Source organism: Rattus rattus, chromosome 5 (assembly GCF_011064425.1).
Source record: "Rattus rattus isolate New Zealand chromosome 5, Rrattus_CSIRO_v1, whole genome shotgun sequence".
Taxonomy (NCBI): domain Eukaryota; kingdom Metazoa; phylum Chordata; class Mammalia; order Rodentia; family Muridae; genus Rattus; species Rattus rattus.
In genome coordinates, this window is record NC_046158.1 from 128210529 (window position 1) to 128281856 (window position 71328).

General features: G+C 43.3%; 2 protein-coding genes and 1 pseudogene across 5 annotated transcripts; 1 reads left to right on the plus strand and 2 right to left on the minus strand.

The window, feature by feature from the left end:
- Nucleotides 1-4532: 4532 nt before the first annotated feature.
- On the plus strand, nucleotides 4533-16779 carry Gzf1 (GDNF inducible zinc finger protein 1). Of its 2 annotated transcripts, none has more exons than XM_032904366.1 (6): nucleotides 4533-4634; nucleotides 6974-8351; nucleotides 10770-10864; nucleotides 12255-12422; nucleotides 13876-14033; nucleotides 14541-16779. In XM_032904366.1, exons 2-6 carry the CDS (start codon nucleotides 6991-6993, stop codon nucleotides 14880-14882), a joined length of 2124 nt encoding a protein of 707 aa, XP_032760257.1. In that variant the 5' UTR covers nucleotides 4533-4634; nucleotides 6974-6990; the 3' UTR covers nucleotides 14883-16779. The 2 variants fall into 2 exon arrangements, with proteins under 2 accessions (XP_032760257.1, XP_032760258.1); XM_032904367.1 differs by lacking the exon at nucleotides 4533-4634 and adding an exon at nucleotides 5681-6121.
- Nucleotides 16780-17802: 1023 nt separating this feature from the next.
- On the minus strand, nucleotides 17803-19795 carry LOC116901017 (annotated as a pseudogene). The gene is made up of 2 exons (XR_004387956.1): nucleotides 19790-19795; nucleotides 17803-19720 (listed from the first exon to the last, which is right to left on the minus strand). The product of XR_004387956.1 is annotated as an uncharacterized LOC116901017 (transcript).
- Nucleotides 17803-57024, minus strand: Napb (NSF attachment protein beta). 2 transcript variants are annotated; one of them, XM_032904368.1, is made up of 11 exons: nucleotides 56846-57024; nucleotides 36472-36551; nucleotides 32517-32633; nucleotides 30353-30399; nucleotides 30142-30219; nucleotides 26510-26565; nucleotides 26312-26396; nucleotides 25095-25199; nucleotides 23555-23623; nucleotides 22807-22857; nucleotides 17803-21622 (listed from the first exon to the last, which is right to left on the minus strand). In XM_032904368.1, exons 1-11 carry the CDS (start codon nucleotides 56941-56943, stop codon nucleotides 21512-21514), a joined length of 897 nt encoding a protein of 298 aa, XP_032760259.1. In that variant the 5' UTR covers nucleotides 56944-57024; the 3' UTR covers nucleotides 17803-21511. The 2 variants fall into 2 exon arrangements, with proteins under 2 accessions (XP_032760259.1, XP_032760260.1); XM_032904369.1 differs by lacking the exons at nucleotides 30353-30399; nucleotides 36472-36551; nucleotides 56846-57024 and having other exon boundaries at nucleotides 32517-32576.
- Nucleotides 57025-71328: the final 14304 nt, after the last annotated feature.

Genomic DNA, 71328 nt, shown 5'->3' on the forward strand with positions numbered 1-71328 from the left:
CTAAATGTCCCTGATATATTTTTTTAAATCATGTTGTCATAAGAGGGATTATTGTGCAGTCTTAAGAATAAAGAACAGACCTTTTATGTGAAATGATTTATATAATGTATTTGTGTTTGATAATCAGAAAAGCACAAACTTTGTAGAATGCACAGGCATTCTAAGGGCCACTCAAGGCATGTTGCATCATTTTCGGCCAAGGTAATTGATTTGTGAATGTAAAATGAAATTACAGTAGGTACGAAACTTCTAGAATCATAGATCAAAAATTAAAGACAGATGTTTCTCTCACATTAGCTTCTAGAATTTTAATGTTTCGTTACCAGGGTCAACTTAGTGGAAAGGAGAGAACTGACTCCTACAAGTTGTCCTCTGATCTTGCCAACATATGATCCCCTCCCGACGTAAAGAAAAAAAAAAAAAAAAGAAAAAAGAAACTCCTCTAATGTATTTAAAGAGAGATGAAGCGTTTGGGTTTTGGAATCTACAAGAATATTCCAACGGTGGTTAGGGATTTAGCTCAGCGGTAGAGCGCTTGCCTAGTGAGCGCAAGGCCCCGGGTTCGGTCCCCAGCTCCGGAGGAAAAAAAAAAAAAAGAATATTCCAACGTAGGTATGGAAATAGCTTTACAAAAGCGCATTCACCCCCCCCCCCCGTCATTACTAAATGCACTTGTGAGAAATGGCTAAAGATGGAGTGTATATGGGGGAGGGGAGCAGTTAAGTAACAATGTGCCCAGATTTAAAGCAGGTGAAGACTTTTGTGGTCTGTTAAAATTCAACTTTTGAGCTGACCCATAATTGATGCACTGGAAAGTAATCTCACTGGCTGGATTTTGGCGCCTGGGAACCGTACAAGAAAAGTGGCCCATGACAACACCGCGTGGTTCCTCGGTCCACACCAACGCACGACTTGCTCTCTCTCTGGGCCGCCGGGAGGCTCCAGCGCGGCCGCTTGGTAGAGATGGCTGTCGACTTGGAGGGGATGTCACAGGACCGCAGAGCCTCTCACTTCTGTAAGACTACCATAACGCCACATTTTAGGACATGGGGGGGTGTCAACGTCATCACCTCGCGACCACCAAGAACCAATTGCAAGAGGGTTCCCCGAGAAACTCAACGGCAAGCAGAGTGACCTGGTCCCCAGCTGCTGCCTGAGTCTCCTAGTGTGAGGGACAAAGCGCTGCCTGGCCTGGGAGGCTATACCAATCAACTGGCTGCGCGCAATGGAGGGTGTGGCCCAGTTTGTTGTGTGTTCCAGAATTGGACCCTACTCATATACTAATGAGAATTGTCCTGTAGCATTCTTTATCGGCTGGTGATTTCTTGTTGATTTGAAGAGGTTCTTTGGGGTCTGCCTTGTTATCTTACCAGTCCCTTGGCACAAGGATGTGTATGGGTCAGATCTGTAGTTTTGAAATCCAGGATGATCTGAAGAAAGGTTAAGGCAATGGTTTACTGAGGGGAAATGAAATGAGGTCAGTAGAGTCAAGCAGGAGTCTGAACCAAAGTTCAGGGAACACAAATGAAAGTGGTGATCAGGATTTAATCCAGACTTTAGTTACTTTTGTGTAGAAGAAACTTTGTGATAAAATTGATGTTATAAAAGATTTACTAATAGATTTTCAAAGAAGACATTAAGTCACACAAGTGGAATTTAGTGAAAGGAGCTACCTAGAAACACCACCAAAGATTAGTAGTATACTAACCAGGCCTGTTAGAAGAAACAATTAGGACGCTAGGATGCAAATGTGTATTCACAACAATTGGCTAGCCACTAGCTCCATTGCTGAAGACATTCCTCTAACAGGCAGCACAAGGTGGGGGCAGGGAGCCAGTGTAAGGCTACAACCATCCTTAAGTCCAGGTCTGCCTTTAAGACCCCTGGGTAACAACCATTCAACCCCCTCCCAATGCCCCCAAACAAACAAGCAAACAAACCAAAAAAGCCCTACTATAACAAAACTGGTGTGCTTAGAATACTTCTGACAAAATGTTATATCTTTGCTGTGTAAATCTACTATTTGCCTGAGCAGCCTTTCAGTCTCCTTTGTTTAAATTGTTCAAAATGTAACCTGGAGCCAGGACCCAAAAGGGACTTAAGGATGAAAGCATATGTAAAATGCCTAAGGTAAGCTAAGAAAACCTTCCTTTGCTTTGGGCCTTAGCACCAGTTGGCCAGACACTTTAGTAAAGAGCTTTCCCTTCATTAATCTCTAAGTGTGCAGACTGATTTCTCACAGGGAAGGCATGTTTCTATAACAACTTTGTGGGCCTAAGGACTCTGTTTTCTAGCAAAAGTACATTAAGATACAAATCCACTAAGAGTCTGTGAAGAGTAAAGCTTGTGGGCTGTGAGGTACTCGACAATTAGGATGTCCATACTATAGGGTAATAGCTTCAAATCCTGGAAAACTGAGCTGGGCAATACTGAGTAATAGTCCCTGGCCATAAAACAATTGCTTGATTCCTTGCAGATCTTTCAGCTCTACCTGCAGAAACAATACACCTGGGCACCAAAAGACCCACCCAGATTCAAGTTAAACCACACACACACACACACACACACACACACACACACACACACACACACACACACACACACACACACACACAGGGGGGCTACGTGGGGAAGGAGTGAGGAGGGGGAGCTGGAGCACACACATTTCCTGGTAGCTACCCACTGATGTGTGTAGACTTATATCTAAGTGTTGCAGCTCTGAGGTCAAAGACGTGCCCTACTGAAATGTTACAGCTCTGCTGGGAAAAGTGAAAGTGTAACAGTTCTGTTCTTCTCTGCTTTAGGGGAAAGTGTTACACAGCTCGCTGCACAGCAAACCTCACATAACTAACCTCACAAAGATTTTATTGGGAGGGAAGACTCCAGAAGGCTGCCTCTGCTCCAGGAAGAAGCAACAGCAGTGAGCTGAACCATAGACAGAGCTTAACCAGGATTTCTTAGGGGAGGAGATTCTCAGGGCAGAGATTTCCAGGGTCAGGATTACTGGGTTTCAAGTCCTGAGTTTAGGGGGCTCAACGATTGGTGGGTTTTCCTGCTCAGGGATTTGTGGCTTTTTTATTTTACACCCCTTTTCTGCACTGGGCCCATGGATCAGGATGGGAAGACTATCTAGGCCTCAAGCAGCTTTGGCTGAGGTGACTGGCTATCTTCCAGAAACCAGTAGGGGGAGGCTGAAAAGGAGATGTGGTTGCCACAGCAATTCCTGAGGTGATGCCCCGCTTGGGGACTACAATATATACCTGTCCACCAGCCCCTCTAAATGCACTCAACTTTCATCCCATAGAAATGTTGGGGCCCCTTGCTGGTCCAATAAAGCCGTCTCAGCCTGTTGAGCTGGAATTAAATGCTTCTCTGTCTCATTTTTCTTACACATAGAATTACCTTTTGAATGTTTATTCACACAAACATTTCCCATAATACCGTGCTATTACTTAAAGATTAAGCGGTTCACAGCTCAGGGTGGTTCATCAGTATAACGAAGCTTGCTCCACTCATGGAAGTTGCCTTGTGGTTGGCTCCTTAACACATCTTGTAAGAATTACATTATTCCAAATCACACAAAATGGTTTTACTTATGTTCCAAACTGGGTTGTAAGTCAAGATTTCATTCTTCTGTGTAGCAAAGCAGTTATGGCTTATCACACACACACACACACACACACACACACATTAAAATATATTTCAAGTTATATTCTCAATATATATTGAAGTCATACATAGTTTAAAGTAGCATCACCTTGAAATTGAAGTGAACTTGTATTTCATGTAATTGGCTTAACATCGCCTCTTTGCAGCAGGAGCTAGTTAAAAATAAGAGCAAGGCATTTGCAAAGTTAAAGGAGTTATCAATCTCGTATTTCTAGTTGAAATAGCCGGCTTCCACAGCCTAGAGAAAGACAGGGTCTGTATGCAGACAGAGGCCAGCTTTCTAGAGGATTACGTACATACCAAAGGGAGGAGAAAGCATTATTTCGATAAATGCTCAAGGGAATGACCAGAGACCTATTCTCAGCAAGAAGAGGTCTAGCTGGCTGGTGGCAGTAGGAGGACGACTTGGTAAAGCTTTAGCAGTAGGTAGAAGTATAATCAACATTTACCGGGAACTGGAAGTGTCAGAGCAGGATTTTCAAATGACCAGGCTTTAATTAAGATCAACAGTGGGATTTAGAGCGGAAGGATTCAATGAATACGAAGCAGCGCCAGCCTTCCCGTCCCACCTTGGCCGTGCCCTAAGCCAAGACTTGGCCAAACGCAGCACCCGGGAGTGCTCGAAAATTCAGCTTCCAGCAACCTGAAGACCAAAACTCCGCTAAATAAACCCGTCCCCAATCATTGCTGTCTTCTGCGCAGGCGCGGCCTTGGATAGCCACGGGTGGTAAATCCGGGATCTGCTAGTTCTTCTCCCTGCCCAAACTCACGTAGGATCACGTAACTCAACGGCCGGAACCGCCTTTGCAGCTGGAGGTGCGCGCGCAGCACCTTCCTAGCCTTTTGGAGGCGGGGCCCACTAGGGGGCGGGGCGCGCTCGTGGCGACCAATCCCCGGACTCTGCGGTCCGCTGTTCCTGCGGGCCTGAGCCAGGGTACGGGTCCCGCGGAGGCACTGACTGAGAGGTGAGCGTGCTGCCGACTGGTTCGTCTTCTAGGCTGTCCTCTGGCCTCTGTTCCTTGGAGCGGCGGGCTGTGGGAATATAGGCACAGGGCGGGGGTCGGGGGACGGCGGCTAGACTGGCCGAAAGGGTCCAGGCAGGCTGGACCCTTTGGCTCTGGAGGCCGGAGGAAGGGCTGGACCTTGGCCTCAAGAAGTTCATTCTCCCTGAGGTTTTGGAAGATCATCAGTGGTCCGGAACTCCGGGTGGCCAAGGTGGGAACAGAGGTGGTGCAGTTAGAGAGGCCACAGATACCAGCCTTTATTCCCTGCCTGAGAGCCAGGATCTCTGTAGGGTGGGCAGGCTGCAGAGAGCAGCGTTTCCTGGAGGCCTGGCCTGGGAGTCCCGACCCCGGGACTACTCGGCGACCTTGGTGAAGAGGCTAGGCCCACCCAGAGATGGCCAAATGCCAGTGAGTTATAGTAGAACACAGCTGTCACCAGACCTCAAATAGCCGCTCCCTATGACCGGTGTCTGCCCCCATGGGAGGTAAACGGGGTAATCTGCTCAGGGCCTTCTTGGTTAATGATGAAGTTGCTGCCAGATCTTCTGGAAGGACTTCGAGTTCCCCTGAGGGACCAGGGCGAGGTGTAGGAAATCAGGCTGGTCGTATGAGTATCAGGCTGAAAGGGGTCTGCAGCCTTAGTCCTTAAGCAGGGACCAGGGATTCTGAAGAGTATTGGCTCATGAGTACTGCCTCTTGTTGTTCTCATATCAGTATTTCCTTTATTTAAGCTTCGTTGGTAGGTAGGCAGTGTTTCCTGTTGAGTCCCCTTTAGTTGACATGACATTCCACAGGTGCCGAGTTTACAATCGCACTCCCTAGGAGTCTTTTCTGTGTTTGAGACTGGAGATTGTGGGTATCGGTCTGTTGAATGAAATGGAAGCAATTGCAGGTCCTGGTAGACACATGGAATCCCAGGTGGTGTCTAGGATCTGGTGAAGGAGATCCAGGAGTGCTCTGGAGGGTGGAGACTTGGAAACCCACGTGAACCTGGAAAGGGAAGTTAGATTCAGGGACAGACTCTTCTCAGAGTCCACAGATCAGAAGACAGGAAGTTGGGCTAGCATTTTGGAGTCCAGGACAGGAACCTGGGGGATATGGCAACTGCAGGGAGAGCATCTTTCATTTGGTGAAGCTGGGATTGAGGGGAGTGTTGACAAACTATAGTTGAACCAAGACAGGGCCACGAGGCTCAGGGTCAAGATGTCCATTAGCCAGTTAACCAATTATCTCACTGGCTTGTCAACTGTAAGATGAGATGTCCTTTACAGGTGTGTAGGAAGCCCACCATACACCTGCAAATGTCAGGCAAGTTGGAAGTGTTTGCTATGTTGTTCTCCAAAAAGATGGCTGGGTCTTCCAAGAGGAAGAAGTAAATGTTTAGAGAAGCTTCTAACTTGCTCAAGGTAATACAGTTTGTAAAAGCTCTGGAACTTGAATTATTTCAGGTGAGCGCCTCAATTTACCAGGTGTTTAAGGACATTGCAAATGAGAATGGGTTTTGAGCTATTTTTCTAGGAAGTATTCACTATTTTCGGTGGTAAAAGAAATTATCAAACAACTATTTCTTGCTCAAAACAAAGAGATGCAAATTTTCCTATATTTTTGGAATATGTCTTTGAGTAGATTAGAAAACAACCTTGATAAGCAAATTACTGCCTTAATGAGTTTCATTTGTGCTTATCACTGGAGGAGGCTTGCCAGTATTGTTTTCATGAGAATATTTCTCATGAAAGCCTTTCTGGAACTTTACAAACTGCTAAAAAGTGAAGTGTAATTAGACTCCGTGTTCTACATGTGTGTTTTTAAAGATTCATTTTGTTTTTAATAATACGTATATGTCTTTGGGTATGTGCAAGTGAGTTCAGGTATCTGAAAAGTCAGATCCTCTAGAACTGGAGTTAGAGGCAGTTGCGAGTCATCCAGTGTGGGTGCTGGGAATTAAACTTGGATTTTCTGCAAGAACAGTATGTGCTCTTCTTAATTGCTGAGCCATCTTTCCTACCGTGCCTTTGTGTTTTGGTTGTTGTTTTGAGATAGGGTCTCACATAGTTCAGGCTGGCCTCAAAGTTGCTGAGATTGGTTTTGAACTCCTGTCTTCCTGTCTCTACCTTCTAAATGTTGGGACTGTACCGGCAAGGTTGGTTATAGATGCATACCACCATACCCAGCTGTGACTTGCAATGAGAAAAGTTACTTACTTTTTGTTACTATTTATGTTCTCAAGTACTCTCATAATTGTAAGCCCTTTAGGAATGCTTCATGTGTGAGCTAATTGATTCTTGTTTTTGTTTTTAAAGCTGTCTTTAGAAGGAAAATGGAAAGTGGTACAGTTTTGCTGGAATCTAAGTCTTCACCATTGAACCTTCTGCATGAGATGCATGAGCTCCGCCTTCTGGGCCACCTGTGTGATGTCACTGTTAGCGTAGAGTATCAGGGTGTCCGTGAAGACTTCATGGCCCATAAAGCAGTGCTGGCAGCCACCAGCAAGTTTTTTAAGGAGGTGTTCCTGAACGAGAAGCGTGCAGACGGTACCAGGACTAATGTTTACTTGAGTGAAGTTCAAGTTGTTGACTTTGCTTCATTTTTGGAGTTTGTCTATACTGCCAGAGTGCGGGTGAAAGAAGACCGCGTGCAGCAGATGCTAGAAGTGGCTGAGAAGCTAAAGTGTTTGGACCTGTCTGAAACATGCTTGCAGCTGAAGAAGCAAATGCTGGAGTCTGTCCTTTTGGAATTGCAGAATTTCTCTGAGTCTCAGGAGGTGGAGGCCAGCAGTGGCCCCCAGGTGAGTGTGACTCCCAGCTCCAAAGCAAGTGTACCAGCAGGAGAGGATGCTCACTCCAATGGCCTTGTAGATTCCTCTGACTACCCAATAGAGAGATTGGGCAATGGCCTCTCACCAGAAACGCCATCTAAGAAGTGCAAGGAGAAACTGGACAAGAAGAAAGATGTGGCTAAGCCTCCCTTCCCTAAAATCAGAAGAGCGAGTGGGAGACTGGCTGGGAAAAAGGTGTTTGTGGAAATCCCTAAAAAGAAATATACAAGAAGGCTCCGAGAACAGCAGAAAAGTGCTGAGGAAGCCGCAGAGAATGACAAGTGTCCTCAGGACCAAAGCCCAGACAATGAGAGAGTGGAGGCCGAGCCAGCTTCCAAAAGTGAGGCTTGCCCTGCTAGTGTGGAACGAGAGGAAAGTTTGCAGAAAGTGGAGGGAGAGAAGGAAGAGGAGGAAGGGAAGGATGGGGAGGAGAAGAAGAAAAGTAACTTTCAGTGCACAGTCTGTGACAAGGCCTTCCTGTATGAGAAGAGTTTCCTGAAACATATCAAGTACCACCATGGCGTGGCCACCGAAGTGGTGTACCGATGTGATACCTGTGGCCAGACCTTTGCCAACCGCTGCAACCTGAAGAGCCACCAGCGCCATGTGCACAGCAGCGAGCGCCACTTCCCATGCGAAATGTGTGCAAAGAAGTTCAAACGCAAGAAAGATGTGAAACGGCATGTGCTGCAAGTGCATGAGGGTGGTGGCGAGCGGCACCGCTGTGGCCAGTGTGGCAAAGGCCTGAGCTCCAAGACTGCTCTGCGGCTTCATGAGCGCACACACACGGGCGACAAGCCCTATGGCTGTCCCAAGTGTGATGCCAAGTTCTCACAACCTTCAGCGCTTAAGACCCACCTGAGGTGCGGCTACCTGGGAATGATGCTATGTGGAGCAGGGCTGGCCTGCATGCAGGGATGTGGGTTCCCAAGTGCTAACATGCACTGGGCAGTTGGAGATGGCATTAGGACTTGAACCAACATATCTGTTTCTGTAGAGCTTCATTTCCCCACCGGTGCCATCTAGGACCTGGGAAATAGAAGCAACTCTTAATCTTAATCCTCTTTGGAGGTGGAAGTAAAGGAAATGGCTCTTCAACTTCTGGGAGGACCTTTGGCCCCTCCTCCCATGTATAGAGGCCAGGGCACAGCAGAGGCATCCAGAATTCTGGGTGCTGTGTGCCTGGCCTCATGGTGGTCTGAGGTCTCAAGGCACTCTGTACTTGAGCAAAAGCTGGGCTTTTCTTTACTCAGCTCTGTTGAAGTTTTATGAAATGATATATAGTGCTGTAGGATACTTCTCTAGTAGTCTTTCCGTTTTCAGGGCTTGGAAAGTGCCTTCAGGGTTTGGAAAGTGCCATTCAATGGTTGATCTAAGGATCAGACAACACTTTCTAAAAAAGATATATTTATTTTTAGTTTATGTATATGGTGTTTTGCCTGAATATATGTATATGTACCATGTAAGTGCTTGGTGCCCTAAGATGTTAGAAGACAAATGTCAAATACCCAGGAACTGAAGTAACCAATGGTTGTGAGCCGCATGTGGGTGCTGAGAACCAAAGGCTGCAGAAGCAGCAAGTGCTCTCAACTACTGAGCCATCTCTTTAGCCTCTGAATGATGCTTTGTAATTGTCTGCAGACTGTACGTGGAAAATGAGTTTTGTTTTGTCTTGTTTTTTGAGACAGGGTTTCTCTATAGTTTTGGCTTTCCTGGAACTCACTCTGTAGACCAGAGACTGTCTTTGAACTTATAGATATCTGCCTGCCTCCGCTTGAGTGCGAGGATTAAAGGCATGGCCACTGCTACATGGCTTGAATAGTGAGGTTTTTTTTTTTCCAGAGCTGGGGACCGAACCCAGGGCCTTGCACTTGCTAGGCAAGTGCTCTACCACTGAGCTAAATCCCCAACCCCTTTTTCTTTTTTTTAAGATTTATTTATTATCTATAAGTACACTATAACTGTCTTCAGGCACACCAGAAAAGGACATCAGATCTCATTACCAATGGTTGTGAGCCACCATGTGGTTGCTGGGATTTGAACTCAGGACCTCTGGAAGAGCAATCAGAGTTCTTAACCACTGAGCTATCTCTCCAGCTCTGGATAGTGAGTTCTTACATTTAAATTTCCTCATAGTTTTTTCTTTGTCATTGTTTTAGAGCAGGGGTTCTCAACCTGTGAGTTGTAACTCCTTTGAGGTTGAAGGACCCTTTCATAGGGGTCATATATCAGATATCCTGCTTATCAGATATTTACATTATGATTCAGAACAGTAGTAAAAGTATAATTTTGAAGTGCAACAAAAATAATATTATGGTTGGGGGTCACCACACCATGAGGCGATGTTTTAAAGGGTTGCGGCATTAGGAAGGTTAAGAACCACTGTTTTAGACAGTGTCTCACTTTGTAGTCCTTTGTTGGTCTGGAACTTGGCAGTATAGTTTGTGCTTGCTTTGAATTTTCAGAGATGGGCCTGCCTCTGCCTCCTAAGTGCCACATCAAAGGCATGTACCACATTGTAGTTCTTAGTATGTATATTCTCATTCAAGACAAGCAGTTAAATTTTCTACTCTACCTTTGCCCTCTAAGACTGTGGGGGCGAGAGCCTGGTGGTTGTCATCTTTCAGTTTGCCTGCATTCAAAGTGCTTGTGTAGGAAGCACTCAGTAGATCACAGCTGATTGCTACATCATGCTGGTTGTGAAACTGAAATACTCCTGTATGGTTCTCAGTAATTTAAGAGAGATTTTTCTCTCTAGATTGACTGGTCATGTTAGGAAATGACAGTAAAAATATTTGGTCACATGGTACTTTATCAACAGTAATTCCTAAGGTTATTTCAAATGAGGAAGCTTTTCAAATATTAAGTGATACTCTTTAATATTAAACTATGTGAGGGCACAGTCTCGGCCTTCCAGTGCCTCACAGCATAACTAAGGCCCAGGAGAGATGTAGGAGCTCTCAGTGGGAAGTTCCACTCTGGTATGTGCAACTAAGCGGAGATACCAATCCTCGGGTCTTGCTCAGAAGTTCAGTTCTGGACTTGCTCTGTAGATCAGGCTGGCCTCTATATTAGAGATTTCATGTCTGCCTCTGTCTCCCAAGTGCTGGGATTAAAGGCATGTGCCACCATCTGTGAATTCCCGATCTGTTCCATTAGTCATTTTTCTCAGCACTCTTGGAGAAAATGGTTTTTGCATAATACAGAGGAATTTGGAAATTGTATTGCAAAGTGACCTTTGAAATCCACCCTGAGTTATCATCTGAATGTTGTACTTTCAGAGTTCATACAGGGGAAAGACCTTTTGTCTGTGATGAATGTGGTGCAAGATTCACTCAGAACCACATGCTGATTTATCATAAAAGGTGCCACACAGGTAAATACCCACGCTCTTGTGATTGACTGTCTTTCCTAGCTATAGAAGAAAACTGCAGTTGCTTAATTAGTTGGCATCCACCACAGCTAGGCTTCAGCTTTTCCATCTCGTAAGAGAGGATTACAGATATGGCTGCTGCCTGCAGTGCTGCTGTAGTGGCCATGGTCTGTGCCACTAGGCACTAAAATGGAGGATACTGGTCTTAGATATCTAAGAAGTATTTAACAGTTGTAACCCTAAGTCCATTTCCAGGAGTCTGTGCTAAACGATTATCTGACATCTGAGAAAAGTTGTGTGATGAGCTATCTTCTTGCTATGTTTAATAACAGAATTAGGAGCGACATAATGGGCCAAGCACAAGGAAGTGTGTCCATAGGCTGGAAATCCATGCCCCAGCTCAAGATACGGCTCTTCAGAAGAAGGACTCTGGAATTGCGTGGGCACATCTGTGCTTTTATGAACAATTATGAATGGTCACAGTGCTAACTGTTAAAAACGTGGACAGAAACCAGGAGCAAATACTTACCGGATAATATTTAGATATGACATTATCTTTGTTTCTAAACATCTTTGTGATAGTTTACCATGAGAGGGAAAGTTTAAGTTGTTTTTATTCCGGTTCAGCATTGCACTCCTGTGGTTGAAATTGTGATGTAAACTATGCAGGGCAAAGAGCCTAGTCTATCATCTTGTATTCTATTCCCTCACCCAGCTCTTTCTGTGCTTACACTTTTACCTCTGAGCACTCGACACAGGCCTCAGGTTTAAGCTCAGTCCAGACAAAGGTGGATCATTTGTTACTGGAATGCAGAACTCCACTGGAAGCTGTCGGGGAGGCCGTGTCACACCATAGATTTAGAGTTGGTGTACGATTATTAATGTATTAAAACTTTATGAAAGCCAGTGTTTGTAAAGCCCCCGGCACACCAGTTGATGGTACGAGAACTTAAAAAAACAAAAACTGAGGTGTTGAAATTGCCATGCGGTCTAGTCAGGTTGACTGCTGTCGTTAGCCTAGAAGCTACTGTGAACTCCCTCTCGTTTTAACAGAGGGACTTTTAGTCTCTTAAAGAGCAACAGAAATACTTGTTTGAAAATAATCCAACAGACACCCAAAGTTGTAAAGTTTTCTTATTTGCAATAACTAGATTTCTTAATCTTAGCTGGCTGAACAGTAACCATTGATTCTTGTCCAGTGGAATGCTGTTTGGATTTTTTTATTTCCCAGGGTATTCACACTTTTAGCAAGTAGCAAGAGAAGTATGTTTGATGTTTGATTAGAAAGTGTTAGCTACTGTGTGTCAAAGTATAAACAGAAGACTCGCTTTTCCTCATCTGGTTGTTTTTAATGCTTCTATTGTTGGTATTTTTGTCTCATCCTTCTCTGTAGGTGAAAGGCCTTTTATGTGTGAGACATGTGGTAAGAGTTTTGCTTCTAAGGAGTACTTAAAACATCATAATAGAATCCACACTGGATCTAAACCCTTTAAATGTGAAGTGTGTTTGCGGACCTTTGCCCAGCGGAATTCCCTTTACCAGCATATTAAAGTCCACACAGGTATGGTGGCGTAGTACCAGAGGAGAGTTCAGTCTGGCAAGGAAAAGAGTTCACAAGCGTTAGATTTATTAGAAAGGCACTTGGAGAATGCTGCTTTGGTGTTACTGTGGCCATAATCACGTCATAGGGAGGGCTGATAATGGCTCAGAGTTTTTTAGGGTTCATTTTCTCAGGGTAGAGAAAGCATGGTTGGATTCATGGTAGCAGGAGCTTAGGGAGGGTCCTCATGTTAGCTAAACCAGAGAAGGCTAGCAGGAAGCAGGGCGGTATGATCTTAACCTCCTTCCAGGCCATCAGGAAGTAGCCAGTTCCATAGCGATCCCACAGCCTTCAAAATAGTGAGCAGCTTGAGCATTAAGAATGTGACTCTGTGAGGCACATTTCAAATTCATTTCTTCTTCAGAAGCTTTAGGATAAAAAACTGGCCAATTTACAGTAGTATTTTAAACCTTTTGTGGACCCTATTTTTTATGTTTTCCTTTATGAGATAGATTTTCCTACAGCTTTTGAAGTTGCTATGTCATCCAGTACAACCTTTAATTCCTGATTCTCCTCTTTACCCCTCAAGTGCTACCTGTCTTCCCACATTTGTTTGTTTGTTTATCTGGCTTCCTTCTTGCCTTTCTCTCTTTCTTTTCTTTTTTCTTTTTCTTTCTTTCCTTGATACAGGGTTTGTGTAGTCCTGTCCTCAAACTTATTCTGTAGACCAGGCTGACCTTGAACTCAGAGATCCACCTGCCCCTGCTACCAAGGAACTGGAACTAAAGGCTTATACCACTACTGCCAGGCTAATTACATATATTTTAATTAAATTTATTTTGTGTGTGTATATGTATGGGTGACATAAGTGCCCTGATATGTGTGGAGGTCAGAGGACAAATGATGGGAGTTGGTTCTTTCCTTTTCCCATGTGGGTCCTGGAGATTAAATTCAGATCCGCAGGTTTGCTGGCCGGTGCCTTTACTTACTGGGCTGCCTTGTAGGCCCAGTTTCTGGTTCTGATAAAGTGAAAGTGAGAACACTTTAGTATGTAAATGGGGGGCAGTGTTTGCAGCATGGGGTTTATTGAACGGGCACATAGCTTCCTGTGGCCTGACAGCTGGAGTATGATCCACATCTTTCAGATACTACACAGGGTTAAAGAATGTTAGTGTGCATATGTGCACACGCATGCTCTTTGTTATTGGGGCAGACTACTACATTGGAGATGAAGTTTGTATTTCACCAATACTGTGGCAGCTGCACACACAGAACTGAGACAGTTGGTACAGTTGTAGGCTCTTGCAGTTACAGTGTAGTAACCTGACGCCTCTGCCAGGTAGTGCTTAGTCGTTGTGATGTACCTTTCCCCTATGGGGAGTGCTCAGACTATCCTGGGTGTGCAGATGTGTATCCAGAGTTAAACATGGACTGAAGAGGCCACTGAGTAGTTTGCTTCCCTTTCTTTCTTCAGGAGAGCGGCCTTATTGTTGTGACCAGTGTGGGAAGCAGTTCACCCAGGTAAATGCTCTCCAGCGCCACCATCGCATCCACACTGGAGAGAAGCCGTACATGTGCAATGCGTGTGGACGGACTTTTACTGACAAGTCTACTCTCCGGAGGCACACCTCGGTAAGTGATGGGTGGCCTGTTCGAAAACAAAGCCATTATGGTCTGTAGGTTGCTAACCCCAAATACCTGTCATTATTTCAGCCTACGGGGTCAGCAGTGGTAGCAGGTTTCCTCCTTGGGTGTCCTGCAGTGACATCTAGCCAATAAGGTGAAGGACCCCTATGGCCAAGCCTATGTTAACACCTCCAGGCAGTGGCTGCTGAACAAGGCAGATATTTGGCAATTAGTACACAGATTTAAAAGTCAGAGATCTTTTGTTTCATTTTTTAATGTTTACCTTTTTGATAGATAAACAGTCCAGCTGTTTTTGAGGTTGACCTTGAACTTACGACCTCCCATTTCTGCCTCCCATGTGCTAGTTTAGATTATGTTTTTGGGGTTTTTGTTGTTGTTGTTTTTAATGGTTGTGTGCCACAGTGCCTGGCCCTGTTATTTTAAAAGATGCACCTGTTATTGATAAATATGTGAGTCACACATGCAGTGACTCTTGCTTTGTTTTGTTTTTAGATACATGATAAGAATACGCCGTGGAAGTCTTTCCTTGTCATTGTAGATGGCTCACCCAAGAATGATGAAGGGCAGAAGACAGAACAACCCGATGATGAATATGCATCACCCAAACTTTCAGATAGATTACTATCTTTTGGTGAAAATAGCCATTTTAACAACTTATTGGAAGTCCAAGGCAATGTGCCTGCTGTGCAGGAGAACAGTTCTACAGACACTGCTTGCAAAGCCGTGGTGTCTCAGGAGGCTCTGCTTACCACTTCCATCAGTGCACTTGGTGAGCTGACTCCACAGACAGTCTCCATGCCTGCACACCTTCCCTCATTGACCAATATGGAGTGAGAACTTGAAGTTGTGTGCCAAGCAGTCTGTGTAATTGCTGTATTCCAGGTGATGCCAGGGGCTGAGGAAGAAGTCTGTGCAAAGATGTAGGCAAGACTGGCTTGCAGATTTCCCCAAACTTCCATGACCTTGCACGTCTGTACCACACTTGAAGCTTTCCCGTTAACATTCTGATCTGCATGATCTCGGTTACATTTCATCAGCAAACATGGCAGTTAGCGTAGCTCACTTAACCCTGGTGTAGCTGTACACGTCAATCACACTAATGCTTGATTCTCTTGATGTCTAAACCACTGCTTGTCTTAATCAGAGTACACAGCATTGACCCAACTCGGGAAAGTGCTGTTCGTGGTCTCCTGGTCTCCTGGTCTCGCCCTGCCTTATACGTCCATGTGTGTTTACGTCACTCTGGTCCCTTTAGGGCATTTTTCTACAAAGTTAAAAGTAGAACTGGGGCCACTTATTTTCAGCTGTTTCTTCCTGAGATAAAAGCAAATGAGATTTATTCTGGGGCCCCTAGATGGGATTGAAGAAGTAGATGATTCCATTTGTTTCTCTCCAAACCCCTCTTTGTAGGCACAGAAAGCTGAATGGCAAGTGGAGCATGCTCAGTGTAGTGCCTCAGCATGTGTGCAGTGCAGGTAAGGAGTCTGTCATCACATTCCACCTGGATGAGCTGTGCAGCTCCAGTCCCTAAATCAGATTAGGTCAAAGCTGTCCTACCAAAGAATCTAGCAAACAGTTGTCACTCTTCAGAAGTGTGGGAAATGCAGAGCTAGGCGTCTAGCTAGGCACATTTTCACAAGCAGCAGGAAGAGTGAGCCTGGCAAATCTTGAGTACTTTTGCCTGGCTTTTATTTATAAAGTCCAGAGCCCCCCAAACACCCATCTCTACAGTGGAAGATGACACAGACTAGTAACTGCTACAAATCCACCTCTCTAGGAGCATGCAGGAATCTAGAGCAGTGGTTCTCAATGACCCTTTCACAGAGGTGGCCCTAAACCATCAGACAACCCGAGATACTTAGTTATGATTCATAACAGTAGCAAAACTAGTTATGAAGCAGCAACAGAAATAACTATGGTTGGGAGTCACCACAACATGAACAAAGGGTTGCAGCATTAGGAAAGTTGAGAACCCTTGATCTAGAGGGGACCAGAAGCCTTGGCCTGCTCACTTCTATGCCTTAACCAGTGGATCATAAAAACCAGGAATATTGTTTCAAATGTTCCTTTGGCTTTCTCATGCTGAATTAATAATTGTTCAACAAATTTCATATGAAAAAATGCATTTTATGGCACTTGCTATTCCTGATGTATGGTTGCAGGGCCTTGGGTTTGTGGCCCCTATGTCACCTGTGACCCTTAAACATTAATTTTAAGAGCGCCTTAAAGGGGGAATTCTTAGGCTTTCTGGTTGCTTTTCCTCTGTTTTTAACTTACTAAATTTGCTATGAGAACACTCTGGTTTCTAGGGAAGGACACCTAATGTTCAGGGCGAAGATAGATCGCACTATGATAGAAACTGAGAGTTCTTACCCAGTGCTTACTTTGTGGTAACACCCTAAGTAGTTGGTGAGGCCAGCCAAAGGTGTTCCAGGTGCTGGTAATATTTTCCACTTGCTCTTGAAAGTTCAGGGCTGAATTATTTCACATTCAGTCATGACCTGGCAATCTAGTTGTGTTTACAGACAAAAACAGACAAGATTAGTAACTGGCACATGACCATTTTATCTGGTGAGAGCAAACCTGCCCAGCTGATGTACTGTGTTATGGGATAAAGTCATCTTGATGAGAAGGAATTTAAACAATAGATTATTTTGTTACCTACTGGAAGAACTGTCTTGAATTTGTTTCTTTAGAAATTCTAAATAAAATTGTTTAATGTGTTAACAAATGTCTGCTTTGTAAAAGTCCTAAATTTATTTACACTATAGACAAGAGTAGGATCTATAGAAATAGATTTTTAATCTAATTTGTTTAATAGCATGAACATTAAAACTTCAAGTCAGGGTCTGTAAACTTCTGTTTTATACGGTCACCACAAATGATGGACTTACATCTTGAGATCCACTGGGGCACACAGAGGAGAATGGCCTCTGCTCAGCAGTGGTCAGCGTTGATCTGGGGAGTATATAGCAGGGCTCTCTGCCCTTCTGTAATGCAAGGTCACAGCAGGCATCAGTGAACACTTTGCAGTACAGGAAGGTGATCTTTAAGGACATAAGCCCTGGAGTTAATACCACTTTGTGGTGTCTCCCACATTTCTAATCCAACCACAGTTTTATGCTGTGAGAAAGCAAGACTACCTTTAGTGAGTTTGTCCCAAATGTGCTCTGATAGCATTTTACTCTCAGAGCATCTGTAAGGGTTACTGAAGAGGCAACCTGGTGCCATTCCAACCATTTCATGTCACAACATAATACAAACACTGTAGGGCTCTAGCCTTTGGTTTTATCAAGGTTTTCTGTAGCGGTTTAAAAAGTGGGCCAGGAATTAGAACCTTTAGATTTTTGCTGTTGGCAATTACCTAATCAGAAGTGAAGATTATAATGTAATTTTCTACAGATTTTAATGTGTATGGGAATTTTCAGTGCATGTTTCTATGGCTGTGTATGACATGCATGCTTGGTGCCCAAGGAGACATCAGATCTCCTGGAACTGGAGTTATAGTTGTGGGCCACTATGTGAATGCTAGGAATTCAACCAGGGTCCTCCAGAAGAGGAGCCCGTCCTCTTGATCACCAAGCCTTATCCCCAGTCTTGTTAAATGTTACACCCCTGTAACTTCTAAACCTCAGCCAGCAGCACCGGCAGGTGAGTATGGCACAAAGTCCCTAGCAGTAGTAGTGCTGTAAGCTTCAGGGGAACAACTAGTTCCGACCTGAGTCAGTTTCGCTAGTAAAAACCAGTCAAAATGTTACTGATAACTTCCACTTTATTTACTGTACAAGTTCACATAAAACAAACGTTCTTTTAGCTTAGGTAGATTTATTGTTACACAATTTGTTTTTATAATGTACCCACTCGCCTAAGAGCAACTTAGGACTTTACAGGGCCTGCTTATGGTCACAGCTCACACTGCAGCAGGCAGGTCACGGGCATGCTGTGCTGCCAGATTCTTCACAGTCACAAAGGTTTGTATTTGGACATTTTAAGTGCACAATACCAGAGGGAACAATAAATGCACAAGGGCTGGTGCATGTACTTTGGTTATAGTGACACCATCACACATGGTTACAACTGTGCAAAAATACTGTATTATGTCATTAAAAAAAAGGAATTCACACAACCTATAAAAATGTTGCCACAAAAGGAAAGCTTTTCAGTAAGAAATATTGACTGCCATAACTATGAACTATCTCCAGATGCACTCAAGTATGAGAACAACTGATCATTGTGCTTTGCTCATAATATTCTAGAGACCATGAGAGCCTAAAGTCTAGGCTCTGCCCTGTGTCTGCAGGATGTCTAAAGGCAGTAAGCTTGCATACTACTGTCTGGACTTTTCCCTCATTTTATCTTCTGCCAGGTATATGTGTGTGTATAGACACACATTTTTTTTTTAAAGGTGGTCTTGCTACTATGTGGCTTAGCCTAGTCTGGAAATCATGCTCCTCGTGCCTCAGCCTCCCAAGTTCTGGGACAACATAGATCCAAGCTCAGACTGATCTCAGCCTTTCTTTCCTTTTTTTTTTCTTCTTCTTGTGGTTGGTTGGTTGGTTTTTTGAGATGGAGTCTCACATTGTAACCAAGGGCTGGCCTGGAAAACTAGGTAACCCAGGCTGGCCTCAAACTCAGGAGGATTTAACTTAGTATGGCTTACTAATTAGGATGTTAGTAGTTGGCACCCAGCGATTGAGTTACAGGTTAATTCTAAACTAAGTTTGTGAGGTGTTTTCCTTCATGCGACAACTCAACTGAGTTCAAGAGAAAGGTACGGGGCACTTGGAATTTGGATGTGTGGGGCTGGCATGGTACCAACCTGCCATGGGAACTTAGCTAGTCGGGTGGAAACATTTTGTGAACAAAGGGTTAGAGGTCTACCCAGAGAACACCTTGCTGGTGCCATGTGGCCCACCCGTGTAGGAAGCTAAATCCTTTTTTATTATTCTCTGCTACACTTAATACCTAGATACCACAGGATTACAAGTGTTCATGATGCCTGCCCCAGCATTTAACTTCAGTAAAAGCAAATAAGTGACTTTTAAAGAAACAACAAAGTAATACAAACACTACTTTAACAACCCAACACTTCTTCATGGAGATGTGTTAGGCAACCTTGACGAAAGGTAAAACAGTGTCCTGTAAGATACCACATGGCTCTCACTTTAAATAGTCACATCAGGAAACTGAATAGGGAGGCAGAGCATAGAGGCTCTCAGTGTTCAGATGCTCTTCTGCTGAACTGATTAGAGCCATTTCCACACCTCATTTCCAAGGCTGCCTGTGGCCAGTTGTGAATAAAGCAATAACTCACTTTTCTATACACTATAGTTTTTTTCTTAAGTGTATGCATGTTTTGTCTGCATGTATGCGTGTGTACCACATACATGCCTGGTGCCAGTGGAGGAAAAGAAGATGGTGGATCCCTTAGGACTGGAGTTATAGACAGGTGTGAACCCACACATGAGTGCTGGGACTTTAACCCTGGGTCCTCTGGAAGAGCAAATGAGGCATCTCTCTAGCCCCAATAACTCACCTTTTGTCTTTAGAAGATTCTAAAGGAGCCATGAAGTATCAATTAGGCTCCATTGCAAATTTTACCTTTGGTACAGTCAGCTATCATTCTGAAAACCCCTAAAGACACTGAAGGAGAAAGGAATCCTCATTAGATTCTAGGGCACATTTCCCCCCTTTTCAGACATGCAGAGGCCTCGAAGCTTCTTGCACTTACACCCTGTTACCACCATGACGGCCTGACAGACACCTAACACCTGTCCTCATGGGGCCAGTTTCAGCTTCATCTGCTACTTTTCTTTTTAAAAATAATAAAAAGATTATTTTACACATGAGTGTTTTGCTTGCATATATGTGTAGATTTCATTTACCTGTATGTTTATCTGTATGCACATGCATGTGGAGGGCAAATGCACTGGAACTCCTGGGGGAACTGGAGTGTAGGTTTGAGCCACCCAACATGGGTGCTGGAAATCAAGCGTGGGTTCTCTGGAAGAGTAACCATCTCTCCAGCCTCCTCTTGCTACTTGCTATTACTTCTGACTTTCTCATCAGTCCTCAAACTCCTCACTCAGCCTTGGGCCTGGGCAGAGCTACTACTCTAAGATCCTCCACCTCTAGACTAGGGCCAGCCAAAGATGAAAACACCATTCTGGTGCCATTTTTACCTGCTTATCAGGAGTTTCACTGTCACATGATAGCAGTACATTAGGACACGGATAACAAAACATGTCTAAAACACATGCTCTTCAAGCACAAATCACCCCAGCATAAAAATATCTCAGAACAGGAGACTCAGGAAACAAGACCATGTCTACAGTTATATCAGCATATAAAGTAGCAGGGAGTGTTAAAATCTGAAAAAACACAGCATACATCTTAGGTAAAGCAAGTAGGACATCAGAGCTAATACACACTAATGAAATCCCTCCTTCAGTTAAGAAATAAACCACAGACCCTCAAACATAGGTGAAGTTCTTATCTAACCAGGTATAACATAAACTCTTATGCCACACTGGTAACATTTTACCACCATGTCCAACAAATGGACACTTCACTACACGTATTCAGCTGGAATCTTCTGTCTAGCTCTGCTCAAGCTTGACATGACTGTGGCCCAGAACACAATGTGGAGGAGTATATCAATTGTGAATAAAGGAGATGCCAGCGAAAGATGGTTTAAGGCAAATATGAAGGGATTTCCATTACAAATAAAAGTGGAAACTGTCTAGAGAAGGGGAAAATTCCATCTTGTAGGTTTTGTGTGTGCATGTGCATGTAAGAACAAAAACAATGAAATCTACCTTGACATCCTCCACCACTGCAAACGACCTCAGGACCTGCCAGCAAGTTCCTTCCCCGAATGATGCAAGTGATGTCAACAGATCCCAGATGTTTTCAGTGTTTGCCATGCACATGTGAGCATACGGAGCAAAACAAGAAACAAATTCATCACTAGCACCTTCAAGATAGCTATAAAAGAAAGCCAAACGGTTTCTATTAAATACAAACCTACTCCTAATAACCACCCTAAACTAAGCCACTTGTATAAAGGTTGCATCCAGATACCAGTGCATAGGGTCTTTGCAAAGCATCTATAAAACTGGGTTGAGGACCAGAGTTCAAGAAAAAAGAAAACACAAAACGTGGCAACATTAACCGTGGGCCCTGAAAATATCAAAAGAACAAGAAAAAGATTTGGCAGTACTTCTCAGAAAACTAGGAGGACTCGGATAAGCATGATATACTTTGGTTGTCATAACCACAAACTGAATAGAAGCCTCCAACTCTCACATTACACAGATGTGGTGAGCTAAAACAATACATAAACTGTGTGGCTGGCTTATTTACAACAAAACTAAGTCATTAAATGAGCAGCTCAGAAAGACAGCTCTGCCCAAAGACAAAATAAAAAGGAAGGAGCTGCATGCCACAGAGATGCCAGCACTTCACTTGAGGTCTCCGTCTCCTTCTCCATCCCCTTGGATGGACTTCTTGATACGAAGCAACATGGTAGTCAGCCACTGATCCAAACGTGATATTGAATCAAACTCCTTCACCTGGTTTAAGAAACCAAGAACAGGAATTACACCCGACAAACAATGAAAACACAAGAGCATAGTGGCCTCAGCTGTTTGAAGATGTTACTGTAATAACACACTGACTCTGACTGGAAGTTACTCATTCTAATTTATCAGTTCTGTCACTAAAAACAGTTTTTCTTTTCCTTTATCTCATAAGCCTGTGCTTTTAACTTTTCTGTATATGTGAACATATGTATGGCAGAAATCCCAAAAAGCTATTATGAATGGAAAAGTGAGTTCTATGTGACAGAGGACAAGTGGGTATGGCAAAAGAATCAGGAAGGTATAATCAAACTATTATTTACCACCCATGGGAAAAATACAATCAAATAGTTAGGAAATGGGGAAGAGAAATCCCTTGATGGATTTCAGCACATGCAAAGAAAGACAATGGAATTTGTGGAAGCAGTTTTGAGGATAAAAGAACTGTCACTCCTTTTCACTGTCACTTTAGGACTGTGGTTGAACTCATTCTAGGCTACTCATAAATCTGCTTGATTCTGAACACAAGATTAGCAAAGATAAAAAAAAATTAAAGAAGACATGTATGAAGAAGTAACCTATATCACAAATACACCAATCCCCCAGTTTTGGATACTTTAACTATAACCCATCCTCTACATTTACGGATCAGCCTATTTTCCAAACACTGAAACTGCATATTACAACCCTGTCACACACTTCTGAACAAGCATCACAGCTCAGTTGCTTCTGGGAGGAAATCAAGAACCGGGGCTCAATATAGCTGGAATTTCTGCATGGTAACTGGTTAATAGAACTGAATTAAAAATAATTAGGCTGATTTATTTTATGTGTATGAATGTATATGTAGTCATGAGTGTGCATGTCTGGTGCTCTTGGATGTCAGAAGATGGCACTGATCCTCTGGAATTGGAGCTACAGGGATTGTGAGCTATGGGGGCCTAGGAATCCAATTCTAGTCCTCTACAAGAGAAACAAATGTTCCAAACTACAGTGCCACCATGTCTCCAGTGTTTAACAGAACTAATTTGTGGAACATGCAAGACATCATCTTTGGAAAATATAAGTAAGTTGAACCACATTCAAATAAATGTTCAGAATTTATACAATGCAAAGAAAAAGGAATTTTTATATATAACCTTTGAAAAACTGCAACATATCCTGAAGGTTTAACTTACTGCTTCAGTGTAAGCTTCACTGTTCTGTTCTTCATGAGCTTCTAGAAGTTTCTGATGGCATTAAAAAAAAATCAAGAAAATACTTTAGGCTAGAAAGTACTGTTTCTGAAGGAATACTTAAACAGAAATCACCTTAGAATCTCATGAACTGATTTTCCTAGTATCTCATAAAATGGGATATATCCAATAAGAATTAAGGAGAGGCTCTGGCTTTGTACTGCTAATTCAAGGCTGCATACTTCAGAACAGTGTTAAACTTCCTAACTCTCTTGGTATATGGATATCTACAAAGAAAAAGCAGCCAAGTCCGAGTTACCCAAGTGATGGCTAGACTTCATGTCAACTTGACTAAGTTTAGAAACACAATCGTTCATCTGGGTGTTTCCAGGCAAGTTTAAAAGAAAGAAGAACTAAAGGAGAAGGAGCCACCATTTCTTGGGTTCTGGATTGAATGAAAGGAAAGAGCAGGTGAGGCAGCAGTACTCGTTTCTTTCTGCTTACTCACTATGGACTACGTGTGACCAGATGCCTCTCGCCCCTGGGGCCAGAATGGACTGTCCAGTGAAACGGTGGCCAAAGCAACGTCCTATATTAAGTTGCCTAATGTTGGATTCTTTGTTACAGCAATGAATCCAGTAACCAACACCCCCTCAGAAGACTTACTGACACTCCACCCATCACCAGGACCACTTAGGTGCCATCAACCAGCAGTAAAGGCTTCTGTCTTCAAAGTTGTTTCCATACTTACTTTCAATAATTTACATTCTCTGGAGTCAGTAAATGCTGGAAACATTTCCTCATATTTCTCAAGAGCAAGCTGAAGGGAAGAAAACAACCAGTCACTGAAATTTAGTGAACTAGAGAACTTGTCAATGCTCTATCGGTTCAAAAATTTCATTTCCATCTCATTTAACTATTTAAGAAATATAATGATAAACTCTACATCAGAACATAGGAAACCTATTTATTTTGAATATTCAATATTGATTTGTAATAAAATTTCTAAAATAATTTTTAGATTGTAATTTGGTTGCTAGAGAGAATAAACAAAATAAAATCTAATTTACTGTCAGGATCTATGTATGTGTGCTAAACAGAGACGACTTTCTTTCACACCCTTTAAATGCCAAGTGCCCATGGGGTAGGACAGACTCCAAAGTAGTTTTCTTTGTGGCTCTCTGATGGCCAGTGCTGTCTGTCCAGGACCTGTCTGTCTTTCCAGCTGTCCTCTTGCTTTTTCTCCGACCTTCATCCTCCTCTAACTCCACTTCTGAGGTTTGTTGTTTGTGCTTTTTGAGGTTTTTGTTTGTTTGTTTGTTTTTTTAAATGAGGACTCAGAAGCTGGATGTGGTAGTCTACACCTTTAATCCCTGAATTTAGGGGGCAAAGGCAGGCAGATCTCTGTGAGTTTGAGGTTACCCTGGAACTACATAATGAGTTGCAGGACAACCAGGCCTATATAGTGAGACCCTATCTCAAAAAACAAACATACAAACAAACAAAACCCCCCAAAACATCCATCCATCCATCCATCCATCCATCCATCCATCCATCCATCCATTAGGGCCAATGAGGTTTTTAACAGATAAAGGCATTTGCCACCATGCCTGACTTCACTTTGATCCCCAGATCTGATATGGTGGAAAAGACTTTAACTCCTAAAAGGTGTTTTTCTAACTTCCACATGTGTGCTGTAATATATCCACGTTTACCCACAAAAAATAAGTAAATAAATAGGCCAACATATATAAAAGGAACATCCGAGTTTACGGACTTTACTGTCCTGGTTCCCTAATCTATCTAAATCAACCACTGAAGGAAACCTGAAGAGGACAGCATTGCAGCTGCCGAAAGATCCAAACTCCCATGTCACAGAAGAACTATTACTTCTACTTTGTGTGTATCAGGAGACAGGCAATAAGTATGGTTCATGGGGCATGTATATGTGGCAGCCAGAGGTCAATGCCAAGTGCTTCTCTCAATCATCCTTCGCCTTATTTTTGAGACAGGGCCTTTTCCTGAACCTGAAGCTCATCACTTGGCTAGCCTGGCTAGCCAGCAGGCTTCAGGGATCCGCTCGTCTCTGCTCTGCTTCTCAGTGCGAGAGCCTCAGATGTGAGCCAGGATACCTGGCCTTTACATGGGTGCTGGGCATCTGCACTTGGGTCTGCAGGGTTGTGAGTTAAGTGTTTTATCAACTGAGCCCTTACCACCTGTAGGAAAGGACATCAAGGATGACAAAGTGTCTGCCCCAAGGGTAAAGTCATCAGACAGGAGCACATTCTCACCTTTGCATTCAGCTCATCCACTATGAAGTGACAGAGCGCTGCCTTGAAGAAGTAATCCTTTGCGCTGTACTTCAGCAAGGGGTTATCCATAGTGTTTGCTCCCACCTAGGCAGAAGACACCAAGGCACTATTACAGGCAAAGCAATCCACTGTTTACTCATCTGCTTTCCTTTTAAAAGTGCCCTGCACTACCTTATACGGATATACTCAATATCAAGCAGTACAAAGTTTTACCAGATAAGAAATAATTATGAGGCACATGAACTATTAAAAATGCCTGGAAGATGATGAGGTCTAAGCTTTCTCTGGTTCTTCCTATGAAATACAACTAGAAGTTTGCTGATTTAAAATAAAAATAAAAAGAAACATCTGTGCACATAGGGCACAGGAGAGCCAACCAGCCAGGGACAAGACATCAAGGAAAATCACCTGGGGTGAGGGTGGGGGCCACTGAGCTCTATTCTTCTTTACTATAGTCCCAACGTGAAAATAAAGAACCCAGCACACAGAAGTTTTAGGAGGAGTCAATTAAAAGAAAAGAGGCAAAGGTCGTAGGAGACCTAACAGGTGAGACTTCCAAACAGGAGTCTGAGTTTCTGCCTCCACCAACATACCTACATCTCCAGTTAGTGTTAACGAGGGCCCGTGCAGAGAAGGATGATGTAAATCAGATGCAGCCTCAGAGCACAATGAGAAGGTCACCAGTCACAGCAGAACACAATGAGAAAGTCACCAATCACGGCAGGGCACAATGAGAAGGTCACCAGTCAGAACAGAATACAGGTGAAGGTCACCAGGCATAGCACAGCACAATGAGAAGGTCACCAATCACAACAGAGCACAATGAGAAGGTCACCAATCATAGCAGAGCACAGGTGAAAGTTACCAGTCACAGCAGAGCACAGGTGAAGGTCATAGTCACAGCAGAACACAATGACAAAGTCACTAGTCACAGAGCACAATGAGAAAGTCACCAGTCACAGCAGAGCACAATGAGAAAGTCACCAATCACAGCAGAGCACAGATGAAGGTCACCAGGCACAGCACAGCACAATGAGAAGGTCACCAATCACAGCAAGACCTGAAATGGTCAGAATGGCAAACCAGGGAAATAGAAAGCATGTTGTTTTCCTAGCTTCTTTTGGAAGTGATGGGAAGGCCAGCAGTAGGTAGTATTGATGGTTATAAATTTGTCAAGGTGGCAACAGTGTCCTCACCTGCTCATAGATCTCGATGGCTTTCTGGTACTGCTCCAGCTGTGCAGCATAGGCTGCCACCTTCAGCAGACACTTGTTAGCAGAGCTGAAAGGAGGATAGTGCAGAGTAAGTGACAATACTGGGGAGACTTGGCCGAAGGACAGTTGCTTTAGACGACAGAGATGCTGTGTTCTTCATCACATATGAAAAGCACTTGCCTGTTAGATTCTTCTCCTTTGTAATAATCAGCAGATTGTTCATAATGTGCAATAGCCTGAAAGTACACACAGTTAATTTACATACAATTCATTCAAAAACTGCATTAAAAACTGTATGTGGGGGCTGGTAGGATGGCTCAGTAGGTAAAGGCACTTGCTAGCAAGCCTGACAATCTGGGTTTTGTTGTTCGTTTGTTTTGCTTTGTTTTGTTGACAGTGTCATTGGAACTAGCCTGAAACTTGCTATGTAGACTGTGTTGGGCTTGAACTCACAAATATCCAACTGCCTCTGCCTCCTGAATGCTGGGACTAAAGCCACACCTGGATGTAAAGTTTTATTTTAATTACTTATTTTTTGAGATTATAATTACATCATTTTCCCCCCATCCCTTTTCTCTCTCCAGAACCTCCTACTTGCTCTTTCAAACTCATGGTCTACTTTTTCCATTGTTGTTAATCTTCAAAAGAGGAGGTGAAATCTACCTCCTCTTCTGAAATGGTAATCTTAGGTATTTTTTTTTTTAAAGATTTATTTATCACTTTATTCAGACACACCAGAAGAAGGCATCAGATACTGTTACAGATGGTTGTGAGCCACCATGTGGTTGCTGGGAATTGAACTCAGGGCCTCTGGAAGAGCTCTTAACCACTGAGCCATCTCACCAGCCCAGGTATTTTTTTTTTTAATAATGCTAATCAACCCACTGCCCTGACTCCCTGTTTTCCCGTTTCAGCAGAAAGACAGGAAAAGAGAGCAGCCAGTTAGCAATGGGTCTTCCCTCCATTGGCATTTTAACTATCAGGCATCTATGGGCCCTGGTGCTGACAGGGACCCCACTGTATCGCACCATTCAACCTTAGGAGTCCACTGCAGAGGTACACTGTTAATGAACCTTAAACGAGGTTCAATTCCCTCAGAGCTGATAGCCTCAAGCCAAAGCCAAAGCTATGGTATGTTCCTATCCTATGCTGTAAGTAATGCTACTAAACCAGGTTTTTCAGGAGCCCAAACCAGACACAAGCTACGTCTCCCCTGGCTCACTTACGGATCACCTATAAGACCCAAAAACGCTGGAATATTTTACCTCAGGAAGCTACAAGAAGTCATTTGGATGTCAGATGGCACATCTCACCGCCTAATAGATAAAATTTGTGAGTGAATCAGGAGAATGAACAGACATCTGTCGTACAGACAGTGACTGTATCTAGAACAAACCAGTTCTTCAGGGTAATTGATTTCTCATACATATATTTCACACTTCATTGACCAGAACCTTAGAAGTCCAACCAGGGAGAAGACAAGGACATTTTTAATAATGTAAGAGCCTCAAACTCAGAGACCGTGACAAGCTAGCTCTCTCCTCCATGTCTGAATGTGTGTATGTGTAATATACATGTATTTTTTTGTTTTTTTTTTTTGTTTTTGTTTTTTTTTGAGGCAGTGACTTGCTATACAGTCATACTGGCCTTGAGCTTACAATCCTTCAGTCTCAAACTCCTGACTGCTGGGGCCACGTGAACCAACACACAGGCTTTATTTCTTAAATTACTTTCAACAGAACAAGATGCATCAGTGGAAAAGGTGCCACCTACCAGTTAATTCACAGAATGATAGAAAAAGACCAGGCGATAGAAGCTGAAAGGCCACTATGACAAACCCAAAGAAGGAAAACGGCAGTACTAGAAGTCATTTCATTCACCCCGATCCTGTGGTGCCTGTGTAGTAAAGTGGTTGTGTGAGACATCCCCTGACACAAGGAATGGGTTCCAGACCACAGTGCTCTTCTGACTGCCAGGCCAGGGTGGTCTTTCTGACTTCCATGGGCCTAGAAGCAACCCAAATGATGTCTGTACACACTCCACGTCATCCACAAGATCCACTCAACCCAGTCAAAAGACAATGCCCATCCCAACTGCTGGGAAAATTAAGCCCTAGTCATAGCTGACCTGTCCCCTCCCATTTCTGTATTAATACTACACCAGAGAACAACTGCAGACTCTACTCACCCCTCCCTTCCATATTTACACACGTGGGGTAGCCTTCTTTAGAGCAAGACCAGAGCTTCCTAGAAAAGAGAGGGGAGTGCGGCTGGCGCCCTCTCTCTCTCTCTCTGTGTGTGTGTGTGTGTGTGTGTGTGTGTGTGAGAAAGAGAGAGAGAGAGAGAGAGAGAGATATAAGAACAGCATGAAGCAAATGCAAGCAAATTCTGTGTAACCAACAAGTGTGGCAGCTGGTATGACATCAGATTCGACTTCCTGGATTCCGGGCACAGTATGCGTACTTATTCATGTATTTGTTGAAAGCCTACTATGTCCTGGGCTTTGAAAGCTATCAGACAGGCAGAGACGGAAACACCAGAATCACGAGCAAGCATATGCCACGGAATGAAAGGTGGTGTGTGGCTGTAAGTAAGTGTGAAAAATGAGTAAGAGTGTGTGTTCGCAGAGATGTCATCTGGTAAATGTCCCTGAGGTCTATAATCTTAGAAAAGGTGATGACGGACACAGGAAGTCAGCTTGTGGATGTGTGAGGAAAAACTGGGCAGGCAGGGGGAATGGCTGCTACCTAGGTCCAAGGGCAGGGGCTCAATTGGTACAGTGAATGAACAGCACAGCATGAAAGGAACAGTGGCTAGAGTAAGGGGGACAGAGCAGGAAAATACAAGGAACTTGAGGTCCCAGGGGTACATGAGTTGGGTGAGAGGAGCAACTCAGTGCAGGTTTCCAGCTCTTCCTGAAGGGGGTGCCAACAAAAGGCTGTACACAGTGACTGGAGAGATGACTCAGTGGTCAAGAGCACTGACTGTTCTTCCAAGGACCCAGGTCTGGTTCCCAGCACCCACAGGAAGACTCAAATCGCCTGTAACTGCAATTCCAGGGCATCTGATACTGTCCTCTGGCCTCCAAGGGCACATGTATGCAGACAAAACACCCATACATATAACATGAATATGAAAAAAAGACTATAAGCAGAGGAGGCAGACTGACGCACAAGTCTGTTGTGTGATAGTCTGAGATGAGGGAACAAGGATGCAGATGTGGGAGTCCAGCAGGGGAGTTCTATTACTGATCACAGAAAACTGGGGACAAGGTGCCAAGAAGGGCTGAGACACTGGAGTAGTGAGAGAAGTGCCCACAGAAACTCTTCATAAGCTAGATGGGACTAGGGAAAGGGCAAGCAAGTCTGTGACCAGAAACTAAGGTAGGGGTGGCCCTTGAGAAGAGAATGTAGTCTAAGACTGGCTGGCTCAGAGATCACTGTGGTCCCCGAGAAGAAAAGCTGGCAAGCAGGACACGGAGAGCAGCGATGCTGAGGGAGTAATGCTGACTGAGCATACAGAGTTTGCGTTCAGCTTCTCCAGAGCACCAGAGCGCTCACTAGACAGGTGCAAAGTCTATTGACCCTTCTGACAGGAACCAAAGCACAAGCAGGGTGAGATAGGTAATCTCAGGCTCTCCAGGTAAGCAGCCCCTTTACTCAGGTAGTGAGGCCCAGGCAGTCTCCGCCATGTCACCTGTAATGATTCTGACCACCCAATTCAGCTGGGAAAGAGAAGGAGAGGTTTTCTGAGAGGCTGAGAGGCCAAGCATCTACCTTCTGCACCAAGCTTCCGTGTGTGGTCAGTGCTCACCTTCTCAATGTCCACGAGCTCAGTCTCATAGATCTCAGCAATGGTGATATGGTGCTTGGCTGCGATTGTGAATCTTCCCTAGGGGAGAAAACTGAGTCAGACACTGCTTTACCTACACAGACACCGACCAGTTTAGGAACAAGAAAAAGCACAACTCTAAAGCAGCTTAAGGACTCCACCCCACAGCCATTCAAGCAATGCAATATCTTACCATGTCTGTGTAAATGTCGATGGCTGCATTTAAGCAGTTGATAGCCTCTGAAGCGTTGGCATTTAAGAAAAACAATGAAAATTCATTCAGTGAAAGAGGGTTCAGCTGAGCCTGATTCCTGGCTGCTATTGATGGTAAGAAGGTAGGTACACTTTGAAGTGGAGGGTGGGCAGGTTGGTTAGTAGGAGCAGACACAGTCATGCACAACACAGATTCATCAGTGTAGCTTTCTTCCTAGCAGCTGCACTGGTGTTTAAAAGCAGTGTGGCTGCAGCAATACTGGCTTAGTGACGCTTAGGGGGTCCTTCCAGGTGGCAGATTGTATTACAAATGAAACAAAACCACAGGGATTGCCACCAACATTGATAAATCACACCTGCTACTATACAAGGTAAATGTGGTCTTCATTAATATCATGTGTGTCTATATTAATTTTGGAAAATATCTCTTCTTCACAAGAAAAAGACCATTTCAATTGTCTCCACTCTTCAGCAGCTGAGTTCTTCAGTTCCTCTCTTAAGTCATATGTGTAAATGTGTACTTCTCAAAGATGCTAACGTAACAAAATGGTCTCAGCATTCTGCTTAACGAAGGAAGAACTTCACAATGACAAAGCTAATAAACTATATTGTTTCCTAATACAGTGAGTCAGAAAGTCTCCTGTCACAGGAAAGTGTCAACTTTGCTTTTGATTTGGAAGAGGCAGCAAGGAGGCAAAGCTTAGCAGGAGGAACAGAGAAGTGACTAGAAGAACAAAACACGAGAAGCAACCGCCCCCTAAGGCATATTCTAAAATGCAGACAGAGCTTATCGATTACACCACTCAGGCCCAGTGTTCCCACATCAGCAAGTTTCTTTTGTGTGTGTGTGTGTGTGTAGAAACTGTAGCTACACAGTGCTCAGCTCCCTATTTAAATTAGCATGTGAGGATGTACCAGGTCAAAGAACAGCTATGAAACCCAAAACTTAGCTTTCTTTGAGGTAAGGTATATACATATAAATACATATATCTCTGTGTGTGTGTGTGTGTGTCTGTCTGTCTATCTATATCTATCTATCTACATACACACACATACATACATATATCCATCTCAGACTGGTCTCAATGCCCAAGCCTCCAGCCTCAGTCTCCCAAGTGCTGGGATCATAGCTGTGTGTCATGGCGGCCTGCCCCAAATGAGGAACGTGGATGCTTGTGTGCTATTCTACAATATGAAGACACTGTAAGTCTGCTGTGCCCCTCATTCTGCTTATACCCGCTGTGTTCAGTTTCTCACTTAGGAAATAAAAATATGGTTAATCTTTATAAAAAAAAGCTGGACGACATTTTTCTTTGGGATACATTCCTAGAAGTTTAGATTTGTAGGTAAAATAAAATAGAAAACAAAAGAAAAAAGACTCAGCAGGGTTGTGACGGCAACGGTGCACACCTTTAATCTCAGCACTTGGGAGGCAGAGGCAGAAGCAGGCGGATCTCTGTGAGTTTGAGTGAGGCTAGCCTGGCCTACAAAGGGAGTTCTAGGACAGCCAGGGCTACACTGAGAAACCCTGTCTCAAAAAACTAACCAACCAACCAACCAAACAACCAGCCAGCCAACTATAACCAGCCAACCAACCAAACAAAAAAGACTAAAGATAGCCATGTACATGTGCAGGATTTTGATCCTTTAGTTTAATACTTCTCCAAAAGGAATTAACATTTGTAAACTTTACTGCTTTTAAAATCCAATATTGTTTAAAAAAAAAAAAAAAGGTTCTGAAGAGCACTTAGAAAAACAATAAGGAGTGCTGTGCGGTTCAGACGCCTTTAACACCTTTTTAACCACTCCCTCATTACATAAAACACGTTGAGGAGTACAGTTAAATCAGGATTTCCTGCCTAGTTCAAGAACATATTTCATGAAGGTGAGATAAGGTGCTTGTAATCCCAGAACTTGGGAACCAGAGGCAGAGGACGCGGAGATGCAAATTTGAGGCCAGCTTTAGGTACATGATGAAAACTGTCTCAAATGTCCCTTAACGCATGCAAATTAATGTCTTTATGATTAAAGAGTAGACTTTATTACATTTACCAGACTTTCTCTTTTATCCCATAATACAAGAATTCTTATTACCACAGGAAATGCTGCTAAGTCAGTCACAAAGAGCCACCGAGCGGCCTTACCTTGAGGGTCTGCTTTCTTGTAAGCATTTCCAGCATCCACAAAGCTAGTAGCAGAGTCATGCTTGCTCTGAAGCTGCATGTGGAGCTTGGCGGCTTGACAAAATGCATTTCCTGCAGCTGAAGAAGATGCCACAGTTAAATGGTGAGGCACAGCCTGTCTAAACAAGAGACCAAGTATCTAAGAGGAGGTCCTGCAGGCAGAGACCACAGGCATCACACTGAAATGGTGCATCTGGGTGTTGGTCACTTTTCCTGACAGTTCCCGAGGGCCTGCCAAGCATCCTGGACAGAGCATCCTCTCTCAATGACTGTTAGCCAAGATTTAAGCTCTTGAACTCTATTCCACACCGTGAGATCAGCCCAACAAGGGGCACACAGTTTACACAGTTAAAGAAGGCAAAACACTGAAGCCTCACCTCCTAATCCAGTGTCCATGGCTGTCAGGTGTCATTATTGAATCTGTTCTTCTAGTGAAAACATGACTAAGAATGGCATAAAACCTTAGGGTTTTTGGATGGAAGATGTGGTTTGCTAAGGTAGGATCTTGCTGTCCTGAAGCTGAATTCACAGTCCAATTGTGCCCCAGCCTTCCATGTGTCAGGACTATAGTCATGGGTTACCATGCCCAGGCTCATATTCTGAGTGATTGGTCTCCAAGGGGTGGTGCTATCTGGTCAGTTCTAGAAGCTTGAAGAGGTGTGCCTAGATGAGGTCTGGGAACTAAGGCTTGTCAGGGTACCTTCCTCTCCTTGCTCTTCTTGCATCCTGTCTACAATAACGTGAAGAAGCACCTCTCCCACCACCCCTCCTGTGTGACATTCTGCCCACACATGTGGGGTTAAAACAAGCCCAGAGCGAGCCTCTGAAACCACGAGCTAAGTGAGACTCGCCTCCTTCAGACTGTGAGCTAGAGGTACTAACAAGAACCACACAGCACTGCACTCTGCTAAGGAATCACCTGCTTTAAATTTACTCTTAAGAAATAAAATAGCCAATTCTGTGAAAGCTTTTGCTGTTTCCCTTATTCCAAGAACCCTCTCCACAAGTATTAACCTAATTTCCACAGGGACTTCTGATCATCACCAAGGAAAGGAAGACACTCAACCCTGTAGTCTGCTCCAGTTCAATTCTTGCTCTGTCCTTCTGTTTCTGACAAAAGAGTACGCGTGACATTTAGAAAGCACTGACTACCTAGCTCTGCAGGGTGCTCCTGAGGTCTGAATGTTAGTATCCCCAACTTCGTATTTGAGTATCTAATACCCAATGGGATGATATTACCCATTAGGCCCTTTAAAGGAGTGGTTAATCCACACACTTACAAGTGGAATTGGTATTCTTATAGAAGATACTAAAAGGAACAAGCTGCTTTGCTCCCTCTGCCATGTGGGATGAAGCAACAAGATCCTATCTTAGAGGTGGAGAGGAGTCCTCGCCAGATGCAAAGTCTGCTGGCTCCTCAACCTGGGGCTTTTCTGTTTCCCTATGTTGTAAGCAATATATTTCTGCATTTTATAAAATCCTCAGATGAAGGTATTTTGATCCAGTGGCATAAAAGGATAAATGGCAACACCAACTAGTGAGAACGAGCCTTAGGGCTAGAGTTGGATCAATATAATCCCTTTGAGCCACATTAAGACTTGGAGAAGCACCAAGGCCAAGCTAGCTGCAGGAAGAAACCAACTGATCAGGAGCTTTGACTGGCTCTGCCTTGGAAGGATTAGTGAGTGACCGGGACCTGTCGTGAAGTGCTTGGGAGAGCCTGGCTCCAGAAACACTGGTGCTGGCCACGTTCACTACTGAAGACAAACCTTCCCACAGCACACTGCAGCTCGTTTCTCATTTGTTTACCAGTGCTGTCGGCATTTTGCTTTCGACTACATTTACTGTCCCAGAACTAATCATGACCAGTCCTTTTCTTGCTGGGGGTACAGCACAACAGTTGGCTCCTTTCAGCTACTCCTCCCTCCCAATGTGCTGGGTATATAATTCCATGCTGCCACTTCATTGCTTGGAATACAAATTCCAATCACTGCTAACAAGAGCAGCTTGGTCTCTCTTGACCTAGAAGTGTCTTTAAAGGAGAACAGTCTCTGGGAAGTTACCCAACTTGTCAGTCTCAACAGAGGCTGAAAAGCATTAGCTTAATCAAGAACTTTTAAAATTATAAAGAGACAACATGGTGTTAGGGTCGCCATCAGTGCACCACTGCTTTAACTTCAGGGCCTTGTTTATTTATTCAAATAACAAATAATATGCTGAATATCCACGACATCAGAGACAGTGTGGACCCTGGAGATGTAGTCAGATTGCAAACGCATAAACACTCTGACCTTCCAGGGTACATGCTAGTGAGGGCTACCGTGTGATGATTCATGTAACTATAAATAACTAAAACACCTAGGTGGTAATGTGGGCAGTAGGGAAGAGTAGAGCGTTTCCAGGGAGAGATCACTGTTTACAAGGGGTAGTCAAAAGAGAGCTGGCTGAGGAGACAACATCAGAAGATGGGACAGAAGAAAGCAAAAACAAGGGAAAAGTATGCAGGCAGGTAATGGCACGTGCCAAGGCTCTGGGGTGGCAGCCAGGAGCACGAACGTGAGCAGATGAGGTGAGAGAAAAGAAAAAGACAGTCCTGGAAGGTCTGACCCAATATATGACCTGACTTACTCAGCCTCAGTAAGACTGACTGGGAGCTAAGCATGGTGGCACATGTCTACTATCCTAGCACCTGGGAGACTGAGGCAGGAAGATGGCTCCAAGTACAAGATCTATCTGGGCTTATAATGAGTTTCAGGACAGGCTGGGCAGCAAAGTCAGCCAGGCACTGTCTCAAAACAAAAGCGAGAAAAGCAGAACATAGGGACACTGGGGTACTAGCTGGAGAATACTAGCCAGCAAGGGGACAGAGGCAGGGTACATGGAAGGCCTCCACAGGTACACACAGGATAAGGGGCTTTCCATTGAATTTTCCAGGATCTAACCTTTAGAAAAGATGGGTGAGCACTCTTGGGTAAGATCACTTTTCACCATGATTACAGGACTTAAAAAGATGGGATGCTGGGATGGCTCTGTTTATTTTCTATTTGTCTTTCAGTAAAATACAACGTGAGCATACGTGTTTTGAAATCCCTCCATTTCCCTTTTAACTAAAACTCTATTGCAAACTAAGCTGACAAAGAAACTTCAGAGTCAGAGGCACCTTTCAGATCCACCTAGCTTGAAAGCATCTTCTCCTTCGAAACAAAGTGCCTGCCTTAAAGGCAACAGGCAACAGCAGCTAGAAAGAGGCAGGAGCCACTTTCCCCCTTATTACAACAGCTGTTTGCCAAGTGTGAGACCTGCATTCTCTCTGGCCCAAGGCTGCCTCTATGTCACTTGCATAACGACCCACTGCCATCTGAACTACAGAAGTCTCTTTCTCCAAGGGAAGAAGATGTATTTTTCTCTCTAATTAGTGTTAGTGAGGGCAATCCCCTTGGATAGGGAGTAGCATCCTACCCACCTGCTCCCTCTGAGGGCTTACCTTAAGGAGTGTGCTAGCTAATGAGGTAAAGATCTTTCACTGTCACTCAGTTCTCAATGGATTCAGGGTAAAGAATGCTTCGAAATTCTCAACTTATGCCCAGGCATTTCCATCTATCTTATTTCTCAATGACTTTTCCTATAATCAAGGTACTGGAATACAATTCTAAGAAACAAGAGATTACTACCTACCCTCCCTTGTCCATGGAATTGTTGTTTTCAGATCTCAGAAGCCTGCTGCACTGGGTAGCTGGCCGAAGGTGAGACAGACAATGTACCAGTGTTCAACCTTGACAGCAGGTTAGTTATCTGAGATGAGGATCCTTTCCACACCAACCTTGCCTCACTCTTTAAAGGGAATACACAGTTCTGTCTTTCTACTAAATTGCTTTTAAAGTATTTGCCTGGTAAATAAACAAAATGTTGTACATACCACTCCAGTTCTTGGCCATCTTGAACATATTTGCAGCTCTGGTATACATTTCACATGCCTCTTCTATTCTTGTGTTTCCTCTAAGAGAAATTTAAATGCAAGGTTACATTTTTCTTCTTGTTAATAACCATCCATGTCTCTCCTCCCTCACTGAAATGATACTGAGATTACTATTTTATTATATAATTATTATTACATTATTATAACTCTGAAACACTCTTTTGTACACAAGACAAACTATAGAATCTTAACAGCTGTTCAAAAAGACAGATACTCTTTGTGGTAGTTTGAATAGGTATGACTCCCAAAGACTCACGGGTTTGAATGATTGGCCCCTGGGGAGTGGCACAATTTGGAGGTGTGGCCTTATAGGAATGGGTGTGGCCTTGCTGGAGGAAGTTTATATGTCACTGTTGGGGGCAAGCTTGGAGGTCTTCTAAGCTCAAGCTCCACCTAGTATGGAATATAGTCTCCTGCTGCCTTTGGACCAAGATGTAGAACTCTCAGCTCCTCCAGTACCACGTCTGCCTGGATGCTGCCATGTTTCCCACCGTGATGATAATGGATTGAATCTCTGAAACTGTAAGCCAGTCCCAGTGAAATGTTTTCTTTTCTAAGTGTTGCCCTAGTAATGGTCTTTCTTCACAACAATGGAAACGCAAACTAAAAGACTCTTTTTGATCCCAAATACCAGATGAGGAGGCTGAGGAATGTAGTGCTAAAGTTACACTAGACCACACAGCAGGTACCATAAAAATGACACCCAGACAAAGATTTGGTGAATCCAAGGTCTACAAATATAACTAGAGAGTTTTAGGGCTCAGTGGTTAAGGACACTTGTTCTTACAGAAGACCTGGGTTCAGTTCCTATCTCTTATATGGAGGCTCACATCTGTAACTCTAGTTCCCAGGAGGATCTGATACTCTCTCCTGACCTCAATGGGCAGCAGGCATGTATGTGGTACCAATACATACATGTAGACAAAATACTCATACATACACACATTCTCTCTCTCTCTCTCTCTCTCTCTCTCTCTCTCTCTCATATATATATACACACATACATATTATATATATATACATATATATATAATTTTTTTAAATGCAAGTTTTCTATCAGGAAGGGTACATAGATTTCTTTATATTAGAAGTGTACTTCTCAAAGAAGATTACATTTTGAAGGGTGAAGATACTTTATCTTGCCATTCTTTAACAGTTTAGCACAACACCGAATGCCAGATGTGGTGGCCCAGGCCTATAGCACCCACACTGGAGTGACAAAGGCAAGAAGAGGGTGAGTTCCAGGCCATACTGAGCTCAACAGTGAGACTATCTTAAAAACAATGCCCCAATTGCCTCAAAAGCCACAAAAATCAGAAAGAGAGCGCTGAGCAAGTGCCACATTATTTTGTTGCTCTGCCACTGAGTGGCATGTTAGCTCTGGAATATTCAGCCTGTCTCCAATATGGAAGAACCTTAGAGTCACAGCCGCGCCAGGTACAGAAAGTCACTGTGTAACATCTTGAGAAGAGGGCACTCTACAGCAGCTAGAATACATGTAGCTCTAGAAAGTTCTTCACTAAGTAGCTAATTCCACTGACTAACAACTTAATTTTTATTTATTTTTAATTATAAAATTTACTTTATGTATATGTGTTTTCTTTGCATGTATGTTTGTGTACCATGTATGTGCAAGTGCCCACAGAGCAAAGAAGGAGCTCCTTGAGCTGCGATTACAGATGGTTCTGAGTCACCATGTAGATGTGAGACTTGAACCAGGTCCTTTGAAAGAGCAGCCAGTGTTCCTAACCACTGACCCATCTCTGCAGTCTCTAAGGGATAGCTTTATTCAGTCAGCAATTTCTTCAGACATAAAACCAAATTACTCTTTGGCGTTTACCTTTTAGAGTTTCTAAATTCAACTTTGCTAATTAGCTCAGGCCCTTCCACACAAGACATCTATCTTGTCTGTCTACACTGCAAATATAAAATCACAGAGGAAAACCAAGGCTCAAGAGACTCTGGGTAGCACATACAGTGAGGACCTCAGAGTGGAGTGTGGAAACATGGACTTGACAGGGAGTGAACACAAGGGCACATCCAGTGAGCTTGGGTAGGTCATGATAAGTGAACTAGGAGAGATAAAGCATGGGACTGTAGGGTAGGATCTTTCCCCTTTGCTCCTCCACCAAACAAGTACACAACATCTGTCCCCTCTCTGCAGACTTCCACCATGCGAGGACAATAAAGGCTCACAGCGGATGCTAGGACCTTGATTTTGTAAATTCTCCTCTCCTCCAGAACTGAAATATACACCCCTTTAAACTACTCAGTCTCAGGCATTCTGTTGTGATGTCACAAACCAGACTTAAAACCTCTAGAGCCAAGAGTGCTGGGGAAAGGGAGGAAGGCGTGCCACAGGCCAAGGGTGTGTTGTTTCATTTGGGGTTGTTTTTCTCATGGTTGCACAGCTCTAATACTCAAACATTTTAAAAGATCAGCAAACACTTTAGACAAGAAAATTATTTGCTAGGTGAGTAATATCTCAATAACACTGCTACTCCTGGCTGCCAAATAAAATGACCTGGGGCCATGTCACACAAGGAATGGAAGGATGTCATCAAGCTGTTCCAAAAAGAAGAGGAAAGCTTTCAACCTTAGCCTTCAGACCCCTTTCCTCTATGTCAAATATACATTAAAATTCTTTTAAAGACTTGCTTTCTTTACATATGTGAGTGTCTACTTGTGTGCCTGGGGCCTACAAGAGCTAGAAGAGGGTGTTAGATCCCCTGAATCTGGAATTGGTTGTGAGCTGCCATGTAAGTACTGGGAACTGAACCCCGATCCTCTGGAAGAAGAGCCAGTGCTCTTAACCAATGAGCCATCTCTCCAATCCATCTACATTTATTTCTTCTTTCTTCTCTAAAAAGCAATGAACTAATATAATAGGCTTTCCTAGTCGAAAATTCCTCACACGAGAAGTTTCTCACTTTTAGTCACAGTTAACAGGCGTTAGCCTTTCCCTGTGACTTGTTTTTCTGTCAAGTACCCGGAATCTTGAACTGTAATTACAGTGCAGTGCAGTCATTCCTATTAAGTTTCTAAATAAAACTAGCTTAATTAAAATGTACCTTATCCTACTTTCAAGATGCAAACAACAGAACTCGTGTGCTGTGCTAAGCTCACACCCAGATATTGCCACATCAAGGCATTTTTTAAGTTATAATAACCAGCGAGGATACTTCCTTCATCTCACAGAAGAAACACTGTCACCTGGAGGCCAGTAGCTAGTCATGCTTCTCAGTACAGTGGTGTAGCTGACTCCTGATTTCAAATCTAGAGATCTTTGTGAGAAGGCTGACTAAGCTAGATGGATTAGATCAAGAGACACCAGTCCTGGCCAGAATTACCACAAGCATTCTCAATACTAGAGAAGGGGGGCTGGAGGGATGGCTTAGTAGTTAAGAGCACACACTTCTTTTGCAGAGGACCTGAGTTTAGTTCCAAGAACCCACATTGGGTGGCTCACAACAGTCTGTAACCACGGCCTCTAACCTCAAAAGGTACCTGTACTCATAAGCACTCACCCAAACAGACACACACACAAAAAAATCAATCTTAAAAACAAACAAAACAAATATGAAGAAAGCCAGGCATATACCTGAAACCCCCAAACTTGGAAGGCAGTGGCATGATGATCAGAAACTTAAGGTCATCCTCAGTGAGTCTGAGGCCAGTCTGTTACACAAGAACCTGTCTCAAAACAAACAAATAGATAACAACAAACCACCTAAGGAAGACAAAACAGCCAGAATATAGGCTGGGGATATGGCTCAGCTGGTAGAGTGCTTGCCTAGTACGCTCAAAGCCCTGGGTATGATCCTCATCCAATCCATCTAAACTGCACAGGGAGGCCCATATCTGTAATATCAGGACTTGGGAAGGAAAGGCAAGAGCATCAGACGTTCAAGGTAATCACCCACAATACAATGAATCTCAGGTCAGCCAGGAGTCATGAGCCTTTGTCCCCAAGTAGGGTGAGTAAACTTTAGGTATCTATATTAAAATAAAAGGTAGGCTGCCGATACGGTAAAGGTTCTTGTCTGTCAACCTAAACTCAATTTCCAAACCACGTAAAGAGGGAAGGAAAATAACAGATTCCACAAACAAATACAACTGCATACCTTTTGGGAAATATCTTCAAAAGTACTTCAACTAGTTACTTTATGTACATGGACACTAAATATTACAAGTTTTAAAGACCAATACCCAGTATTCACATTCAAATAATTCAACTGATAGCTACCCTGAGTTCCACAGAGAGCAGAATATTCTTGGAAACAAAACAGAGTTTGAAAAGCATCTCTGCTACGAGGTAACACGATGCTAGCATACGGCACCGAAGTGGCATGGAAAAAGATAAACTGAGCTAAAGTAAGCATCCTTTGCTATCATTAGTTTCTAACCTTGAACAAGGAGACACCTTCTCCACCAAGAAGGGAAACTCTAGCATACACAAGACCTGTCTCCACCTGAGGCCTCAGCCTAGCACACCTTCATTTCGGAGGCAGGTCTGTCAGTATGTACCAGACAAGCTATGGAAGGTCAGAGGGCTCACAAAGCCTCCTACTTCAGGGGTGAAGATGCCTGAGACAGCACCTCCAGCCCCACCCTGTTCCACTGTAGACCAAGTTCCTAGGCAGCTGGCTAAGGACCAGCGAAGAGCAATTAATCCCCAAATCCTCTCAAGTCTTAGTATTTCCCCACCCCAAATAATCACTGTTTGGAGCAGAGCACACTGGCAACTATAATACAAACTATTTTAAAGCTGTGGGTGGGAGGAGGGAGGTATCAAAGCAGACTGGAGTGAATTAATGGCACACATCATGAGATGTACCCAAAAGGAAAAGGTGACAACTGCAGAGGCAGAAATAAAGCTGCCTCTAAAATCACAAGATATTAAAGTAGAAATATCTCGACTAATTACAGCTATGCCAATGTATCAGTGTGCAGGCACAACCAGAGAGAATTCAGGTCTATAATCCAGATACCCTGAGGGCTACTACTGAGACAAGAACCACTGTGCTTATTGCTGGGATGATGGTGAGGTGTACATGGAGGCTGTCACTCAGGACAAGGCTTCTTCTTCACTAGCAGGAATATTTCCTTAGTCAACCTGCAGCAAAGGTCAGACCAGGGCCTGGGACATAGGCTACAATGGCAGCAGTAGCTGCTGCGTGTGTTGATGGAAGAATCTGTCCACATCACTGGCTTTTTGTTGCTGCTGCTGCTGCTGCTGCTGCTGCTGCTGCTGCTGCTGCTGCTGCTGCTGGTGGTGGTTTTACTGTTGTTGAGTTTGTTTTCTGTTTAGTTTTGGGGGTTGCTACGGATGTTTGTTTTGACACAAGGTCTTGCTCTATGTAATCCAGGCAAGCCTTAAACTCAAGCTCCCTCTGCCTCTCCAGTCCTGGGATTCCAGACAAGCAGTACTGAGCCCAGCTCCACATAGAAATTTTTAATTAGTAGTCCAAATGTTCCTCAAGGTAGCAAGCAAAAATAGAAAATATTGAGAAAGGAGAGACAAATCCACTGACTGTGTTTAAAAGTATCTGCCATAAATATGGAAAATGAGAGAAAATAAAACAGTAAGAATGTTTGAAAAAGTCATAAGAAAGCATACTATTAACTATCTTCCTTAAAAAACCTATAATGCAGGTAAGTCTACATAAATATGCATAAATTGTTTACATGAAATTTTCTCATCTGGGTTGAAAATGTTCCCTCCAAGAGCCAAAGACCATAAAACAAAATATCTAAAACCAGGCATGAAAAGCCCTCTTTTGAGCTGTTGGTTGGTCAATGCCTCAAATATCTCAGGTTATTGATATTGCCACTGATTGCCTCTAAGGGGTGAAAGGAAATTCTAAGACACCATACACTTCAAACTCAGGGCCCAAAGATACCTGAGCTGGAACTGACCTGAATGCCTCCTCCCCAGGACTAGCATTTATGGTACCAAAAAGCATCAAAGTAAGGGGAGCAACCAACAGTCCTACTCAGCTATGATGCCTGTGAACCCCAATGATGAACCAGCAACGCTATCACCCTAGGGATGCAGTCCTAGCACTTGGCAGTAACCGACAGCTCTCTAATTAGACTTAAAACCTGTCAAACAGGAAGGATATCTACCCGGTAGTGGAAACCTAGCCAACTACTCAGGGCCAACGAAGTCATAGATCTTGAAGGCGCTCCTACAACCTCCACTTTACTAAACAGCAAAAGCATAACTTGTACATTCTACAAGTCCTTACACCTACAGATAAGTCTAGTCCTCACCACTCTTCGAGGAAACCTCTCTTTGCAACAAGATGGAAGCCACCATAGAAAACCATGACCAGTAAAAACAGAGATGTGGAGCCCAGTCGCAGTGGATACTACTACAAAACAACTCCCACAAGGCTCCAGGAACACTGAGGAGGAGGGAGCAGAAAGCTTTCAAGAGCCAGATAATCAAGGAGCTTAGGTGAGATTACTCCTAGGAATGTCAGAAGCTATACTCATAGTCTCACCAACATCACAGCCTAAACACGAGCTGAACAAAAATAACAAGAGACATACCAAAGTAGATGGGGGTAAAGCCCACAAGGTTTGAACCCTTCACTATAAGTAACTAAGGATGGGAGTGAGAGAAATAGTCTTCCTGAGGGAAGAACTACCACTTGGTTATCCAATTTTAAATGGTCAGCCCCACATGCACACATACATACATTATACAGAATAATATACATACATATATACACATATATGTATATATGAAACAAAGGTTGTAGAACCTTTAGGTTGAACCTTGATGAAGGAAGTGGATCGCTTGAGTGGTCCTTGATATTTATAGCTGGACCCTGCTTCCTGTTCCATAGGTGAGGAACCCCAGCCACGTGATCCTACAGTCAAGGAATCATCTACTATTACATCTCTACCATGATGGACTTCTCTCAAACTTCCAGTCAAATAAATTCTTAAACTGCTTTTGTCAGACATCCTGTCATAATAAAAAGTAAATAATACAAAGTCTGTATCAGAAGTGGGGTTATTCCAATGATAAACCTGAACATGTGGCTGATTTGCAGGAAAAATACAGAGGAGATTGGAGACACAGACTAGCAAAGCCCTGGAGTGCTATAAATAGAGCTTAATGTGCTATTGCAGTGGGGGTAGAGAAGAATGCTGATATAAATGTGAACAGTGAGGGTGTGACTCACTGGGTTTCAGAGAGAAACAAGGACTCTATCAGGAACAGGGCATTTGTGGCACTTTCTGGCAACGAATCTGGCTATGTTCTGACCCCTCCTGAAAACTTGAGTGAGGGTGAATTAAAAAGTAATAGACACTGTATTTTGTAGAATTTCGAGACACAGTAACATCTGGGCTAAAGAATGGTCACTGCTGGGTTGGGGATTTAGCTCAGTGGTAGAGCGCTTGCCTAGTAAGCACAAGGCCCTGGTTGGTCCCCAGCTCCAAAAAAAAAAAAAAAAAAAAAAAAAAAAAAAAAAAAAAAAGAATGGTCACTGCTTGGTGCGCTTAACAAGATTTAGGTGGACAAGTAGATTAGAAAGATCTGAAAATTAGTTTCTAGGGGAAAGGAATATAACAGTGGGCAGCTGGGTGGTGGTGGTGGTGGTGGTGGTGGTGGTGGTGGTGGCACACACCTTTAATCCCACCACTTGGGAGGCACAGGCAGTTGAATCTTTTAGTTCCAGGCCAGCCTGGTGTACAGAGCAAGTTCCAAGATGGCCAGGGCTACACAGAGAAAACTTGTCTTGAAAAAAACCAAAAGAATAAAAGATGTAGGTACCATGGGCTTGGAGAAAGCATCTGCAAGTGTTAAAGAGCCAAGAAAGAGAAATCACATACACTAAGTAGAATAGGAAAAATGTCTTAGGGTGTGTTTGGGGGCAGGGGGGGGATGGCTGCACATACCAAGAACTCCAGAACTGTTTAAAGTCCTGCATTTTAAAACTATTTTCTATTTTGTACTGAAGTTCACTGAGATATACAGACTTTAGATCTAGCTAATCCTTTTTTTCTCCTCCAAGTGGTTCACAATAAAGCTTTAATAAAATAATTTTATATATGCATTTGTGGGTATCAGACTTCAGGTGAAAGTATAGTGGTCAGAGGACAACATTTAGGAACTGGTTCTCCCTTTCACCTCCCTGAACTGGGGTCTCCTTTGTTTTTGCTTTTAGGCTGTGTACTCCAGACTTGTTGGCCTGAGAGCTTCCAATTGATTCTTATGTCTTCATTTCACATTCCAACTGATAGGAGTGCTGGGATTACAGATGCATGCTACTACAATCTAAGCTACTTAGTGAATTTAAGGCTACTGTGGGCTACATGATACCTTGGTGTGGTGGTTTGTATAGGTTAGGCTGTATAGTCTAATAGTGGCACTATTAGAAGGTGTGGCCCTGTTGGAGTAGGCATGGCCTTATTAGAGTAGGTGTGTCTCTGTGGGTGTGGGCTTTAAATCCTCATCCTAGCTGCTTGGAAGCCAGTATTGTGCTAGCAGCCGCAGATGAAGATGTAGCACTCTCAGCTCTGCCTGCACCATGCCTGCCTTGATGCTGGCACTTGATCATGCTCCCACTTGATAATGGACTGAGCCTCTGAACCTGTAAGTCAGGCCCAACCATATGTCCTTTATAAGACTTGCCTTGGTCATGGTGTCTGCTCAGTGCAGTAAAACTCTAAGACACTTGGCTTGGAAAGAAGGAAGGGGAGGGAGGGAGGGGGAGGGAAGAAAGTTTAACAGAGAGCCTTCAGGGTATTTTGCTCTAACAGACCCACCTAGAGAAGTGTTCTCCTAAGCTTAGTCTACTGTAGCCATGCCCAAGGGGACAGGCTACATCCCAAGCAAGCAGAATGTGGCACTGAACACTGGTAATGGTTTTGGAGGCATGAAAAAAAAAATGCAAGTAATGGGGTCATAGAGGCTTGCTCTAAAGTCTTAGAAGATGTTGCAACAAGGCAGCATGAGGCTAGATTCCCTGCATGAAGGCTGTGAGAAGTCACTGCACAAAGCCATGAAAGTGAAACCTGAGTTTCAGTGAAGACCCCGGGATACTGAAGATGCTGGAAACACAGGCTTCTCACCAAGAACACTGAGAGACAGCTACTGTGGGGTTACTCTTAATGTTAGGAACCTGCCTTAAGGAATAAGTACCAGGGTCTCAGCATGTCAGGGTGATTTGGCTGTTATTGCTATCTTAAAGTTCACTTAATAAATTCTCTTTTTTTGGGGTTGGGGATTTAGCTCAGGGGTAGAGCGCTTGCCTAGGGAGTGCAAGGCCCTGGGTTCAGTCCCCAGCTCCGGAAAAAAAAAAAGAACCAAAAAAAAAAAAAAAAAATTCTCTTTTTTTCTTCCATCCCTTGCTTCTGGTGCTACGGAAGACCTGACTAAAACAGAAGTATGGAACAGCTTTGTAGTTATTAAGTATGGGATAGATTTATAGTTACCGAGGTTTGGGAAGGGTTATGGGGCAGGAGAAGTCGGGGGTGGGGGTGGGGGTGGGGGTGGGAAGGGAGGGAGGATGATTAACAGGTACAGGTGTGTAGGTGATCAAATGGAGGAATGTCTCAAGTTCTACAGCACAGCAGGATAAATACTGTTGACAACATTTCAAAATAGCCAGTAGAGACAATTCTGAATTTTCTCCACAGAGAGATATAATAAGTATCCGGGGTGATTAATTTTGACAACTGCTCTGCTCTGCACTACACAGTTGACACTGAAATGTCACACTGTGGTACATTACTCAACAACTGATAACGGTATCATTACTAAACAGGTAGCATAAGGGAGGTACTCTTAAGATACTCCCAGGCCAAGGAAGGTGGGGTGGTGCAGCAATCAAAGGTTCCTTCACTTTTCTATTAACTGATGGCAGAGCCCAATGTTCAGCATAAAGGACTAAAAGTCCAGGGCTTGGGTCTTGCTCAGACCACTTGCAGATAATGCCATTCACAGCCTGCTCATAGAGGCAGTCAGGCCAGGAGATGGAGAGAAGCAACCAGGTTGGGTGCTAGCACATGCCAACAAAATGGCTCCTTGAAGCTCACTCCCATACATTTAGATTCAACTTTCTGAGACCTTTTCACCATTTCTGCTTAAGGGGGTGGGGAGCGTGGATCATGGATTCTCAAACAGAACACTCAATATTTAACGATTGGCTAACAAAAGTATTAGTTAAGTTTAATTTCCTGAATAAGGTAATGGGATAGGTAAATGTAGTTGGGAAGGCTAACTGGACTTCTGGCAGTGTTCTGAAGCTCCACCTTGATAGGCAAAGTATGTGCCAATGAGAGCCAATAACAGAATGTAGGTTAAAAAAAAACCAACAAGCTAGGTAAATACTGAAGAAAGCAAACGGTAGCATAATTTAATAAACTTACAAACCAGTTCCACACAACCCTATCTGACTAGTGACATTCTAAACACATTTTCCAAGGTGTGGTGGCACATACTTTTAAACCCAGTTCTCAGGTGGCAGAGACTTGAGTGTGAGTTCAATGCCAGCAGCATCTATATAGTGAATTACTGCCAGAGCTACATAGTGAAATTTTTATCTCAAAAAATTTATCTCTATAAAATGGAATCTCTGAAATTAATTTAAATCTTTATAAATTGAGGGACCACGAAAGACAGCTAAGGCTAGAAACCCCAGTGACCCTGAAGAGATGGTAGGCATTTCACCTGACTCCCAGGGAACCAGGCCCCTGTCAATAGCCACTGTCCTCCATAGATTCATGGCCATCGGCCACATAAGGGTAACACCCCAAGCCCCTCCACAGTGATAGGTTCAAGGCAGATCTCCATTTTAATGAGGTACCTAAAGGCCTGGAGGCTTAGCCAGTAACCTTTCCTTCCCAGACACTCCTCCCTGCAAAAGGTATTTAGTCTCAGGCCCACCCTGAGAAGTGGAGTATAATTCTACACATCCACTTTCCACCATGACAATAAATGGCCTTAAAGCCATGGACTGCCTCTTTTCATGGGGATCTGCGGTGGGGAGCCACTGAGAAGACCTTTGCTGACCTAGCCTGTTCGTCTATTCTCTTGTAGAAGGTAGAAGGGTTTCCTGAACTCCGGCTGTGGCCATCACCAAGCTAAGTTCAAGCCTCAAGCAGTCAAGCCAAAGATTCCCTCCCCATCCCCCCAGCGGGACCAGCCGGAGCTCCCCCTCTTCTCCCTCTCAGCCCGGAGCTAGATCCTGCCTGCCATGCCCCCTACTTCATTCTCAGTTCTTCAGTGGCTCCCAGTGGTGCCTGGATGCCTGAGAGCCTGAGAAGCAGATGGCCCGGGCCTCCTTGCACCCCCCCTCCCCACCAGCTAGCTTCTGCTGTCTCAGGCCTCAGACTGCACTTCCCCACCCCTAGAGTGGTGTCTTACAGCTTCTCTACACCTGCCCATGATCGAAAGCATGGGGTAAAGTCAAATTTCCCAAATCCTGCCTCCCCAAGGGGCTATGCCCTGTGGCAGAGTAGACTCAGGACCCACCACAGTCCTACAATAAAGTATTAATAACTGCTATAATTCCCAAAGGATGGTGTTAACTAAATATAAATTTACAAACACGTCCTGCATTTAGTAAACCTCCACTGAAATGGAGCTGGGAGAAACAAATCGAGTGATCATGGCTCCTGGTGCAAGTCAGGAGGGGGTCTGTGGGCCAAAGTGCAAGGTTCAGAGAGAACCATTCCCCAGCAAGGGAGCCCTAGGAATTCCAAGGCCAAGCATAAGATCTGAAGGGTCAGTTCAGGTCAGGTCAGGAAACTGAAAAAGAGTTCCTTGGGTAGAGCCAGTCTTTAGAAGACTGCCTTCAGGGGAGAGGGAGGGACCTCCCTACCAGGGCAGAGCAAGGAAAGAAAGGCAAGCAGCGAAGATATGTTCAATTTTGCCTAAGGAAGGGGGCCTCTAACTATTGCTCCACAGTGCCACTCCTTCCAGACAGCGTACCCAACTCTACAGCAGCAAAGTCAAACAAGCCGGCTAAGATTCATATTCCTCCTCTCCTACTACAGAAGCCCATGCTGCCACCACTGCTGCTGCTGGCTGAGGGGAGCCATGGAAGTCTTAGGTGAGTGTGAAGGCTTAGCTATGTCTAGGATCCAACATCTCAGATCCATGAGAAATGGGCAAAACCTTCCCCACCTGAGTCAGCCTCAGAATGAGTGGCAAAGCCTTCCCTCAGCCTGAAACTGGACAGAGAGCTCTTACCAAGGCTAGCAAATCCCTCCCATGTGCTGTATGCAGTAATTACACTGAGGTTCGGGGTTGTTGAGTAGTTGGTACCTGGATCAGAGCACGGCCCACCTGACCCCAACTAATCTGTAGGTGTGTCTACCTGCCTGTCCTTTCTTTATTCCTTCCCTGCTGCTCCTTGTCAGGGTCAAGGGCAAGTCCTGCTGGACTCATGTACTTAAGAGTCCTCCAAAGAGGAAAGAGAAAACAAATGTTTCAAAATTCCCAAGATACAATCTAAACACTGAAACAGCCAACCTTGTACTAAAGTCCACTGAAAAATCCTGGTAAGCTACCCAATTCTATTAGTCAAGAAAATCTCTAGGCTCCCACATCAAAAGGCAAAGGTGCTTACAAACCTAAAAACTCAAGTTAGGATGGGTTTCAATGCTAGTGTACACAGCTGACAGCTGGATTTTCCAAGAACTCAAGAGAGAATCAAAGTCACACTGTTATCAAATAGCTAGTGAAGCCATTTGTCACAGGCCACTAATAGAACCCAAAACTTCAGGAAGACTGAGAGAGGACCAGAGAATGTAAGTGGTGGGCATTGGATACATTTTATTACTGATCTAAGACTAAAGACTAAAGGATATAATGAGAAAGGTTAAAAAAATAAAAATGCAAGGGAATTTTTTTTGTCTAAATACAAATAGCAAAACTCTCACACCAAACCAACAAAAGCAGACAGTGGAGGAGGAGAAGGTACACTTTCAAGCACAGGGAGAATAGGTGTTTTCCAGAACAAATGAAGGAACAGAGGCCTAAATAAGGAACAGGTGCTGGACTATTTTTAAAAGCTTTATGTCATAAATGCAACAGCCGAACAAACCACAAACATCTCCAAATAAAACAAAAATCAGATAAAATATAAACTATAGTAAACCCACCAGAGTGCTTCAACAGTTCAGAACCAGTCACATCAATATCACTTTCAGATTTGCTCACAAAGCAGAGCCACAGGAGAGGCACAGCTAAGGTAAGGCTCTTCGGAAAGGCTTGGGATACAGAGCCAGAAATGCACCAGAGTGCTGACCAGATGCCTCAGCTGCTCCTACAGAGGACGCAGATTCCATTCCCAGCACCTATGAGGCAGTTCACAATTGTCCGTAACTCCAGTCTCAGAAGATCTGACACCCTTTTCTGGCCTCCTTGGGCACCAGGCACACATGTGGTGAAGACATACACGCAGGCTAAATACCTATATGTGTAAAATAAAAAATAAAAAAAGATTTTTAAAAGGTGCTATAAAAAAGCATATACCAGACGTTTGAGACCAGACTGGTCTACATAATTGAGTTCTAGGCCACCCAGAGGTAAACAGTAAGATATTGTCTTAAAAATAAAACAACAAAACCAGCACACAACAGCTAACTCTGTTATATGTATCACAAACTGAAATAGCCCTGACATCCTGCAAAGGCTTCTCTAGCTCAATTCACCTGCAGGAGAACTGTGATGTTGGTTCTTTCCTAAAGGCCCTCACACTCTACCCCAGGGTGTCCCTTTCTTAACATCTCAAGAGAATAAAGATTCGGCAGAAACACAGGATAGGCAAACACTTCCAAGGGGAAGTATATGTCCTTGCTACTTATCTTCCTTGAGTCAGTCATAAAGCCATCACAGTTTGTGGGGAGCTGGCTGACACAGGACGCGTGGCCACTGGATGTCTGTGTGTTCTTTCCCAACATAGGAAATGTACCCAGTTTAAAAACATGTATGGGTACCTTAGTATTCTGGAATGGACAGGGTAGAATTTGGACTCAAAAGCATCATGTAAGATAAAATAAGCTCATTCTATAATGCTAAAGATAAAGATAAAGATCATAATGGAATTCTATTAACTGAATAAAGCAATAGTCGCCTTCTTAAAGCTGAAATACAGGAGACCCACAGAAATATACAAAGGCGAGACATTAACATATTTCTCTCAGTCCAAAGCATAACGAACAAATGACCTAGTCCTCATTACATAGTCAGGAGTTAGATATTATAAATCTCTATCAAACTGAGAAGCAAGCACCTGTGTTCATAAGACCATTCATGAGCACTGTAACATATCAGGCAGCAAAGAAAGCAGAGAAATCACTGTTGGCTTTCTAATCATAAAGAAATAAAACAGAAATTAAAAAAAAAAAGTTTCTTTTGTCGAGAGGGATGCCCCCAACAACTCCTAGATCAAAGAGCAAACAGACAAGATCAAAGCACTATGCAACAGGCCCTACATCACACAGTTAAAGCAGTTTAAGAATTCATACCTAAATCAGATTCACATATGCCAAACTGAGACAGCAAATTAATACTTCCTGCAAAAAAAAAAAAAAAAAAAAAAAAAAAAAGCCAGAGGGAAAAATAAATGATAAAGAAAATAAAAAAGCAATAAAGGTAGAAACAGAAATAAGGTAAAAGGTATGCAAACAGGAGAACAGATGAGGAGAATAAAGGATCAAAAAAAATGAAGGGAGAAGGAGGAAATCAAATACAAAAATAAGTAGGAAGAAGCAAAATATTATTTATATATATCACCGAAAAAGAACACTTTTAGAAATTAAAAAAGATACTGGCATAACTCTGCATGTCAATTTTTAAAATTTAGATTAAATGAATAATTTTCTGAGAAAATATAATTTACTAAAATTGACTTTAGTACAAATAGCATACTTAAATATTCCAAATTAAAAACACACACACACAAAAACCCCAATGTTAAGGAAAGAACTTATTCACCAGGCTAGGGAGATGCTGTGTTGGGAATGGCCATCAGCCTTGTGCCAGGTTCAGTAAGATAGATATATACCCTTTCTCAAGAGAATAAGACAGAAAGTGTTAGAGGAGGGGCATATGTCATTTTCCTCTGGCTCCTGGATTTGTGCACATGCACCAAACACGCTAAAAACAAACCAAGAAAAGAAATGAAACACACATGTATAAACCCAACAGTTTCACTATAAGAGCAGCTAAACAACCTATAAGAAACCATAGGAAAGAAAACACCTAAACTCTTTCTGAGGCACCTATAACATCAACATTTCAACCTGATAAAGGCTATAACAAAGAATCATAAGTAAAATAATTCTAAATAAACTGTGAAAAACCAGGTTCCAACAGAGCTTGTTTAAACAAACAAACAAAACAAAACAAAAACCGAGCACAGTCTGTTATCCTAACTCTGGGAGGCTCAAGCAGGCAGACTGATCACAAATTTGAGACCAGCCTGGGCTACAGTGAGACCCTCAAAGCAACTCAGAGGAGCTTATGCCAAGCATGCAAGGACAGTTCAACAGGAACCCACCCACTAATCAAGGTATTGGTAATCTGAAGGAGAAAAATAATTTTTATCTTCACAGATACTGATAAAGCTTTTCAAAGAAAATAATGACCCATGATGAAAAATAACCAGTAAAACAGGAGTTCCCTACCATGCGAAATATTCCTTAATTCAGACAATATAAGATTTTTGTTTTGATAAGTTCTACTTGAAAACAGGAAAGCTAAATTCTAAAATTCTAAAATTCTAATTCCAACCTTCAGCTTTCTGTGAACTGTGTGAGCTGCTGAAACTTTTCTGAATGTAATGCTGACTTATCAGAAAATCAGATGAACACAGTTCTGAAGGCCTAACTGTACAAAGGCTGCCATGACTAGGATGATACTATGATCTGGTGACATAGACACTCTCAGTTTACCCCATATTTAAAAAAAAAAAAAAAAAGTCAGTTGGATGCCTTAGTTAGTTTGTATTGCTGTGATAAGACACAGTAATCAAAAGCAACTTGAGACTGGCTTATATGGCCCAGGTCCTAGTTCAGTGATGGAAGCCAAGGCTGGAACCAGGAGGCAGAACCAGGAGGCAGAACCCATGGAAGAAAACTGCTTACTGGCTTGCTCTTCATGGCCTGCTCAGCCCACTTTCATATATAACGAAGGACAGAGCACTGTGGCTGCACCCTCCCACTCTGCATTAATCATTAAATCAAGAAAATGCCTACAGTCCCATCTAGGGAGACATTTTCTCAACTGCCATTCATCTTCCCAGATAACTCTAGCTTGGGTCAAGTGGACATAAACAGTCACCCAGGACAGGGTAACTGGGTAATGTTACTTATGATCACTCGTGAATAATTCTCGGAAACAAGAAAAAAAATCAGAAGTGCAAAATCCCAGAATTATAGATTTAAATGGCTGTATTTATTATTTCTCTATATACAATTATCATATCTTAGTTCCTACACTATAAGAAATATACACAAATATTCTTCTGGGTTTTACACCATAACTTTGTAAGTAGCTGAGTCGACATTCACTGTCTTGTTTTTGAGACAGGCCCACATGAAACTCAAGATCCTGCTGCTTCAGCCTCTAGATTGCTGGGATTACAGGCATGGATGACCACATTAATGATTTTTTTGTTGTTGCTTTTTTCTTTTCTTTTTGGTTTGTTTGTTTGTTTTTTATTTTATTTTTGAGACGTTTCTCTACCTAGCCCCTGGCTGTCCAGGGACTCACTGTATATACCAAGCTGGCCTTGAACTCACACAGACCTACCTGCCTCTGCCTCCCTAATGCTGCTATTTAAGGTGTGTGACACCACATCCAGGTGATTATAATGACTTTTTTAAAAAAAAAACTGAATCTACATTTAAGTGTTAATCATAACTGAGAAAGATGTAAATGCTCTCTCTCAAAGCTATCACCTGACTGTGCTAAACATGGAAACACAATCTTCACTGAAATAAAAGCAGGGGAACAATATGGATATAGTCTACAGTACCTAAGAAATATCTGAATCTTCACAAATAGATATTAAGTAGATCCATGCTTAGTTGCAGTAACCCAAAGGGATCCTTCATTAAATTTACACTGAGACTACCTCTTTTATTAGCCTTGAGATTGAGGAACATTGCAAAGAAACCATCAGGGAGCTGAGAATATAGCTCAGTGGCAGGATAAATGTTTGCCTAACAATATACAAGGCCTGGGGGTGTATCCCCAGCACTGCAAACAAACAAACAAACAAACGAAGGAAGATCAGAAACATTTTCCTATCATTCCCTAAATATAGCTATCTTCAATGTGTACTGTTCAAGACACCCTCAATGCATGTTCCCCCAGCAAGAACATCCTACTGTCTGTTTGACCAGCTTAAGATCACTCTAGCAGTTCGTTGAGATGCTAAATTAAACTTCGAAATTTACTACAAGTTTCCACAGCTGTGCTCTGACCACGCAGTAAGTGAAATTTTGACTTTGTCAGTGGTGGCTCTACACTGTGCTCTTCAGAAAAAGTGAGAATTAGTTTGACTGCACAGCTACGAAGAAAACAAACAAACAAAAACAAAACCAAAAAATTTACTCTTTATCCGGGAATAAGAAAACCAAACGGAAGTAACATTGGTTGCAGGCAAGTCTGCAGCCTTTCAAACTGTTTTCTTGTCGGGAGGGCTGCAAGAGGCCTTGCTGGAAATACGTACTGATGTGTCCCCCAACCTCCAACTACCAGGCTGGAAAAACATCCACTAGACCCACTCTTGTGAATTTCCACGCATATTCCCATCTAAAGTAACAACAGAAAGGCAGAGTTATGTAAGAATACTGAGGACATAGTATTATCACAAAAGCAGTGTTTGGGATACGCTTTAATCTGCAGTTAGGAGATTAACAGTCGGTGACGTGCAACATCTGCAATAAGCCAAATGCCTTTTCAAATGTCTGACACATCCTCAAATCATCACCCGTCCGTCTCTTAAACAGGAGCTTTGGTGAGACTCGTCATTGTAATTGCCTGCTAACTTGAGAGTCTCACATGGGGATGGCTGACACTACCTTAAATGAGGGACAAAACCAAAGAGAGGCAGGCGGGGCAGGTCAACGTGAAAGGTGATGACAGATGTTTGCAAGGTCACACCCATAGAACCTTAAACATCCAGAACTGATACAAAAACCGTTATCTTCCCATTGTAGCCAAAAGAAAAATAGGTTGAGTGTGGGGTTTCAAATACTTATAATGAATCTCATGAAGCTCGTCATATTCTTCTCCTATGCTTTTCAGGACCAATTATCACTGGAAACCTCCCGGTCTTCATAGTACAAAGGACACTTGACCTGGCTAAAACTCTTAAGATATTCATTCATTAAAGCTACCGACCACACTTTTGGCTCTGACATCCTGCAAAACTCAATCCACCTGCCCTTCTGTTTCCTTGACAAGAGGGGTATGCAGCTTGATGAATGTGTGGATAATCATCCCACAGCCATTTCCAAAATGCATAGGTCTAAGTAGCTTATAAACTCACTGATTATTAATCATGATTAATTAACACTGGATTACAGCAGAAGAAACTGAGGCCCAGAGAAGCAAAGCTAACCTGTTCCAGGTCCCAAACTCCACGATAACAACCTGAACTGCGACTTCTAAGTGACTACACAAACTGAGTGTGGATGGAAAATGAGTCTTCCTACGTGACCAGCCACTGACAGCCAAAAAGACGTTTCTTCAGAAATAAAGATTCCTCAAAATCCTTTTCGATGAGTGTCTCAAGAGTTGACCTAGTTTCCTCAAAACAATGTTCCTCTTGACCAAAATAAATGTCCATAACTGGCTCGAGGAACCACATCCTGATTTGAGATGTGTATTAACATCATCTCCTCAGATGAGCTACTCTGCCATTCAATTTCACATTCACTGACTGAATCTTGTGTGTTTTGCGACTCACAGACAAGAACTAGTCTTTGGCACCTGCAATGCTCCTGTCTCTTTTAAAAGGGACACCGTGTCTATAAGTTACACCTACAGCACCAAGCTTCATATTACATGAGAAATTTAAGACCTAGCAGTGACAAATGCCCTTAGAGGTCTCCAAGGATGGTCTCCTCCTCTATCTTGGCAGACCATGGTACTATAAACTGTACCAAAGTGACCCTAAGCATTTCCTGGAGATGGAAGCATAATGGGGTTCAATTAAATTATTATACAATAATTAATAATAATATAACTAGTAGTCAAATAAATGAAGTAAAAATAAAAGTCAAAGGTCATTGGGTGTGTTTTCAGAACTTAGTGTCTAAACTGAATTCCAACAGGAACTGTATATCACAATGCAGCAGTTAAGTATGTACCACTTGTCCTTCTCGATAATTAAAAATCTGTTCTTGGTACAGATCTTTCACTTTCAAATGGGGGGAAAAAACAGGCACACGTAATTTCTACCACTGTCATAAACAGCTGAATCATTCGCATAATCAACAGCCCAAAATTCTTCCACAAGCTCTCAGTGCAGGTTCTGAATTTTGAAAGCTCAGAAGGTAAACCCTTCCCTAGCACGGTATATAAGAACTATACAAAATCACGGGATTCCCAAGGGATACTGACTTTAAACAGGAGCAATGTTACACACAATTCATCAAACGGGAGGCCAGAACTACGGATACAAGTCACTCTGGCAAATGAAAAACACACCGAGAAGGAAATGATTTCAAGGCCCTTGAGCCAAGACCAGCGGACAAGTGCCCGGGATATAGGGGCGCAGACTTCACGCTCCCCATGAGCCTCCGGCAGATGCCAAGGTTCAGGTTGAATTCCAGAACCTCACAGTCCTGGTTTCCCCGGGTGATTTACGGCTCCGACTAGGGAAATGAATGAATCTGGTCCACCAGAAGGGGTGGCATCCTCGATAGGGCAGCTCAGTGCGGACGCTGGCGCCAGCGCCGGACCGTTGGAGACGCAAGGGGCATGGGGGACCACAGAGATCTCCGAGGACGCGTAGGTGTTTTGGGTTGTTAAAGGGTGCTTGGGGATTGAGAGCTAGGGGTTCTCCGAGCGTGGGTGAGGGGTGCCCAAGGCCTGAGTATCCCCAAAAGGTTTTGGGGCTTGCAGTGTGTGCAGACTAAAGGGACCCCCCCCAGACACGGCCCAAGGGATGCGATGAGGCCCTGGGTGCTACGGGACGGAAAACAGAGCGTGGGCCACTGGGAATCCTGGTACCCTAAGCAACTGCGCGGGGTACTCTGCAGCGGCAGCGGGCTGGGCAAGGGATCGGGCACCAAGACCCCTAAGGGCAAGACCTCTGGCGCTCACCCGAACAACCCTCGGAGGAAGGAGTGGGAAGCCTTCACTCGCTTCTCGGCCTCCGCCATAAGCTGGACCGCTTCTCGTTCTTTCCCTGCGTTGTCCATGTCACCGGCTGCAGCTAAAGCCTCCTCTGCTGACTTGCGAGGCTCCCGGGACGACTTAGTCCTCCCTCTAGCAGGTGCCAACACGCAGGCGCACGCGAGTGGCCTTTCGGGATCTGTAGTCCTACGCTCCACCTTAACGGCGGCTGTGTCAGAGACCACAACTACAATTCCCAGAAGGCTGCTGGACAGGGCCGGGCGGGAGCTCGTCGGGGGGGGGGGACCCCGAATTCTCCAGGACTCCTAGGAGGAGGGAGAAGGGGCGTGGCCTTCTAGAGGGGTATTGGGCTAAGGTGAACTTCAAGGTTCTAAGGAATGTAAATTGAGAGAGGAGGAGAGAGAGGAGGAAGAGAGAAGGAGAGAGAGGGAGGAAAGGGAGGGAGAGAGAGAGAGGAGAGAGAGAGAGAGAGAGAGAGAGAGAGAGAGAGAGAGAGAGAGAGAGAGAGAGAGAGAGAGAGACTCTACAAGCAATACTGCAAAAAGAAATCTAATGCAGCAATTCAGCGCAACCACCTCCCAACTCTCCCAGAAAAGGAGCAACAGCTGGCCGAAAGAGCTATTTTTAATTTCTGACAGCAAGACATTAAAAATGCTTCATCATCCCCAATATAAATTCAAAGTTGATTTTAAACGTCCCCAAACTACAACTTTCTATTTTGTCCTCTGGTTTAAAAATGAAATTGCATATATTTCATGTAGGCACAATTCACTCTTTTTATTGACTGGATTCTATTAGATATGGCTATAAGCCAGTGAACTCTCTTATGCTTTACATAATGCTGGCTATAGTGGGTGGATCCTGACAAAATTCCTGTCTGCCAGGAAAACTTCTAATCTACTAAATATCCATAGATAGTCGCAATCCTGTGCCAATGACTTCTAGGCCTGTCCCAGAGGGAGGTGGTTTTTTAATACAATGTCTAGACCATTTATGCTTGGCAGTGCTAACACAGAGGTGGTGTGGCAAATAGAAACACTGCCAAATGAGAGTTTCAGATGATTTAAAACTCTTCATGAATACGCTGTGGGAACTGGCAAGCAGAATTTATCTAAGAAAATGAAGCCTGTGTTTAGAGAACACAGCAAGAAGGTTCAAACGCCTAGAATCAAGTTACCAAAACTGATGTCACAGTGTGACAGGATCCAACCATAGCAGGATGCCCTCAAGATAGAGGGGGATATGAGCTCTTGGGGCACAGTTTTATTTACAACTACTGTGAGCATTTGTCTCACTTTGGAAAACTGATTTGCATGTTTGGAGCAGGAGAGTAGATGGAGGTAGGAAATTGGATGTGGCAGTGGATATTGGATTGAAGAGAGAAAAATTGCAAAAAAGTGAACCAACATTGGCATTTGAAAAAGAGGCAGTTGGGGCATTTGGTGGAGTGAGCCAACTCCCAAGCATCATGGGTAGCAGCAGTGTGTTGGTCAGAACAATTCCCAACCCTGCCTCAGTGGAATAACTTTGCAGAATAGTCAAGAAATATTGATCCCTCTGTTACTAGTCTTTGGTGTCTAGATCTCCACTCTACCCTATTCTGGGGCTCACCATTCTAAATACTAAAACTTTGGCTGAAAAGGAACTAAAATACATTCTCCCAAAGCACACCTCAAAAACCAGACATTTCACTCATCTGCCTTTGATGGGTTCTCATTCAGACTGTGGCACCACCTTTCAGTGGCTCTGGGCACATCCTATCCAGTGGACATTCAGGATACATTCAAGCTGAATGAATACAGAGGAGAGTAGACTAGAAGGTTAAAAGCCCACCATTCATATTTAATGGTCCATAGAGGAATGACTGAACTCATCTGAAACCCCCAGTCCTAACAGAGTAGGGGTCAGAAAATGACAGTCACAAGTAGAGGATGTGGCCATCTGCCTGTTGCTAGAGTTCTCGGTAGAGTGGGACCAGCTTTTATAACCAAGCCTCAACAGTAATGAGTGATATGACACTTTTCTACACCAAAGCAAAGAGGTAAAGCTAGCCTACGTACAGGGAGGGGAACTGGATGATATTTCTTGGTGAGAGGGACTCAATCTTATTTATTTTTGTTATTTTGGATTTTTTTGTTGTTGTTTTTGGTTTGTTTGTTTGGTTTTTTTTCTGGGACAAGGTCTCTCAGTGTAATCCTGGTTGTCCTAGAGCCTGCTTATAGGCCAGGATGGCCTTGAACTTAGAGATCCTTCTCTTTCTGCCTTCCAAGTGCTGGGATTAAAGATGTGTACTACCACACTCAGCTTAGAAACTCAACCTTATTTTTTAGACAGTTTTAAACCACCACAAGTAGGTTAGAGGAAGTCAGTCTACAGTCTAGTCCACCTTCATAGTGCTGACCATGTTGTATGCCTGGAGGCCCCAGGCTAAGGCATGGAATCACCTCTGGTGACCCTTCCTACCCTAAGGAGTCAGCTAGAGCGTCAGCTTCCCTTTCCAGGACATTTATCTTAATTTCTCTTCTGCTTTTTGAGAAAATACTCTGGCAAAAGTCACTTAAGGGAGAAAAGACTCCTGACCCCACAGTTCAAGGTCTTGGTCTATCATGGTAGGAAAACAAGGTAGAGGAGCTCCAAGGAAGCTGGTCACAGGATTTACAGTAAAAACCAGGCAATAAGTGCTACGCTGCTCCAGCACTCGCTGTCCCTCTCCTTCTGCCTCTCACAGAGTCCACTATCCTATCTGCAGAATGGGGCTACTTGCCAAAGGTGAGTCTTCCATTTTAATTGAAGCAATCGAGATAACCCCCCTTAGGCCACAGCACTCTTAAAACATTGTGCTTTACTTTAAAAGGCAGGGAAAGCAGAACCTATTCAGAAGTCTTTTTATCCACAGCCATTGAAGCAATGCAATCATAACTAGGAGTCAATTAATGATGCATTTTATTATTTTTCAAAAGACATTCAAAGCAACATGAGTTTGTGGGGGAGGTGAATCTGTGTGGTAGGTGTGTGTGTGTTTGTGTGTGCGTGTGTGTGTATGGAGAGATTCATTATGCAAGATTGGCTCATGTAGTAACAAAGGCTGGAAGTCAGCAACCTGCCATTTGCAGGTTGGAGATCCATAAAATCTCTCAACATAAAAATGACTAAAATGAAAAGCTGTGGCACTACAGAGGCTGTGAAAGGGAAGCTTATTGACAGAGATGGACCCAGAAGTCAGAGGCCACTGTATTTAACCCTGGCTGGAATATATATGTCAGTCTATTTGCACTTTTTAATTACTCTCGATATGCTCAGAATGGCTGCAGAAACATCGTATGTTAATAAGTAAGTGGCTTTGTAACGCTGGAATCCAGTTATAATAAGGACTGGCTGCATCTTCAAAGTCAATTACTGTAATGCAGAGCAAGTCAGTGAAAAACTCAGCTCTTCCCCACTGATCATGAAGCTAGCATCCTCTTAATTCAACTTGGGGCAGAGTGTTCCAGGTAAGAGCAATTTCCTTCACTTGCAATACAGACGTGGATATTTTCCTAAGAGCCCAATTTTATATAACTCAACTATGCTCCATGGGAAAGAGTTACATAAATCTAATGTGTTATTGGTAGTTAACAATAACAGTCATGTCTCCTGAGTGCTTTGCATCAGAAATGTTCCCTCTTAGCCTATGTCCTAAAGGCTTAGCACAAAATATAAACTACAAATCTACACCTTGATGACGCCTATTTATTTTTAAGTTCAGACAGGAATGCATATGGTAAAAGTGAGAGTCAACTTTTGTCAGCCACATGAATACATACATGCACATGCACACCCACACACGCACATGCAAATGCACACACTCACACACTTAGAGTGAAAACTGCCTTTTCTCCAAATTTATTTTAATGAAACATTGTATATCATTTCAGAAAGTCAAAGGCTTGGGGAAAGTAAAGCCTTTCCACTTAGCATTTATGTCTGCAGTTCAGAACCGTGATTTCAGATGTCTTATTTTAAACAAGGATGAGATGGATCTTAGTCTAGAGCATATTTTTGTTTTTCACATAAATTCATTTTTTAAAAAGAATTGACAGAGACCAAAAGGGGCACCAGTCCCTCTGGAAATGAAGTTAGAGCTGGAATGTGTGTGTTGGAAACTGAACCCAGAACTCTGAGAGGGTAGTGAGTGCTCTCCTAACCAGAGAATCCCCTCTCCGGTTCCTCAAGTTGTCATCTTTGTTGTTTGTCTACTTCCCACGTTAAAAGCATCAAGTAGGACTGGGGGCATAACTTGGTTGCAAGAGTGTGGGCTTAGATTTTTTTTCAAAAACTACTTTAATGAGGGTTCTTAAATGCTTTAACCTCCCTTTAGCCTATCAGTAGTAGTAGTGGGAAAAAAAAGGTTAACAGGAAACGGGTTGCAAACCTGTTTGGAACAGGCCGATTCTAATCTTCATTAGCAGTCCAGCCCTCTAGCAAAACACCAACATGAATCAACAGTCCAACCCACTTGGCAATCACCACTCACGAATCAGCAAAGGCAGTCTGATCCATAAGAAACTGTGAGACTTCACCAATCGACCCTGAGTCCTCAGAGGGAGCACAGCCGCCAGAATATCACCAGAAGTTCTTGGGCAAGTTACTGTCTATGACGTCATGACAAGTGAAGATCAACAATGTGATGTAAGGTGAACCAATGCCAGAGGATCCTCAGCGGAAGATCAGTGAGGTGGAGCAAGACAAACTAATGCCAGAACCTTCTCCCACTGTCTGTGGGGTCATATTTATATTCTTGCTAAACATCATGCATCCTCTCACAGGTCTGCTTTAGCAAAACATCCTTCCATCTGTCTGTCCCAGAAAAACATCATTTGACAGAATTGAGTTTCAAAAGAAACCAGAAATTTCCACTTCACTAGAGTGCTTCCTGGCATACATGAAGCCCTGGGTTTGATCCTCAGCGTGGCATAAACGTAGTCCAGTATGTGGTGGTGGATGTCTGCAATTATAGCAGTTGGGAGGCAGAAAGCAGCAGGATCAGAAATTCTGAGTTACACAAGACCCTGTCTTTAAAAACCAAAACAGAACAAAACAAAACAAAACCAAAACCCACCAAGTTAATTTCAAAACCTGGGTCAATTTTTATACCAATTAATGAAAAGAATAACACTACGTAACAATAATGTGTACAGTATGCATTTTCTTATAAGCATTGATTAAAATTTTCTTTCCTGGCAGATACATGTGTGTGTGTGTGTGTGTGTGTGTGTGTGTGTGTGTGTGTGTGTGTGTGTATGTATGTATACACATGTACATTTATGTTCCTACTAGTTCTGTATCTTCCAATTCATCTACATTCTGCTACCCCTTCTTGAGAGCCTGCAGGGATTTCATCAATGAGGGTCCTGTATCTATGACTTCTGCTTGAATTTAGCCTATCAGTCATATGATAGAGATCAAGGGATGAGTGGAAGTATAGCATGGTTTCCCAGTTCCTTCTCAAAGAGGCCACATGACACTCCCTGGCTCTTTCCTGATTTTTCCCTTTTCCTCATTGTTCTTGCTTCAGGATGCCAACACGGGTACTGTCACCTGCAAAAGACTTCCCTATCATCGCCACCCCCTCCCCCATGTCTCCTCATGTATATCCTCACCATTGTGTTGACATTATGTATAGATCAATCTTCTTGATTCTTCTTGATCAATCTTTCTTTCCTTTCTTTTATTTTCATAACGAGGTTTGCCTGTGTAGCCCTGGCTGTCCTAGAACTCACTCTGTGGACAAGGCTGACCTTGAGCTCAGAGATCTGCCTGTCCCTCCTTCCCCAGTGTTGAGATGAAAGGCAAGTGCTACCAAGATCCAGCTTTCTTGAATTTTTATTGATCTCATGCCTCTGTTCACTGTACAGACCCTGACTGACATGTTCCCAACTCATTTCATAAGGCCAGTATGATCCTAAACTCCAGACTGAAAGAGAACAACATGGAAAAAGAGAAACACAGGGCAGCCTCATTAATGACTGTAACCGCAGAGAATGAACCAGGCACTGGAGAACATACCAAGAACAAAATCCAGATGGATTGCTGAAGTTCCATAAATGGAAATGCTGGAGTTTAAAATGTTTTGGAGAACATGGAGGAAAGTAGCATCATTAAAATGTTCAAAGTAGCTTTCTGACCTTGACTTCCTAAGTAAGACATCAAAAATGCAAACCAGAAGAGAGAAAATCAATACATTCACCCCATTAAGGTTAAGACTTTCTCTCCTCCAATGTACCATAAATAAAATGGGAAGGCAAACCACAACCCAGAAAAAGATATTTGCAACACGTATACCCAAATCAAAGTGAAGAATTTCAAAGGGTAAGAAAATCTTCCAAACCAATGGGCACAAACAGCCAAATAGAGAGTGGGGCAGAGGCTTCGAATTTTCAGACTTAGTGCACTTCGACACATGCATTGTTTTCTTTAACTTGGTTGTTTTTCTGGTGGTGAGCTTGTCGGCTGCTCATAGAAAAGCAGGAAGGCAGAAAGCAGAAGCAGGCTCCAAGGGCTGTTTGCTTTTCCTTTAATTTCAGAGTATGACCTGATGGGAACTATTGTCGATTCTACAACACATGCCTGTAAGCTGCACTCACCCTACTATTCAGATACAGAACTTTAGAGTTACTTTTCTGCTTCTTTTTTCTTTTTTAAAAAGTTTTGTTTTATTTTGCATTTTGAGACAAGATCTCACCGTGAAGCTAGGTTAGCCTTCAACTCCCAATCCTGCCCCAGCCTTCTGAATGCTGTGATTACAGACATGTGTCACCACACTCCGCAAGGAAGCTTTGGTTGATCATCATTTTAACTGTACATATTTAACACGTACAGTGTGATGACTCAATACATGTATATGACATTTAATGGTCAACTCATGGCAATTGATTTCAATCTCCTTATCACTGTGTTAAATTCCTCTCAGGGTTATTTATAAAATGTATAATAGGCTATTGTGACTACAGACACTCACTGTGCTGCAGATTTACTGTTTTTAGCTCCTGGTGTTTTATTTGCCTGCTACTCATTTTCTCACCTTCCCCTTATTACTTTTAAGTGGTGTGTGTGTGTGTGTGTGTGTGTGTGTGTGTGTGTGTGTGTGTGTGTGTGTGTGTGTTGCATATGTCTGTACTTGTGTATGGGCTGTGCTTGCCTGTGCATGCATGTGTGCAAATCAGAGGTCAGAGGTCAGCATATCTTCTATCATTCTTCATCTTAATTTTAGAGAAAAGGCCGTTCGCTAGATCCATACATTGCTGTCTTACTCTTACTGATGTGGCTGAGTCCCTGGGGTCTGCCTGTCTCCTTCACCCCATATGTGTGTGACATCATGCCCAGCTTTAGTTAGCTAATGGGAATCCAACTCAAGTTCTGATGCTTATACCTCAGCTATTTTTTTTTTAAATTAAAAACCAACCAATGCATGAGGAAGCACACAGATACCTGCTCCTTCGTGTTTGGCTTATTTCATTTGTTAGGGTGTCCTCTAGTAGTTTTGATGCAGGTGGTAAGATATCATTTTATTAAATTTTTTTATTATTTTTAATTGTGCAGGTGTGTGTGTGTGTGTGTGTGTGTGTGTGTGTGTGTGTGTGTGTGTGTGTGGAGGGGGTATGTGCACAAGAATGCAGGCGGTCAAGGAGGCCTGAGGCATCAGATCCCTTGGAGCTGGAGGTACAGATGATTGTGACTTATCTGACGTAGGTTCTGGGAACTGACCTGGGTATTTTGGAAGAGCAGCAAGTGCTTTTAACTTAAGCCAACTCTCCAAGCCTGAATATCATTTTTTTTTTAAATTTTAAGATAAGTCCTTATTGTGCTTCCTACACTGGCCTTGAACTCATGATTCCCCTACTCTTAGAGCCCATAGTACTAGGATTATAGGTGTGCCCTACTATGCTGGAAGAATATCATGCTTTTTAATTAGTAAATAATAGCCATATCTATTATATTACATTCTATGCCTCCCCCAACTCTGTGGGTGTTCATGTATGTTCTTGAATGTTCACACAGAGGTCAGAGGATAACTTCGAGTGTTGGTCCTCATCTTTCACCTTGTTTCAAACAGGATCTCTTTTTTTTTTTCTAATGAACGAGACAGGCTGGCTGGCCCACAAGTGCTGGGATCACAGATGCTTGTGCTACTGTCTGGTATTTACATGGGATTTGGGGATCTCGGGTCCTTAGGTTTGAGTGACAAGTGCTTCCCCTGCTGAACCATGTCTCTTTCCATGTACTAGGTTCTCCTTACACATAGTTTGAAGACACAATCACATATTCAGTGTTTGGCCTCTGACTGGAAGCACCATTTTGGAAGATTTTGGAAACTTCTAGTCAGGCCTAGATGGAGGAAGTAGGTACCTGGAGGCATGCCTTCAAAGGTAACACCTGGTTCCCAGACTCTTCTTTCTGCTTCCTGTGTTCTGAAAGGTGAAGATGCTCGACGTTATACTACCTCCACTGCCTCCCACAGTGCTGTGATGTTCTCTCTAAAATCACCGGGACAGGTAACTGTAGGCTTAGATTTTTCAAAACCTATTTTAATTATGGTTCTTTAATGCTTCAATCTCCCTTCCAATCTACTACCCACCAGAAGGAAAAAGAAAGGTGAAAAGGAAATGGGGGTTATGGACCTGTTTAGAAATAGTTCTCTGGTGGCAATTCGATCTTTGCTGTCAGCAGTCCAATGTGCACTGGCAAAACACCAAATACAAATCAACAGCAGTAGTCCAGTCCACTCGGCAAGCACTAAACATGATTCAGTAGCAGCCGATGGACCCAGAAGAAACTGCAAAGCTCCGCTGATTGGCAAGAGTTTATGGAAGTGGCAAGAGGCAGCCTGAATACTACCAGTTCTTTGGTGAGTTTCTTTCTACAATGTCATGACAAGTGAAGGTCAGGGAAGAAAGCAAGGTGAACCAATGCACGTGTGTTGTCAGCGAAGATCAGCATCAGTGAAGCCCAACAAAGAAAGACTAGCAAAGGGTGTCGAGGCAAACCAACGTCAGAGCATCATCCGCTGTCTGTTGGGTTACACTTACACTCTTTCCAAACATCGTGTGTCCTCTCAGGCATCCACTTGAGCAAAACATCACATATCTTTTCATCAGGCAGCTTCCAGAAAAACACCTTGTGTCTGTTCTCAGCACATCCTCTCACACGTATGGTTCAGCAAAACATCCTCCTATAAGACAGTTTCCAGAAAAAATCACACGACAAAAAACAAGTCTCCAACAAAACTAGAAATTCCCACTTCAGGTAACCATGGATCAAATTCTCTGAAGTTTGAACTGGAATAAATCTTTCCTCTTTATGTTATTTATGGATGGTGTCTTAGGCCCCTGCAATGAAGTCTAATTAGCACATCAGTTCATCTGCAGTTGAGCACTTGTGCTGATTCTGTGTTTCTGAGCTCTAGCAGATAATGCTGTACCACACATGAGCATATCTCCCATATGCTGATTTAATTTCTTTTGGATCTACCCACAGATGGGAGAGCAGGATAATAGGCTAGATCTACTTTTCTGAACCTTCCATACCATTCCCCACAGTGGATTTACAGTCTGAGTTTGCTTTGCTTCACCTGTGCTCCACTTGTTTTTCATTTGATTTACCTGTATTTTGGTGCCAGTTATCAAACCTTTCTCCGTTGCCCTATCCTCTGCCCCTTCCCGGCCCCTTGTGCCCTTACTCTACTTCTTATACGAGTTCAGTGTTTGAATGAGATCATGCAGTCTTTGTGGCTTGTGCAGGTCTATTTCACTTAACAGAATTTCATCTAGAGTTTTTACTTAATTATTTCTTTATTTAATATTTTGAGACAGGGTTTCTTTGTGTGGCTCTGGCTGTCCTAGATCTCTCTTTGCAGATCAGACTGATCTCTAATTTAGAGGTTTGCCTGCCTGTGCCCCCCAAGTTCTGAGATAAAAGATGTGTACCACTATACCTGACTGAAGATCTTATCTTTTATTTTTATTACTTTAAAAAATATATAGTTGGCCAGGGAACAACTTGTGGGAATATTTCTTTTATTCCATCACGTGGGTCCCAGCGTTTGAACTCAGATCTGCAGCTTGGGAGGAGATGCCTTCTTCTGCTGAGACATTTCAGTAGACCTGATTTCTGAGTTTTACTGTAGGCTTTTTCCTATTTTTTCCTTTTCTTTCCTTTCCTTTCCTTTCTTCCTTCCTCCTTCCATCCCCTTCCCTCTTCCTCTTCCTTTTCCTCTTCCTCTTTCTCCTCTTTCCTCCTCCTCCCCCTTCTCCCCCCTCCTCCCCTCCTCCTCCTCCCCCTTCCTCCTTCTCCTTTTCCCTCCTCTCCCCCTCCCCCCTTCTTCCTCCCTTTCTCCTCCCTTCCTCCCATCCTCCTCCTCCCCCCCTCCTCCCTCCTCCTCTCCTCCTCCCTCTTCCCTCTTCCTCTTCCTCTTCCTCTTCCTCTTCCTCTTCTCCTCTTCTTCTTCTTCTCTTCCTTCTTCTTCTTCTTCTTCTTCTTCTTCTTCTTCTTCTTCTTCTTCTTCTTCTTCTTCTTCTTCTTCTTCTTCTTTGTATTAGGTAATGAACATTTGGCCTCACACATGCTTGGCAAGAAGTCTACTACTGAACTATATCCTCAGCCCTGCTTTCTGAATTTTAAATATTCCCAACACAGAGAAATGAAATTTGAGGTTGTATTAGTAAGGATTATCTAGATGATAGTGTCTAGAGTAGTAGAATTGAAAAAATGATTCTTTCTTCCTCTATAACGGGGACTTATTAGAATGACTTAGGCTATGTTCCAGGGAATCCACAATGGTTGTCTATGAACAGAAAGTTCAAGAATCCAGAAGTTGCTCAGGGCACAAGCCTGGATGTGTCAATTGGTCTTCAGTGGACGTGGGAATCCAAAGAAGTAGGCTCTAATGACAGGGAAGGAGTGGGCTTGCTGGTGAGCAAGCAGCAAAGAACAAAAGCTTCCTTCTTCCATGTCCTTGTTATATAAGCTTCCAGCAGAAGGTGTGGTTCAGATTAAAAGTATGTCCTCCCTCCTCAAGACCTGGATTAGAAGTAGATCTTCCTATTTCAAATTAAGCAAAAATCTCTCACAGGTGTGCCCTACATTTCAGGATTTTAGTTAATTCCAGATATGATCAAGTTGTCTACCAAGATTCGTCACCACAGAGGTAATGTCAATTACTCTGATTTGGTCAGTACAAATTATATACACGTATCAAGAGATCATTTGTATAATTATGTCAGTTAAACTTTCAAAAACAAAATGTAAAAAGAGGGAAAAGAATAAACCTCCGTTTATTTAAATGGAGAAGTCTGTTTAGAGGATGATAAATTATTTTTAATATGGAAAACACATGAAGAAAATGAAAGACTTCAGTTTGGGTGAGGAGTCCAGGCTCCACCAGCTGCTCCACCGTGACGTCCTTATCGAGCTTCCCTCCCGGGGGGCAGCACTGTGTAACTGTGAGACCGATCTTTCTTGGCCTCGTGATTTCTCAGGTTTCTTAGTCTAGAGGAGAAAATGTACAGGATCTTTGAGGCAATGCCAACTTGAGCCATCTGTAGCACCACCTTGTCTCTCTGTCATTTTGTGTGCTGGCTGTAGGCCTGCTCCTCAGGACCACAGGGCATTTCCAAGTCGGGGTCAGCCATTTCCATCTGTGGTAGCTCCAGAGGCGAGGGTCCAGGGCTGCTTTGGGGACTGCTGCTGGCAGCATGGGTGGTGCTGCCCGGCAGTCGAGCCTGGCATACTTGAGTAGGTAGCAGACTGCTGACTGTTCCTTTCAGGACCATTTTGGAAGGGTGCCTGGCAACCTGGTGGGTCTTAAATAGATTTACTTCCTGTCTGTGTTATATCCAGGTCAGAATCCTGCCCAGAGCAGGACTATTCAGGGTACAGAAATAACCTTTTTAAAAAGTCTAGAAAAGAAACAATATGATACCAGCCTTGTTTGTAAGGAGTCATTGTCTTTATTCACCCTGTGGGAAAAGAAGATTCAGACATCAGATTTAGGTACAGGCTTTTAAAAAGAGGGGCACATTGTGACTCTTCTCACAGCCCTGACACTGTGTCTATTAGTTAAAAACAGATGCACCTTGGTATCCATGAGGATTGCTTCCAGGAGCTCCTGCAGATACCAAAATCTGTGGATGTTCCAGCCTTGGTATAAACAGCACAGTGTTTGTATAAGCATTCTCCTCTATCCCTGTTACCATCTCTTAAAATAGCTATTAAAATAAAATACAAATCTATATCTAAATATTCTTTAGTTTCTATTTTTTCAGGGACAAGTTTAGTCCAGACCTAATTGTTCTTCAGGAATTATCTATTCATTATTGGCTGAATCCAGACATGCTGTGCTCACAGGTAACACTCTACTGTTCTTCTAGGGTTAAGTTCTCAGGAAACAGCTTAGAGTCCTGGAACAGTTCCACTTTTATCACTCTTCAGTGAAAGATTCTTATTCTTCTCCCCTCCCCCCTCCTTCTGAAATAGCCAATACAACTGATGATGTCAATATGAACCCTGATCCCTTAAACTACACCTGCTGGGTATCTGTGCAATTCATACTTTAATTTTCCCGAGCATCTTCAATAGTTTGGATGTGAAATGTAACCCAGCAAGAGCTTGTATGCTGAAGGCTTTGTTGCCAGCTGGTGTGATTTAAAGGCTGCAAGCTCAGCAGATTAGTCTGTGGGTGGACCAATGATTAGAAGGCATTGTCTGGAAGTGATGGAAACTAGAAGGAGGAGCCTATTAGAGGAAGTAGGTTGGGTGAGGGGCACCCTCTGGAGGAGTATATTTTGTCCTGGCACTGATCTGCTGCTTTCTGTCTGTGTTCTGGCTACCATGAAATATTTAATCATAGTAATGAAAAGCCAGCATAACATCCCATGAGATATTTATTTTAATGATTATATACTAGAGTTTCAGGTAAAAAAAAAGTTAAGCTAAGAAGGTGAATCAACTGGCCAAGCAGCAATGAAATGACTAATTTTTTTCTTCTTGTATGTTATTTTCAGGGATTTTCCTGCACACTCCAGGTTCCCCCGGCTGACACCAGGACTAACAAGCTTGAATATCGAGGAAGGGCTGCCTGGTCAGGATATGGTCTATTCTGTTGCCTAGTCTGAAACATGTCCAGCACTGGTGGCAGCATCCTTGGCATCTGCTAGTGGTCTCATTCTGGAGCAAGAGTATTCCGTGTCAGGTTTCCAGTGAGAGCTGGAATACCATGAGCAATGCCTTTAGACCAGACTCATGGGTGGTTTGGTGCAAGCCCAAGAAGTCTCAGGCAAGACCTAAACCTGAGTAATCTATCCACAGGAGTGGGGTACAGTGAGGGAAGAAGAGCAACCACAAGGACAGAATAGGAGAAGGGATGACTAAAAGTTACAGCCAGGAAACACCCGCGTCTGCAGACTGCTCAGCCCACACAGCCGAGCATACTGCGTGTGGTGGTGATAAAGCATGTTATTTTTCTGTCTATTTTCTGCTTGTTTTCTTCTGGGAGCTGGACTGACAAATCCCAAGCCTAGATGCCAACAGGAAAAATAGGGAGGAATGCACCTCATGCAGGTACCTCCAAGGACCCAAACATCACTCAGCCCTAGGCAGATCTCAGATGATCCCATCTATCAACCGGGCATGACTGATCCAATTAACCAGGTTACCAAATTTAGTTTATCAAACAGCAGGTCAGATTAGCTGAGCATGAGGAAATGATTCTAGAGAGAGAGAGAGAGAGAGAGAGAGAGAGAGAGAGAAGCTGTCTTGTGGTGTGGCAGCAAGTGATAAGATGGCTTGGGTACAGGAAGGTAAGAAGGGCTATGGCTCAAGGCTCATTGTTTCAGTCTTTTCGTTGTGGCTTTGGCCAAGGGCTGTCCATTTTGCCTCAGTGTTATCAGCACAGGTCATGAACAGGAGCATAGTACTGACAGAAAAGTCATTGGACTGACTGCCTATTTCATAGGAAGTATTCTGGGTAGTGTCCCATGCTTTTTATCTATCTACCTTGCCATTTACCTACAGATTCATCCTCAGATCTATCCGTCTATCCATTTACCCATCAATCATCCATTTATTTATACACCCCCATCCACACATCCAAACCACATTATGAAGTGTGGTTGTCAAATAATCCTATGTATTTACAGTAAACAATTTGAAATTTTAATACTTGTGCCCACTTGTAGAATCATCCATCACTTGTCTTAGGGACAAGATGAAGCAAGGCCTCTGTAATTGCCTCCTCATATGGACCCAGCTAAAACCCATGTTTCTCTTTGCTATGGACCAAGAAGACTCCTCTAAGTTCTCCTTAGTCTATGAAATTCTCAATTTCCCACCTTCCCTATAGCCTATAAAATTATGAAACATTTCAGTTTCATTTTCATGACATGAGAAGAATCTTATTTTTCCCTTTCCTTTGTATG

What these genes read in the sequence shown, in the direction of transcription:
- Napb (XM_032904368.1), bottom strand. Translation starts at nt 56,943, where the DNA reads ATGGACAACGCAGGGAAAGAACGAGAAGCGGTCCAGCTTATGGCGGAG. An exon ending in TTCCTCCGAGGGTTGTTCGG is followed by an intron (nt 36,552 to 56,845) that starts GTGAGCGCCAGA and finishes AATTTCTCTTAG; the next exon opens with AGGAAACACAAGAATAGAAG. An exon ending in CAAGAAAGCAGACCCTCAAG is followed by an intron (nt 30,400 to 32,516) that starts GTAAGGCCGCTC and finishes CCAACGCTTCAG; the next exon opens with AGGCTATCAACTGCTTAAAT.
- Gzf1 (XM_032904366.1), top strand. Translation starts at nt 6,991, where the DNA reads ATGGAAAGTGGTACAGTTTTGCTGGAATCTAAGTCTTCACCATTGAAC. An exon ending in GCGCTTAAGACCCACCTGAG is followed by an intron (nt 8,352 to 10,769) that starts GTGCGGCTACCT and finishes TTGTACTTTCAG; the next exon opens with AGTTCATACAGGGGAAAGAC. An exon ending in CTCTCCGGAGGCACACCTCG is followed by an intron (nt 14,034 to 14,540) that starts GTAAGTGATGGG and finishes TTTTGTTTTTAG; the next exon opens with ATACATGATAAGAATACGCC.